General features: G+C 41.4%; 2 protein-coding genes across 2 annotated transcripts; one reads left to right on the top strand and one right to left on the bottom strand.

Moving 5' to 3' along the window:
* The first annotated feature begins 5,832 nt into the window (after positions 1-5,832).
* Positions 5,833-42,585, top strand: LOC122784049 (tyrosine-protein phosphatase non-receptor type 14-like). Its single transcript, XM_044049113.1, has 20 exons — positions 5,833-6,234; positions 18,217-18,630; positions 21,435-21,610; positions 28,412-28,509; positions 29,354-29,421; positions 29,801-29,871; positions 29,988-30,075; positions 30,195-30,283; positions 30,437-30,524; positions 30,773-30,855; positions 31,558-31,618; positions 32,840-32,918; positions 34,093-34,562; positions 34,947-36,275; positions 37,381-37,521; positions 38,481-38,699; positions 39,658-39,786; positions 40,054-40,288; positions 40,403-40,566; positions 40,813-42,585. The coding sequence occupies exons 2-20, from the start codon at positions 18,457-18,459 to the stop codon at positions 40,939-40,941; spliced, it is 3,891 nt and encodes a 1,296-aa protein (XP_043905048.1). The 5' UTR covers positions 5,833-6,234; positions 18,217-18,456; the 3' UTR covers positions 40,942-42,585.
* LOC122784050 (N-lysine methyltransferase SMYD2-B-like) lies at positions 41,438-50,857 on the bottom strand. Its single transcript, XM_044049114.1, has 12 exons — positions 50,606-50,857; positions 48,620-48,683; positions 47,891-48,001; positions 47,730-47,790; positions 46,914-47,038; positions 46,284-46,351; positions 45,299-45,401; positions 44,660-44,770; positions 44,443-44,563; positions 43,979-44,153; positions 43,690-43,798; positions 41,438-42,947 (listed from the first exon to the last, which is right to left on the bottom strand). Exons 1-12 carry the CDS (start codon positions 50,773-50,775, stop codon positions 42,867-42,869), a joined length of 1,299 nt encoding a protein of 432 aa, XP_043905049.1. The 5' UTR covers positions 50,776-50,857; the 3' UTR covers positions 41,438-42,866.
* Between the last annotated feature and the right edge of the window lie 14,942 nt (positions 50,858-65,799).

Raw genomic sequence — 65,799 nt, 5'->3', positions numbered from 1 at the left:
CGTCTACAAGGTGGGCCCGGAAGAAAACAGCCCTCTGTGGAAACCTCATTTGGAAGATCTGACTCACTGGCTGAACGTCATGATTACATGACAAGTGAGTTTTGTGAAGGTAAAGGTTCAGGCTATTGAAAAGGAGAATAACAGTCCTTTTAGCTATTCATTGCCCACAACATACACACATATTCAGCCGCGGCTCTATAGAGAGGTTTTCAAGGAGAACAAGGATGGACCGTGAAGAATAGATGGTTTTCAGGTGATGTGGAGGACAGGAGACGAACGACATGTGCTCCCTGTGGAAAACACCAATCAGTCGCTTTCATTTCTTCATATTGTTGTGTTTTTTTTCTCCCTTAGTTTTTAAGAATTCTCAGTACAGTATCAATAATACAAAAAGCATACATGATCATGATTCGTGCTGTCCAACACGCGCTGTGTGATGATGCATGTGTGGCCTTCATAACGAGACCTATTTCTGCAAACAAAATTGTTGTAGATCTTGCATGTTTTACAGACTTCCATATTTATTGTATATATCTGTATTCTTGTATTTGCTCTTGCTTGCTTTGTGTGCAGTCTCTTTCGAGTTTATTGTTCATTTGCTGTTACTGTTTTTTTGACATTCATTTGTTTGTTTCCGTTAAAGAACTTTGAATTGAAGACGAGGTTTTGGGTCTTTTGCCGCCGAGTATCCTATCCTTTGCTTCGCCTGTCAAAGCACTTTGTATAAGAAAATCAAAGTGTTCTATGAGATTATTAAGTTAAGTTAAGTCCCGACACAGGACACAAAGTCAACAAAAACACAATGTTCTGATAACTACATTGATAACTGAAAGGATACACTGTATTTCCTCACTATTTGGGCAACACATCATGGCACACACTGTTGTTTATCAGCACTACTTGGTATTTACACACACACAAATGTGTTGAATACTGTGACACACACACACAACACAAGTGAATATGCTCCAGTTCCTCAGGCAACACACAAATCAAATTCTAACCAATCCTTGAGATGTTGCGGCTCCCCCCCCAGCCCTGGACATTACAAAGCCACAGTTTGACGGTGGCTCATGTGACCGGTGCTCGGTACAAAGACCGCTCACAGACACAGATGAGAACACATACACGTGACCCCTGACCCAGCTTCTCAGGTGACGGCAGATGCCAAGGACGAGCCCATTTGAGTTATCACCACAATTGTTGTTATGTCTTGGCGACCCAGCCACACAAGTCCTATAAACATGTCCATCACAGAATCACGAGGGCAGCAACGACGATGAAAGCATTTTACTTGGGGAGAAGTATTTACAACCCTTGTGAAAGAGAAGATGTGAATGTATGGTATTGAAAGTATTATGTCGACGAAGAAGTGGCTGTAAAACTGTTAATATTGCGATTATATATTATATTTTCTCCGCCGACATTTTCGACAGGCAAGACAGACAAACAGAATGCTATTAAAAAAAACAAAAAAAACCCATAGTTTCTATGGTAACAGCAATTTAAAAACAAATAATAAAAACAGAGATTTTGTAATTATGTAAAATCTTAATTTGTAAATTGGGTTTTTTAATTTCCCCTGGAGAACTGTCCACCCTGAATCCCATAAGATCAGCAGTGAGTCCTCCCTCTCTCGACGTGCTTTTAAACTAAGAGGAAAGCCGACGAGAATTCTGGGGAAGAGATTAACGAGATACAGATAGATCAGGTTTCAATTTATTTTAGATTCTCAATTTAAGTTTCACTGACGTGTGAAGGAGCTGTGCAAAAACTGTCAGAAGCATTTATTGTAGAACAACACTTGCACCCATTAGGTCATTTTACAACACTGAGGGTAATGGATGAGAAACCTATGAGATGCATGGTGCCACTGCCCATTACTCAAAAAAGTTTTTTTAACGTTTTTGTACTGTGTGAAATTATGTTTAATGCATTTGTCCCCACTCAATAAACGGGACTAAATAGAATAAATAAATACATGCAAATGCTTTATAGCACATTTAAATTGACCTTGCACCTGCTAACATGTACACAATCTTTTTGTGCATTTGATAATATGAAGAAAAATGTAGACTTTGCCTTTAACAAAGATGGTTAATGCTCACAGACAGTAAGTAGCTCAGATGCACACACACATAAGAAGTATTGCTCTTAGTATACACTGAATAAAATCAATAAAAACTTTTTAAATACAGCTGACAAGGGATATACTAATAATCTATTTGTTTAAAAAAAAAACGAAAAACTGCATTTGGGTTTAATCTGAACCAGTGTCTGTAACAGGGCTGAAGGATTTTGTGGAAAATATCTATTTCTTTGACAAACATTGTCATTTTAAGTTTGATTTGAAGACAAACTTTGAAGAACAAACACTTCACATTATTCCTTCCGTTGCGTTTGTGTAACATTTTTTTGGAAAAATGGTACCAAACATGGGCGAAGAATCATAAACCGAAAAATCACACTGCACTGATTGCATAATTGAATTAAAATACTGTAATAAACCAACCAATGTAACCGCTCACAATAACTGTGTTTACCGATGCTTTTCTGGACAAAACAAGAAACTCTTGCGCGTGAAGACTTTTACCTGAAAGCAGCATAAAATGGCCATTACTGTGTCGCTTTGTCAACGTTCATATGGGGAAATAACGGCCATATTCTCCATTAGCGTGTCAAATTATCCAGCATTTTTCTTTGTTTTGTTCCATTACAGTGTCGGAGATATTTGGTGCCACTTTTTCACAGTGCAGTCATTAGCCAGCCAGCCAGGCGTCCTCTGTTTGTTTACAAATGCGTCTTCCTTCAGTTAAAGGGTGAGACACTCCTTATTTCCACCCAAAGCTGCAGAGTATAGGCTATAACCCATATTATTTAAGCTGTTAGTCAGATATAAAATGTTACTCGGAATGTTTGGTCAAAGAAGAACACACTGCACCTGTGACAGTTCAGAAAACCAGGAATATTATCAGTCCGTTTATTGCAGTCTTGACTTATGCAGCTGTATGTCATGAATAGGCTGACATCCCTGAATCATTTTCGTGCCGTAGGAGTCGTAGAGAATAGATTCAATCAACGAAAGCGAGGGGACGAGTGTATGTGCTACGGAAGGTCAAAAATGTCACCTTGTTTTTTTTGTTGAAATGGTCCAGCTGTTCTAAAGCACCAGACGATGGGTTTGATGACCTTGAAAACGGTTTGAAAAGGAGAATGTCTCGGCTGTGCATCAAAGAAAACCCCAAAACAAATCAAAGTAGATACATGACAGTAGTGCATTGCCTTAAGTGGTGGGAAAACACCACTTCCTGTTATATTTTAGGTCATCTAACCCTCAGACTCTGTGCTGAAATTTCACTGGAGTTTAGAAACTGAAAGGTCTTTACTGCAGCAGTTTTTACACTCCCACGCTGACATTCTAAATGATCCTAAATCCTGAAATACACAATAAAAACGCAGACACATGAACCACACTCGACTGCTCTGTAAAGACTGATAATGCATATAAATTATTAATGAATAAATTCCTGTCGTACAGTATATACACTCCATACTTCTTAAGACAAAACCACAATTTGCAAATAATTATTTCTAAACTGCCCTCAGCTCCAGGTAGCATCTTCAAATAATAGCTTATTTTTGTCCAGTCTAAAACAGGAAGTCATAATATATATGTATTTGTGATTTAATTGACCCCATGTCACTCCATTGACCTTCTGTTGTGTCCACACTGACCTGGACAACCCAGGTCAGCCTTATTCTGGGATTTCCCTCCCACAATGCCCTGCTCCAGGTGCTATTGTGTATTAATTGTCACACTAACTGTTACCATGCAAGTTGCATGGCAACCACAAGAGGCTGCAATTTGGTCACAAATAATAGGAGGCTTGACTTTTCTGGGAGTTCCCTCCTCCCCTTTTATTTATTCCATCCCTGGTTATCTGTAGTAATAATAATGATAATAACAATAGTAAAATACAGTTGAAAGTATTTTTGGATACTGTGTATCATCATCATCATCATCATCATCATCATCAATTTTCACTGTTCCTGATGATTTGAATCAAAGATATTATTTGATTTGATTTTCTTGGGGATGTGAATTTCACTTCAAGAGCTCACGGTGCAAATTAGATATAACTGAACCAGAGATGTAATCATTGTGAGTCTAAAATGTAGAAATAAACAAGGATAATTTAGAGTTTTGCTGCATTTTTAATAAATTGTCTAAGCTACAGACTACTTTATTGATAGCTTTTTATTAAAATAGCAATTCTCTTAATACAGGATTAAATAATAATGTGGCAATAATGTTGATCAAATGTCTTGTGAAGCCTCATAAATTAAAATATGTTGATATGTTGTTTGGAATATTGGTCAAAATCACACACAGCTAAAAGCTAACATGTTATAAAAATGTAGGCTATGCAAATAAATTGCCCCCACAAAGCTGTAACTCATCCACAGCCAAAAGGCGAAAAAAGAGGGGACATAAATACGTGAGGGGACCTTCTTTGTTCGACGTTTAGTCACCACTGTGGCCCCTGGAAAACCATTAAAGGAGGAGGACTTCTCCCAGGAGCCCGGCATTCCTCACATTCCTGCTGTGTGATGTCAGAGAAGAGGGGGCGTGGCTTGCGGGGCATCTGGAGCCGCTGTTGCCTTCATGGTCCTCACTGAGGCTGCGACATCTGGGCTCTGCTCTGCTCTGCTGCCCTCCCGAGGACTTCTACTCACATCTCTGCAGTGTTGTAATGTAGTAAAGTACAAATGCTTCGTTACTGTAGTCAAGTGCAAAATTCACCTATCTGCACTTTACTTTGTTAGTTATATGTCTAGGAACTTTTGCTTTACTCCACTACATTTCCTCTAAATATCTTTGTTAGTTACCACCAAATAAAATCAGAAGAAGAGTTGGTATTGGTCTGTATTTATATAGCTCTTTTCTAGTCTTTTGCCATTCGCCCATTCACATGCTTCAACATGTGTCTTACTCAAGGACACATACAGACTAGCAGAGCCAGAAATTGAACCCACATCCTTCCAGTTGAAAGACAAGTACATTTTATATCAGAAAATTACTACAGTAAATGTCATATACTTTAAGACTTTTACCTAAGTAATATTATTAAAAGTAACTTCAAATTCCACCAAAGTCATGTTCTGGTAAGATACTTGTACTTTTACTCAAGTATCCCTTTTAGGTACTTTATACAAGACTGTATCTCTGTGATTTTACTCAATACTAAATGCATATGCATAATTTCTTCTTTTATCATATTGGTGTTTATTCCACACAGAAATGGCATACTTTTCTTTCTTGCTCTTTCTCGTTCATGTTTCGTGCCATTTCTGTGTGGATGTGGCCTAACTATACTGCTCATATTGTGATGTATTGCTATATTATTGGTATCATGGACCATGTATCACGTATCGTATCATGAGGTACCCCGTGATTCCCACTCCTAGTACATTGTAATGGTTAGGCTTAATTAAAATTAATTCATATTCTAATCTGTAAAAACACACATTAACTTTTTTGGGTCATGTGTTTGGTCAAGTAACTACTACATGCAAATGTAATTGAAGCAAAACTGATGCATATTATAATTTACAAAGCTGCTCCTGCTTGTACTGTATGATATATAAATATGGTGACCTAAATAAACTACTACTTTTTGTACTTTTAATGTTTTATATTGGGGTAAAATAAAAGTGTGACCTTCTCTCTTAATGTCTCGTGTTTTCCTCAACTTTGTGTGGACAGTGAACGCATCAGTGGCTCCTCTCCCCCCGGCCCTGAACGCCTCCCTCCATTGGACTAGACTGGGACCTCTACTACAAACATACCAGGAGTCCGAGGAGGAGAGGAGACCATGTCGATGAGACCCACAGTCAAGCAGCACAACTTTTCCTCACTCTTATTTAAAAAAACTTCTACGACTGAAAAACTGTGAAAATTTGTGTGTTGCAGCTGCAGATTCTCCGCCAGTTTAGCACCGACTTTTTGGGGACTTTTTTCTTCTTCTTTTTTTTTGTTTGTTTGTTCCGAACGTTGCACTCGTATGTTTCACGGCACTTTGGAGACTACTCGCTTTGCGTGCAGGATAATTCCCCGTTATTTCAAAGACTACGTGAGGAATTTCTACTCGCTGTGATTTTTTTTTCCACCCCGTCGAGCAAAGAAGTTTCTTCAGCGGTGAGCAGCAAACGGCATGTAGCACAGGAGCAAGGGTGAGTGTTTCACGTACCCAAAAAGAAAAAAACTTAAACAGAATTCTTTCTTTCTTTAACACAAAACCCTTCACTTATGGAGGATAACCGTATACAAGTCTGAATTAGCAACTCTTAAATGTAGGCCAAATGGCTTTGGCCACGTAGGGCAGGCAAAAGATCCCAAATATTTTCATGCCACCCCTCCTTCTCCTCCTTCTCCTCCTCCTCTTCCTCCAGCACATAAACATACATTAAAATACACACAGAGCCACAAAACCCTCCTTTATATACACAATAAACACAATAAAGTATTGGCTAGTGTTTGGTGTGAATTAGTATAACAGTAAAAGGCAGAGAGACACGCCTCTTCCAGAGTTTATGAGGAATTCATACAACATTTCTTACACATAATTGGTGGAGGGCCCTAATCCTCTGAAGGGCTTCTATGGAGCCACACGCCAGGTAGAATCTTCAAGATGAGATCCTGCTGTGCTGTCACATCTGGAGGTGACATTTTTACACTGCTGCATGTTGTTGCACCTAAGCCCAGAAGACATACTCTACACCAGGGGTCTCAGACTCAAATGACCAGGGGGCCACTGAGTGTCTAGTCTGGTCAGCAAGGGCAAAAAAATGACCAATGCAAGTGGGCCATATGAGCTTAAAATTGTATCACAATGTTCCGTCATGGTGTCATAATAACGATATTTGTGAAGACCTTTCACAGAATTTCAATCTGACATTTTAGATCTGAAATGACATATAACATATTTATGATGCAAAATGGATCAATACATGATAATAATAATAATAATAATAATAATTATAACAAAAAAACTTGTGATAACTTAAGTGGTGGGCCACAGGTTGGGGACCTCTGCTCTACACAGATAGAAAGACACATGGATACTTTATTCATCATCTTGGGGAACTTCCAGTATCCAGTAGATCATTCCAATAAACAAACATCAACGACAAAAACCACACACCAGCAATAAAAGTTCTAAACAGTTAACGGTTAAGAATTGCATTTTTAAAAGCAAACAAGCAATCATTAAGAGCTGAATATAACGTACACATAAATAAACAAACAAAAATAACTTTTTATCTAGAGCAGAGGTCTCTAACTCGTGGCCTGCGGGTATGTGGCCCCCCACATAATATCAAGTTATGTCTGAATGTTTTTTTTTTATTAATAGACTAATTTTGCATCATAAATACATTTATATAGTGAACTACTTATCATTCCATATCAAAACAAACACTTTTATTTTGAAATGATGTGAGATATCATCATAAATATTATTTTTCTTCTCTTGACGGCCCCCTTCTGACCAACCTATAGACTCAGTGGCCCCCAGGTCATTTGAGTTTGAGACCCTTGATCTAGAGTAACTAGAGAAAGCACTCAAAGGTTGCAAACCTCCGTCAATGCCGCTCAGTTTCCCACAATGTCAATACACGACCCTATCTTCTAAGGTTACCAATCCTTTTCACGATAACCTGAATCCACTAAAATCACCATTAAAATCAAGTCTGTCCTTTACTTTTTGAGTTATGCTGCTCACAATCAGACAAACATGACATCTTTAGATTAGATTACGTTAAATTACATTTTTATTGATCTCAAACTGGGGGAAATTCTCCTGTTACACAAGCAAATGTGACAACATAGGACCAGAATAGAATAAAATAAGATTTAAAATGTATTAACAATAGTGTTATTTTTACATCATATACAACATACACCTTTCACTGGAAAGTGTTCTGTAAAGTACATGGAAAGACAGGTGACATGACAGGTGAAGAAGGCGTTTGCATGACACGGTGTGTTTGTGGATGTGGAGTGTGCCTCCTCCTTAACCCAGCGATGATGGTGATGATGATGACATGATCACTTTGTTATTGAGCTGTTTGGCCTGCCCTCACACCCTTCTTGCACACTGCATACGTGAGTATGTGTACGATGTGTTTGGACATGCACCTTAGACTACCGCGGCTACAGTAAAGAAGGGAAAAAAAGAGTTCTATAAAGAAAAATATAGCATAGCTGCAGGAGGCGTAGGCCACACATACACACACACACACACACACACACACACACACATCTGGCTGTCTTTATAAGCTCAAAGGCATGTTGTGTAAATTATATGGTGCCAGAGCAAGTGGCTTGGGGAGTACACAGCAGTTTTTAAAGACTGGTGGAGAATTTAAAGCACCAAAAACTCAGGGCAGTGGCCTTCATCCATGTTCTTCATCATCATTTCATTGACCAGGCACGATTTAGTGTGTAGACACACTCTGCAGGCCTCCAGATTTAAAAACAAAAGGAAAGTTGCTGAAGTGCAAAGTCCTGAAGGTCTGTTTTGTTTAAGGTCAGCATGGGTAAGAATATAATAGGTGTTTACGGCATAATGGGAGCCTGCATGTAAAAGGAAAAGTGGCTATTGTTTGTAAAGGCAGTGGTCATTTGAGTCTTAAAGGCCATTTGATTACTATGTGGGGGTGAAACATACCTGTAATTTTGGTCAAGCGTTCATGCTGTAGCACAGGAAGAGAAGGAGGCAAAAAAGGCAGCAGCGGTTTTTGTTGTTATTGTAGAAGTTTAAAGCTGCAATATGCAGGTTCTGTGGGAAAACAGTTGATTGATAATGAGTGAATTGTTGTGTTTCTCTGCTCTTGATGATGTTGTCTATGTACAGTGCCTTGAGATAATGTATGTTGTGATTCAGCACTATACAAATAAAATTGAGAGAACTGCTGCTCACTGGATATTTTCTCTCAATATGACCATTATCTTTAATTCCTAGAATTGTTTTTTGAAAAAATCAGACTAGCCTTAGCACTGACAACCACATGCGGTGTTCAGAATCGTCTTTCTTGTTCTTCTTCTTCCATGTTTTTGCATGCCTAAAATGCATTGAATGGCTGCCATGGGATTTACTGATTAGATATCCATGTTAACAAGCGGTTGAACAGGTGTACACTTAAAAATTTCTGTACACTGTACTTTTAACAGAAGGCCAAAAAATGCCAGTGGGGAGGATCATGAGGCTATGACCTCTTTTTAAAGCCATGATGGTACAGTTCGGTTTGGTACAGTACGGTATGGTTTGGAATGGTAAAGCCCTCGGTCAGGCTTGCGTTTCGACTGAGAATAGTCCCATTCATTTGTGGACAGGGTGTGTGCTATGCCCGATGGCCGCGTCAGCGAGATATGTAGTGTGACGTTGTACTGGTGCGCCAACAATGGATCATCCAGCAGCATGTTTTTTTTCTGCTCATCTCATCAAGATATACTATTACTGTGGTACCCCAATGGAAGGGTATTGAAAATTTGAACGGCTGGGACTGGTTATTTTGGGACTATTCCTAATGGAAACGCCAAAAAATATGCACCATACCAAACCATTCCGTTATAATTTGCAAATCATCTTTATGACTCTCTTCCGTCCATTGAATTTATAGTTTTGCTTCTTATGTTGTTGACAGCACATTGTCAATGCAAATGGCATCTCACTGTAAGCAGTATCTCGTGGGTGGTGAGTGTATTCATGTCAGCAGATCTCAGAGTTGTGTAAGTGCTGGTCTGCGCAGGCTGACAGACAACAACAGAGCTGAGAGCATGCTGTGACCTGTCCAACTCTCCCACACTCCACCTTAGGCATCTTCCAGGTGCTACACATGTGCCGTGTCAATCACGGATGCCCCTCCACTCCTCTTCACCCAGACTCTCTGATTAACACAGACTATAGAGCATGTACCTTTTTACATGATTTGATCGACCTTCGGGTCCACATGAATGCACACACACACACACACACACACAGACGTTTGGGCAGCTAGTCTTTTTTTGGACTCTGCTTTGGCTTCCATTCATCTGGACAGCGAAAACAAAGCAACTTAACCAACCTTAACCTAATCACAATTCAGCCCTAGACCAGTTCATTAGAAATGAGGTTCTGCCTCATAAGGACTGAGTTCAGTCTTGTATGAAATACCTAAAGGGATACTTGAGTAAAAGTAAAAAGGTACATGACTTTGGTAGAATTTGAAGTCACTGAAGTATGTGACATTTACTGTACTCGGGTATCAAAAGTAATTTTCTGATATAAAATGTACTTTTGTGAATGGCAAAACTGTATTATAAAGCAGATTATCAAGACTAGAAAAGCGCTATATAAATACAGACCATTACCAAGTCTTCTTCTTATGATTTTATTTGGTAGTAATGAGTAACAAAGAGGAAATGTAGTGGAGTAAAAGGAATAGTTCCTGGAAATATAAATAACAAAGTAAAGTACAGATATGTATTACCAAAATATTTGTACAACATGTTTTGGTCTCCGTGAGGACTACTGGTCCTGAATAAGTCCTTAAGCAGCAACAAATACAAGTACACACACATACACACACGCTCAGTTTTTCCAGTAAGGAAGTAAAGGGACATCAATGGGAGAACATTTCCATTTGATGTCAAGTTTTAAAAATGTGTGAATTTTCCTTTCCTTGGAGCCATCATGTGTTTTAGATACGGCCGGATGTAAACAGTAGCCAACCCAAAGTGTTGCTGCTTTCATTGGCTTGTAAACCCGGGGCTATTGAAGTCCCGGTTAGTGTTTGTGCTCAAGGCTTCAGCTGTGAGAAAACACTCTTAGTGGCTTTTGGCTTTTTGGTGATGAAGTTGTGTTTGTGACTATGGTTTTGTGAGTGTAGTTCCCAGAAGGGGAGTTGGGCTGGTGGGGAATGGCATGGAAAATGTGAACAGCACCTCGGTTGGGCTGAAACAGACACATAGCCCAATGGTTCCATTCTGTTTATGTTGTTGAGGTGGAAATCTGCCTCTATCAGCCTCACCGTTCATGTTTACTCACCCTTCCCTCTGTCCTCCCCCCTTCTCCTCTGACCAACTGTACCAACATGATAACAGCATGAGAACCACCGGTGTCACATCCCTTCTTCCCTCCTTGCTCTGCTCTTCGTACCTCTCCCCTTATCTCACAGCATTTCAGATGTTGGGAATCACCCACACTTTGTGTGCATTCTGAAAACATATTCTTTCTCTCTCTCTCACACACACACACACACACACACACACACACACACACACACACACACACACACACCACTTTCACACACCCTGCACCTCCCCCCTTTTCCTCTCAGTCATATCTCCAACTCTCCCTGCCTCCATAACATCAGTCCCCAGATTCCGCAGGATGAGTTGGCAGAGCTGTCTCACTGTTGGTTTGGAAAACCAGTCTCTGGTCAGTGTTAAGCTGAATCGCTCTTTGATCCTCCCACTCCCCATATTCTATAGTGATACTATACTACTACCACTATACCAGCCTGAAACACTGGGCATTCCCATCTGTGGCACATATTTATATGTTTGTCTTTGGGTTTTTTGATATTTACAGTTGGCAAAGTCCAAAATATATGCAATCAGACTTGTATTGTGAAAAATATTGTTCTGGTAAGTGAAATTTGTACGCCGCTATGACCTAAGACCCCATAAATCATAGCTGCTTTTTCTGCTGCAAAAAATGATTGAACTCCACTGCACTGAGCACTCAAACGGAATAGTCTGGCCAGCTACAGCTCATAGTATTACAGGAAATTAGACCCCATAATAAATCATCTTAGTAGAGCTGCAACTAACGATTATTTTCATAATCGATTAATCTGTCATACAGTATCAGAAAACCTTAAGAAATGTTGATCAGTGTTTGTCAAACCTGGAAATGATGATGTTCTCAAATGTCTTGTTTTGACCACAAACCAGAATGATTAACCTTAATTGCAAGAAAATATTCCTATTTAAGAAGCTTAAACAATTAGAAGTCTTGTTTTAATCATGAAAAATGCTTCAAACTGATTAATCGATTATCAAAATAGTTGTCGATTAATTTAGTAATTGATCATTTTTTTCAGCTTTACATCTATATCCCTAGCCCATGTAAGTATTGTGTAATCCAAAATAAAACATTATATGTTAAATATGATTTTAGAAAAAGGGACCCGTTGATATAAGCAGTCATCAGATGTGTGAAATTGTCAAGCTAAACTCTGCTACCATGGTAATACCCTGTGTTTCCTGATCACATACTTACAACAAATGTAAGATGGAGGAGATTGCACTCATGTTCTTGTCCTCTGCCAAGGAGGTCATGTTTTTGGTATCAGTCTGTCTGCCTCTTTGTCTGTTAGCAGGATTACTCCCAAACTACTGAAGTGGTGATTCCCATGAAACTCTGTGATGGGTTAGTCCCAAAAATTAAACCATCAAATGTTGGAGTGGATCCATATACTGTAACTGCTAGATCATTGTTGTGCTCTTGAAGGTCCTATTCTGTCTTTATTTAATATTTGCATGAAGGTTCCACCCTCGGCGGAATCCCTCCTATATCGGTGCAAGGTGTGTTCTTGTATTTGTCGCTTTGTGAGGACCAAAAAAAATGTAAAAAAAAACCCATCTGTAGTGAGGACATTTTGGCTGGTCCTAACGTGCTTTTTCAGGGTTAAGACGGTTTTAGAGCTAGGCATTTAGTTGTGCTGGTTAAGGTTAAGGTTAAGGTAAGGGGCTAGGGAATGCATTATGTCTATGAGGGTCCTCACTTTGAATACTGTGCAAACATATGTGTGTGTGTGTGTGTGTGTGTGTGTGTGTGTGTGTGTGTGTGTGTGTGTGTCAAGTTACAGACAAGGCTCCATCGCTGTCTGGATGTCACCACTGTGTGAACACCCTGTGTCTGTCATCGTCACTGTGTTCTCGTATAATAGAGAGAATGTGTGCATGTGTGCTTGCTTGTTTGTGTGCATGTTAAGTGTGTGAAAATGTGTGTTTGTGTGTGTATACAACTTTGTGTCGTAGACGGAGTGGGAGGGAGGGAAAAAAAGAAGGAGACTTAGAAAGTGAAAGAGCAGATGCGCTTGTTAGGAGCACACACTGTCTGGCCGCCTGGCTCCACCATCTGTTGCAGCTGCCCCTGTTTGCGTGTATCAGACAGTATGTATGTGCCTGTGAGTAAATGTATGCGTGTGCAGAAGGAGTGCGTGTGTGTGTGTGTGTGTGTCTGTAAGCAGCAGAGATGTATAGTATGGCCCATGTTGTGGAGTGAATACGTGTGATTATTTCTGTAAGATAAAGAAATACAAAGGCTTTTAATGCATGAAAGTACTCCTATACACACACACACACACACACTGGTGCAGACAGAAACATGGGCCAGTGTCGGATAACAAAGAGGACTCTGCTGGTGTGTCCTGCTGTCCCCTAGGCATTCCTGGAGAACAAATCCTACTGTGCATATAAAATGTGTGTGTGTGTTTTTTTTTCTTCCAAATATCAAACACTAAAGTTTGTGTTTTATAACCCAGAGAGTAGGACTGATCCTGATCCAGGATTAGCTCCCAGAAGCCGCTCTCACTCAGACAGACTTTGGCTGTATGTGTCCAGAAATGTGTGTGGACTTCAGAGCCATGTTTTCCAAAAACATCTCACTATTTAGCTCCCCCGGTAAGCCAGCGGGGCTCAAGAGGATCAAAGTGCTAAGGCAAATTTGGAAATATCAAACCGAATCTGGCCGTGTTGGTGCAGACAGTGGTATGTTCCCAATCTTGGGTCTCAGCTCTCGGAAAAGCCCGCAGGAGACACCAATTCACACCATTAGTCAATTCAAAAATATTGTTAAGTCAAGCCCATGTTTATTTATAGCAGGGTATCTCATCCCACTGCCCTGCATGTTTTAGACGTTTCCCTGCCAACATACCTGATTCAAGGTGTGTTGAATCAGGTGTGTTGGAGCAGGGAAACATCTAAAACATGCAGGATAGAGAAACACTGATTTACAGTATAAAGCTTTTTTTTTTTCTTCTTAATAAAGAGAAAGAAGTGTTGAGCATGTGCAAAGTAAAATACAAGATGAAAAGATGAAAGAATAGAATAAAGTCCCAACCCATTTAAAATCTTCAAAATAAGCATTCATCACTTACAAAATAAAACTGACAAACCAGCTTGTAAACCACTTTGTAAACATGATAATTAGCTATTTTCTCATTTGTATTGTAAATGGTAATTACACTCAAGGCTGTTATGTTAATAAAAACAAATCATAAATTCTTAAGTGATTAATGTAGAGCTGAAATGGCCACAATTGTTTAATAACTGGCTAATTGTTGTTAATTACAGTGCTATGCATTATTGCTTCTCAAACCTCAAAATATGCTGGGGTTCACTGTTTCTTATTTGTGTGTTTTTTAGTATTTGTTGGGAAAAAGCAGCGATTTTAAGGACATCACCTTTTTGAGATGTTGTTGCCTATCAGAGACTCATTTGTTATTGTTCTATTTATACATACATAGCCTGTAATACAACTTTAGATGCACTTGTCATGTTTGGTCCAGTCTTGGTTTAGGTTTGCGGACTGGACTGTACAAACATTGCGCTGAAGAAAACGATGTTAAGTACTGTGAAGCACTTAACCCGTTTGTTTTGCTACAGCATTCATGTGTAACAGGAGGAGGAGGAAGGGGACTGTGGGGTCGGGCGGGGTGGGGGGACAGGGGGTGGTGTGTTGGTATTTCAGACAGACAAGTAACAGAGATTAGATTGATTGAGTTACACACGCTACATTTGCGTCCTCAGCTCTCGGCGGCCTAATGGTCTTAGCAGTAGGCGACAAAGTGCTGTTTTGTTCCTGCCTTTGTGTGAATGTGAATGGAGCAAAGTGACAGACGGGCTGCACACAGTCAGCAGCCAGATCAGCAACCGCACTCCTGAGCATCTGCATGAGAGCCGTGATATTTTTTTATTGATTGAGGTATATAAAATTTAGCATTTCATGTGTTTTCTTTGGGGGGCGATCTGCAGATGTGTTTGTGTTTTTGTTGCTACCTGGAGAGTTGTGGTGTTTGGTTTGATTGTTATTTCCACATGGCCCCTACGACATCAAAACACACCCACGTGAATAAGAAAAAATAAAAACAGAAATTCCTGCATCCTGAGGCAAAAGCCTGTCTGTCAACAGTGTTTCAACTGATATTACTTCTATCATGCGTCAGCTGTGGGTGTGAGCAGATTAATGTATAAATTATATTATAAATATGTAAAATTTGCTGGTTTTTTCAATGCACGTCAAAGACGTTTCATATTAATTTATTGCTCTACTAAAGAAATCATGTCATCACATAATGCATCTACAAACATAGTGGAATACATGGGTCAGTTTGTTGTAAGCACAGGGGGGCGGGATCAACAAAATCCACAAAATCCTCTATTTTGTTTTTTCTTCTTCACCTTTTTGCCCCTCACCACACCAATTTGGGGGAATGAAAAAAATAAAAAACCACAACAAAAGCTTGGAATGGTTTCATATATATTTAGCCAACACTGCCTAAACTGAAAGAGAAAAACAACCCTCATCCCGCAGTTTTCCCTCTCGTTTTCTCCACGCCACAAAATTACAACGTGCAAATTCATAAACGTATATGCTGTTTTTACACTCTGGAAATAAACACGACGGTCAGGCAGAGAATGTTGCTGCAGTGCTGTAGTGGCATTACAACTGCTTTTTTTTTTTTTTGGATCGAGGAGTGGGTTTGTTCCCAAGCTATTGTGTGTCTGTCTGTCTGGTTTTACTCAACCACACACTCCCAAACCATGCCGCTGATTACTAGTTTAGAGTTGCACTAACTGCTGTCTGGTCCTTTGGCTAACCTCTGTAGAACCTGGTGGGTGTGTGTGAGATCTTGTGTATGTGTTGGTGTGTATTTGTGGTGCGCCCTGTTCATGCATGTCTATGTTTGTACACTACACAGTGAAAGTATGCGTCTGTATTTGTGTCCTTGTTTGTTTATCTGTGTCCGTGGACTTTCTGACCGTGCCCCTGTCGGCCTGTGAGTTTTGGGAACATATCTTTTGGAAGGGGTTTTACCGTCAGTCTGTGATGTCACTTCCCCTAAGTCAGAAGGGGGAGGGGTCAGTGGGACTGTGGTTTGGGTTAGGTGAGGGCTGGGGTCAAGATTCCCATGTATTGCGATGCAAAGCGGACTTGTTATTATTGTTGTCTAATTATTCACTTTTCTGCCGCTTTCACGCTCCACTTGAGTGCATTGGCATGGATGCCCGTTAAAAAATAAGATAATGGCACATTGCAGCGAGTTGTTGTAAATGGATTCACCACTCAGGAATGTGTTGTTGCAAGAGACAAGTGTGAAGCAAATGTAATTCAGTTGTAACAAACACCACACGGCTGTTAATCAGCGGTGTGTAGCTTCCTGGCCTCTTTCATTCAAGACTTTTTTAGTTGTGTCTTTTTTCTCGCGCTCACTCAGGCTTGTCACACACATGCACACATGCACACACGCACACACATGCTCTTAACCTCCTTGCAGTGCATACTTATGTCAGGTGTGCTCTGTTTTTCCAGTCGGGGTAAAGAGGAATCTGGGCCGGGGTCCAAGCTGACTATCAACAGCACATTTTCAGAGCTCAGGACAAGAAGCAACACATCCATTCTGTCTTCACTCCTCCTCCTTCTCCCTTTCTACTCCTCCCTCCTTTCTCCTCTCCTGATCACTGGAGCATTGACATGCCATAGTTTTGTCTCCTTACTCTCCTGTTTGTGTTTTCTTTTTTAATCCATCTTGCATCTTGCGCTTTTGTTTCACTGGTTCCATACACTTTCATTTCTTTTTTTCCTCAAACATTTTGCGCTGAGTTGCCCTGTCAGTGATTATATTAATTATAATTATTATAATTATTATATTATTCTCCATATTATATTATGGAGAAGTTGTTGTTGTTGCTTGTACCTGCTTAGGGTATGTGGAGCCTTGTTTTTTTGGTTTTTGATGCAGTTCCTGTCTAACAAGGTTGTCTAAAGTGGTCACCACCCTTTAAATGACACAGCTTTTAATGACTCAGTGAATTCCCGTGGGCAGTTAAAAGAAATAATTTGGAGGCAGCTGATTAATGCATTCAGTTTGAAGCTCATATTTTTAGGTTTGCCCGCCAGTGGTGTCCATATTATATTATGCTGTTGTGCTGAGATTTTTTCACATTGTTCCCCACAGTGTGTGTGTTTGTGTGTCCTTGTCTTTATTAGGCTGTGTGGACAAATTTAGGTTCAAACCCATCATTATGAAGTTGTCACACCTTTAAAGGTGTTGACTTGGATGAGGGTTAGAGTTAGAATGATGTTTGGGTTTAGAGGGGTTAGAGATAGGTATGTGATGGGACTAGGGAATGCATAATATCTCACTGATGTCCTCAGAACTATAGAGAGACAAGTGTGTTTGTGTTTATGTCGGTTTGTCTTCCTTGTGTTTGCTGCCCTGATGTTGCAGTAAGTAATTTTTAAAGTTTTATGAGTCCCTCATTGGCAACATGAATTCAGATGTTCTGTTTTGTGGCAGCAGCAGTCACAAGATCATGTCTGTGGCACATGTGCCACCACCACATGTTGTGATCTTACACAGCAACACACTCCACACTACAATGTCTAGCACTGTGCTGCTGGTGGGCAGGGAGTGGGGGGGTAGAGAGGGGAGATAAAAAGGAAAAGGAAAGCCCTCCCACACAAGCAGATATGAGACTTAGAAGCTCCATTAGCTCCTCAAAGCCAGCTGCCGGGTTCAGATGGATGTCTGCTCTCTGCTGTTTGATGTCCATTCAGCCATAGCCTTACATCTCTGCCTCTGTCTTCCAGCTTTGCCTGACACTGGGCCTCAAGGGGCTGCAGACAGTGCAGCTGCCATAACTACAGGATAAAGCTGTCTGCTTCTGCAAACATTGCAGTACCACCACTCACTGCTGCTATCAGTGGTTATTCTGCTCCACTCGTATGTTTTTGTTTCTGCATGTTTATGGGAGGTAGGCAGAATGATGAAAAATGGTGTGGGAGGGTCTGATAGGGGAAACTGTAAAACCACACAAAGTTGTATTTCAGGAGTTCATAGTCATGGACTAATCCTTTTTTTTTTTGTTTCTCCTGACAGCAGCCACTCTTCCTCCTCCACCTCATCATTCTTCTCCTCCTCCTCTGGCATCTTTGGGAATGGGCCACCACCTTGCCTGGGTGCATCTCTCCACCCGGTGGTGTGGCTGGCGTCGCGCAAGAGTGAGGGGGGCAGTGGCCAGGTCATAGAGCCTGCCCGCCCCTCTCTCCGGTTGCTTGCTCCCAAGTTGACTTTTAACCTTTGACTCGGCTGCGACTCGGCTGCGTCCTTCGGCAAGCCATGCCCTTCCGGCTGAAGCTGCGGCGTACGCGGCGCTACAATGTCCTGAGCAAGAACTACTTTGTGACAAGGATTCGTCTGCTGGACAACAATGTGATTGAATGCACTCTGTCAGTGGAGAGTACGGGACAGGAATGTCTGGAGGCGGTGGCCCAAAGGCTCGAGCTGCGAGAGGTATGTTTATTATGTTACAATGGTACATGGTATTATTAGGCAATGTGTCATAAGCTTTTTGGACACATCTGTCAGCAACTTTCTCTCTGAACAATGTACAATACGTTTGTCTTAAACTGGTTTTGGTTGTTTGTTTTTCAGTTATCATATGTTGGGCATTTTCATGATGTTTTTTATTATTTATTTTATTTATTAACGTGGTTGGGGAATCGTAGGCTGATATGAAGACTTTACTGGAATTTATAGCAGAGATGGTAAAGCTGATGACGTTATTAAAAGGCAAACAAAAAAGTCAGTAACTTTGAAAAGAAATGTGGATATATATGGATTTAAAGAGTGATACAAATCTTTTGACTTATGTTTGTACACTAATCAGTAAAATACTGTAAAAACATAAGTCTTGTTGCATTTGGACATTTTATTTTAACAATATTAAATATCTTTAAATGCTGAGTCAGAGGTTTGTGTATGTTACCATGAATCCTTGTCAGCAGCATTCATGGTAGATCAAGCATACATCAGTATACCAACACCTAGTGTTGACTTGACACTTGTAAGTGTAAGTGTGTGTGTGAGATCACCACGTGTCTACTCCCTCACCCTGTGTGTGTCTCCCTGTCCTCTCGTGTCTCTCTCCTGCAGGGTCCTTGTCTGTCACTAACGATGCGTGGCTACCTCTGTCGTCTTTTCACTCCCAGAAGAAAGAGATGCATGCTCATCCCCCTGTCCCACTTCAACCCTTCCTGTCCTCTCGCTCGCTCTCTCTCTCTCTCTCTCTCTCTCTCTGTCTGTCTTCTCTCATACTCTTCTTCTGTTGATGATGTTTAATCATTTTACGCTGACTCACTTTGGATATGTGTATATCCAAATACAAGTCTCTCATCATTGCTCTCACCTTTGTCCTTTGCTCTTTGTCAGTCAGTATCTTTACATGACATTAGAACAAACAAATGATTGTGTTAGTCAGACTGAAATTGTACTATTCAAATCACTCTAGTCTAACATTATGCAATTGGGAGTCGAGCTACTACTGCATTTTCCAGCATCTCTTGGAGACAGAAAAGTTAGAAAACTGTGGAATTTTTTTTTTTCATCTAGCCACATGCTACGTTGTAACTGCCTAATACTAACAAGCTGAGTAGAGCAGAGATGGACACACTTCATTCAATAAATCAATTTCCCACTCATGCTTGTTTACTGGGACAAAGACAGAACGTTGAGCTTGTTGAGCTCGTCTGGACTGTGCGTAGAAACAGACTGATTGACAGGCGTCTGTAGTGTTGTATCTGGCTTTAACTATTTGTTTGTGGTGTTGTTTTCATGGCTGTGGAGTGATAGATACTTTGTTCACACATCAGGAAGAATATGTGTGCTTCCTGAAGGCTTTGATGAATATGTGTGTATGTGTGTGCCCACTGAGCTGCTCACGGAATAAGAGGGAGGGACAGCAGTGTTGTTCTGTGTACTCGCATAGTGTTGTGGTATTTGCCAGGTGTCAGTGATGTTATAAATAAGGTGATGTGACGCCTCTGCTCCAGCCGTTGTCTGTCCCGTGCATACAGTATGTGTGTGTGTGTGTCCTTCCGAATTAGTTGTTTTCATCTTTACTACTTAACCGGAGACCCTGAGTGTGTGTCTGCATGTTTGCAGCTGCATATTGCACCTTTTACGACTTTTATCGCAGTAGAGTCAAACCGCACGGAAAAAAAACAGGTGTTCTTACTTCTTGGTACACACACAGACTTGTACGGCATTCTTAGTGAGGACATTCATAGACATAATGCATTCCCTAGCCCCTTACCTGAGCCTTAGCCATCATTTAACTTTCACGTAGACCCAGGTGTAATGCAAACATTAAAACCAAGTCTTAAATCTTAAAAACATATCTGAGAACCAGCCAAAACATCCTTACAAGGTCACATGTGCATATATAAGCCACTGAATTCAACAAACAGAGGAAGATCACAGTTACATCTGACTAACGTCATTGACTTACACGCTCATCACATGTCACACAATTGACTATCCATCTCACACATTGCACATACATCTAAGATAAGTCATACGGGGCTCCTGCTCGTTTTGATTTGGTTGAAATATTTCAAAATTAATGTCACAGGAAATTATCACAGCATGCTGATACCTGCCCCAGATCTGTGTTTACAGGCTTCTGCGCTGGCTTCAAGAACATTAGCTGATAAGAAACATGAGGACATCCCAAAAACACTATAATTTTAGTCATAGTTGGGGTAATGGCTGTTGCTTGCAGTCTGAATGTGTTACAGCTTGTCTGAGTGCCAATAAATACAGCATGTTTTACATGAAACATTTCCTGAGAAGTTCATACATTTGAACAGCTTGATCATTTTACACCTCACTTTGTTTTTGCGCTGAGCTCAAATTTTCAAGTAGCATGTCTTTACCGAGAGGAAATGACTTTTGTTTTCATTTTGTTATAAACAGATAGGATCATTACCTATTTCCTCTCTCTAGGGATTATTTTATTGCTAATGGCTCTGGGCTAATATTTATGTTTAATAGAGTTACTGACGTCAAATGTTGGACCAGCTGCTATGAATTCCTCTCTGTTTGCTTTGTTTCCAATTACTTTCTTAACTCATCCCTTCTCCAACAATTTCTCTCAGTCCCCATTTCTTATCACAAACCTTTGCCTCCTCCATTTACTGATGTTTTCTTTGGTCTTTCTTCTGCTTCTGCTTTTTTCCTACCTGTTGCTCTCTTCATCGCCATTCCTTGACTTTGTACACCATAATGACTCTCTCCATGTCTTTTTCCTCTTCTAGACCCATTTCTTTGGGCTGTGGTTCCACGGAAAGACGCAGGCCCCGGTTCAGCGATGGGTTGAGCTGGAGAAACCCCTCAAGAAGCAGCTCGACAAGTTTGGCAACGAGCCGCTGCTGTTCTTTGGTGTCATGTTCTATGTGCCCAATGTTTCTCGGCTAGAGCAAGAGGCCACAAGGTAATATATCTATAGACACCAATGCCAATACGAAACGTCTTTAAATATGTTGTAATGAGTCAGATTTCCTCATTTGCTTACTTTGCTACTTCTCTGTGCACAGGGTTTTCTGCACCTTTCAAATATTTAATAGTCTTAGTACTTTATGTAGCCTCAGCCAATATGTTGCCACCTCAAAGGGAACATTTATTTTCCTTACATAGCCCTTTTCCTGAATATAATATAAAATGTCCTTGCTGTCTGTAGAGGTGAACATTTTCCACTGTCTTCATAAATGCAGTCAAATTCCGTCTATGCTTGAGCAATGAGATTATGAGAGTTTAAGAAAGACGGTGTCAGATTATATATATATATATATATATATATATATATATATATATATATATATATATATATACATATGTGTGTGGGTGTATATATGTGTATGTACATATATATATACACATGTGTGTGTATGTATTTGTTTAAATATTTTTATTGAGAAATATGGCACATTTACAAAAACAGCACTGTAAGCCACAGTTGTGAAAACAGAAAAAAATAAATACTTGTAATGTAATGTGCATCACAAAGGAGTAGTAAAAGAACCATATTACTTTCTTGTTTTTTTCCGTGTATGTATATGTATATATATGTGTATATATATATATATATATATGTGTATATATATATATATGTATATATATATATATATATATATATATATATATATATATATATATATATATATATATATACATATATATATATATATATGTATGTATATATATATATATATATATATATATATATATATACATATATATATATATGTATATATATATATATATACCAATATATACAGTAAGTAGCTATTATGTCCTGATACTACTGTATATTCAGTGTGTGAATGAGCAGGTTAGCCAGCTGGGAATAGGGCATCCAGGTGTCAGTGTTTAGTGGTCTGCCACTCAGACACACACACACACACACACACACACACACACACACACACACACACACACACACACACACACACACAAATGTCCAAACTCACATTCTTGCAGACCTCGCACTGAGCTGGTGAATTTGTGGCTTCTGCTTCACAGGATGGGGGAGAGGTCAACTGCTGGTCAAAGCTGACTTTTGTGTGTGTGTGTATGGGAGTGTGTCAATCATTTACACTGTTGAAAGTATTTTTTAAAGGCAAGAACACATTTTTTTATTTTACACATAATAATCATGTACCAGGGATTAACCTGATTTACTTGCGGTGTGTGATAGAGAGAGGATCTCAGGAGTGCGTGTGTCTGCAGGTTCGTCATACTGAGGCCAGGATCTGCCCTGGTAAAGAGATGGTATTCCAGGAATCCCCTGCGGGCTTTATCGTTGTGTGTGTGTGTAAGTGTGTGCGTGCATGTATGTAGGGTTATGGGGTTGAAGGGGTTATGATGGGGCCTGGGGGGTAATTTAGTGAACAATACTCGCCTCATTTTCTCAAGCCCCCACTCTTTCTCACACAATCCCAGTACATCGTGTCTCTCCTACTCCTTTTTTATCAAGAGCAGATCTCTTCATCACTCTGGTCCCACATTTTACTTTGTTTCTCCACATCCCCTCATCCTCCTTTTCTTTTCCCCTCCCTCTTTCTCGTCTTATGTTAGTCAGGAATGTTGGCACAGCCGTCCAGCGTAGGAGGCGGACCACACATTCCTCCCAGCAAAAGTGCTGGGGGTAAAGGGGGTGGAGGATGTCTAGTTTACAAAACACACACACACTCACACTCGCACACCGCACACCTCACACACTCACACACACTCCCCCAAGAATCCTCTCAGAAACCAGCTGCAGCTCTGGCGGAAAAGTCACTGCATTGTGAGTGCATGGTTCCTGAGGCTAACCTCTCTAAAAACCCTTCCTTTTCTCTCCACATCAATGTGAAAACAACTTTTTTTTTGATGAAGTGCGCAACATTTTTACCTGTCCCCAGTGAGTTTTCAGTAAAAGTAAATGCAGTTTAGGAGACAGCTCTTTTTTTCTTCACTTATTGACTGGGGTCAGATCCTTTTGAAGCGGACCTACATCATTGTTTTTCTACACACCTGGACTGAAAGGGGTTCAAAGAAAGCACTTGTGGAAGCACTTCCACAAAGAGGAAGAAAAGAGCAGACAGAGAAAATAAAAAGTTTGGCAGCAAGACTTGTCATGCTGTTATTTATGTGGTCTAGTTTCAACTGAACCCATATTACGTAATTAAATAAGTTACCAACTGAGATGTAGGTCATTGTTTGAATGTATTTTAACTGTATTGATCTTTATTTTTTTTATCATTTTATTATGCTATTTCTTAATATCACATGTTGACTGCATGATAGATATAGTAATCCTAAACCTTATGTCATTATATAATCAGGAAAAAAAAAATATCTAGTAAAACAGATATTTTTAGAGGTTTTTAGAAACAAGTTCAGTCACATTTTAGTGCCAGAAGCCAGATAGATGGTTAAGGCTTTCTGTGAGTAAATGAGATTTACAAAGTAAAGTAATGTGAGTTTTATAATGTGGTCAGGTCTTTGAAGTTCAGAGTTTGACTCATGTGTAATCTGATGCTGGATCTCCCTCTTTTCCCCGTCCATCCATTCGTCTGTTTCTCCTTCCCTCTCTTCCTCTCAGCATGCAGCTGTGAAAATCACCCAGAGCGGGGGGCAAAAGTCTCTGACCATGTATCTGTCTGCCTGATCACTGGCCACATATTTACACCAATAATCACACTAACATGCAGTTATAATGCAAGGAAGGTGGAGCCTTTTCTGAAGCCAATGGAATAATGCCCATCTCATCAAATATGTAGATTGTAGATGACAACAAACAAGATCAAAAATCCAAATGCCTGTTGGTGCATTTCAAGTATTTTCCATTTTCTTTTTTCCAAACATTCTTGAAGCTACTTCTGCTCTTCTCTGTACCACATTTATTAATTGTGGGGCTACAAATATCAATATTTTGGTCAGAAAAACCACAAGAAATGCCCACCATTGCATCATCGTGGTCGTCAGGACTTGCTTAGCAGTTCTAGTTTGACAAAACCCTTTGCAGACAACAAAAATATTGTTACTCTTGATGATCTAAGACTGTTAAACACTGCACAAATTTGGCATGGTAGAGAATCTATAAAATTGCACAGTAGATATCGTCATATTCCACAGCCACATGTCCAACGTAGAGACATTTTTAGCCAGAATTGTTCCACCATTGTAACCATAATAAATCAGAGAATTCGCTTGCTCAGAGTAGTGGGTATAATTAAACTTTTTTTTATGGCGTGTGGGGAAAACTCTTGTTTGTGTTGAGACAGAATGGTTTCTTATGTGTGCTGCAGGTCAGCAGAGTTGACTACTTGGTGATCAATCATCAAACTTACTTTCCACCAATTTCTACTTTTATATATTTTTTTAATATCTGTAAATCACTCGCGAGGTGTAGTGTATTTGTGGCCGACACACTCTTTTTCCTTCTGTCTCACTGATATGAAAAGACCAGGCAACGTGGTCCAGAAAGAGAAAGTGAGGAACCTAAACAGAGAGCTGTTGACCACAGCGAGGCCAGCTGGCCCCAGCAGCCCCCAAGGCCACCGGCACCAACAGCCTTGAAATCCTAGCTTTGTTCGTCCAATTATCACACACACACGCACACACGCACACACACGCACACACACACACACACACACACACACACACACACACACACACACACACGCACACACACAGACACACACACTGTACTGTTGTGACCCTTGCTGATTCAACACATTTCAAAGTGAAATCCTCTTGCCTCCCACACAAGCCGTCTGGACCCATCCCCAGGCTGAGGGGGCAGTTGGGGTCATACCACTGCAGAGATGGCAGGGGGAGGGTGTGTGTGTTTGTGTGAACACATAGACAGATTCATGCATGCACATATGTTTGAAGGACTGTTGTCCAGGCCGCTTGGACATCTGGCAGCACGTCTTGAGGGAGACTTGAACATGCGTGGGCTTATAAAGAGCTCTTTGTGACTGTGTGGCTGCCTGGAGTGCCAGCAGAGCACTTTGCTATGATGGAAGTTACAAGTTAACTCCAAGTAAGGAAAGCTCTACCTCATGTTTGCTCGCCATGTATGTTCACCTGTTATTACAGCATGACAGCACATGCGTCATTCTGACATACATGCCAGGTGTGTGCTGCTGTAAGGATGTCTTTGTGTTGACTCATGGTCGAAAACATTACAAAAATTAAATGTTATAAATGTGTCATTCATTTTATAAAAAAATAAATTAAAGCCCTTAATGTTATTTCTCAACCTATAAATCAATATAGAGTTTTTCATATATCATTTTTAGGGAGTGCAAGTTGACCTAATATAGATTGAACCCAGGAACTAAACGGGATATCTAACAAACAGAGGATTTGTTTGCTCACTCCTTCCTTTCACAAGTTCATCAGGCAACTATGAAATGATCTCAATCTTTTTCATTTGCACAGTAAGCTTCTGCTTTAAAACAATGGTTTGTTATAAATCAATCTGCTGTAGAAATATGGCAACATAGCAACCTCTGTTAAAGAAGACCTTGACCTAAAGTTCATATGGAAGGCTTTGACTAAGGCTGCGAAAATCAAACAATATTTATTTTAAAGCAATTGTTCACTGATAGTTTAAATGTTAAATGTTCCTACATGTTACAATTAAATTCCTTAAATTCACCTGTGTTTCCGACCTGTAAGCTCACAGCTGCTCACGACACAGTGACACTGGTTACAACCTTTAGACAATTACTACTTGTGTTCTGGGGTCACGTGTTTGTTTTAAGGGTCAAAAGCCAAAGTAGTTGGGAGCCACTGCTTTATGAAATGGTTTGCGGCTGTTTGCATAATTCTGGGTTCTCCCTTGGCCATGGGGCACGCGATGAAACCTATTTTTTCTACCATTTACTGTCACGCTTTCACTTGTTCGTAGTTATTTCAACAGTTCACCGTCTGCCTCTTTCGCAGCTGGCCTCACATATGTTTAAACACCATCATGTTGTTTCCTCTGAACCTCAGAATAAGAACCAACCACTGTCAACCTCAACTTTTCCCCAGACCCCGTATCGAGAGCGCTGGTAAAACACGGGGAGTTTGTAAAAACAGAGTCCACAATCATCTGAAGGGCTTTGTGTCCCCTGAGACTCCTCCCCTCCAGACCACATCAGGCCCCGCCCCCCTTCTGCAGCTACAGTGGTTGGGGTTGCCTAATTAGAGGGTTGCCACGGGAACGGAATGGCAACTTGGCCAACGGGTGTAATGACAGGGTGAGGGAGGAGGGCGGGGTCAGATTATAGGCCCAAGAGTGCGCTGAGACGAGCTCCAAAAAAGAGAAGAGGGGGAGAAAATATGAAAGAGAAACATGGAAGACGTGAGGTGGTAAAAAAAAAAACTGAGGCATTAACTTATGTGTTGTAGAGGATGATGACAAAGCATATATAGTTTAGCTGTTTCCTCAGGGAAGTGTGTGTTTCCTGGCACGGCCTGTCCAATTTTTACTTCCTCCTGAACACTGTGTGTGTGTATTAGTGGGAATGGATGGATGTCAGAAAAGGTGTCTCACAGCCCACATTGGAAAGACACGGCCTGTGGTCACCATAGCAACAAACAGGAAACGTCACACAAGCTTTTATGCAGCTGGGCCCAATCACACCGACAGTCCTCTCTTTCCTCCTGTGTGGTCACCCCATTCTTAAAAAGGCAAACATCCAGTTGGACCACAGCTAAAAGTGGACAAAAGGAGCTCAGAAACTTAATGAGCATGTTGTATTTCAGCCTCTCGGTTTTGGGACCGACTTTGTACCACATTTTGTGAAGCCTGTGAGTGGGCTCCACATTTTTAACAATGTCATCATATCAGTTTACACTTGGCAAAACCACCTCTGCCCAAAACCGCAGGGCATGAAGTCCCGATCTGAATCACATTCACACCACAGTTACAAAACTTTACTCTTCTCCAGCTGGTGTTATTCCCATCGAAGATTAAACACAGTCCTTATTAGAACCAGCTCCGTGAAACACGCTTGCTTTTCGCTGTAAATTTATACACCTATTAAATCATTTTGTTTAGCCTCTGCTGGTATACATATGGCATTCTTCTCAAGTCAAAAATGAGTCACTGGTGTTTCAAATAGTGGTGATTCATCCATTCCTCTCTAGGATTCTAGAAAACGGCGTCTCTGGCATTGTTTTTACCGGCTAAAACGGTTGCCAATGCCGTCTTGACGCATTCTTTCTGTTGCACAAGCTAGAAGTGTATTTGTGGTGTCTCGGTAGATGTTTGCAATCATTCAGAGGCTGATGTGCACTGACATGAGCACAACTCCTCTTACTTTCCTTGGCTTAATGTGTTGAACTGGGACCCATCATGATTTCCAGCTTGATTTAATGTAATTGGTGTTCAGAGACAGTGTGGCTAGATGGAAAAATAACGTTGACCACCGGCCGATTTCGGAGTGAGTTCCTCAAAGCCAATGAGATTGCCTTTACTGCCACCCACTTAGCCTTACAGTAGAACGGCTGTGGTATGCAGTCTGATATGTAAAAGCAAAACAGTACAGCATTGCTTTGATATGAGTGCCAACATCAGCATGTTAACATGTCTATAATGGCAATCTGAACATGCTAATGTCTAGCAGGTATGTTTAACATGGTCACCGTTTTACACAAGCCTCTTATTATGCTGACAGCAGATGCTGATGGAGATATCAATTCAATTTTGACAGCAAAAGCATGTGTTTAATTCTTCCTGTCTTCCTTCCAGGTACCAGTATTACCTGCAATTGAAGAAAGAGGTGTTGGATGAACGTCTCCACTGCACAGTAGCGCAGGGGATCAGACTAGCAGGCCTAGCAGTACAAGGTAACACACACACATTCACACACACACACACACACACACACACACACACACACACACACACACAGGGACAAACATCTCATGTGGATGACCTAGCAGAGGGAGACAGACAGAACAAGAATGAAAGAGTGAGCACAAACTCACTCTTTCTCAGGTCATCTTGACTTCACTACCTAATATGGCTGCATACCAGTGGGAGAGCCCAGTCCACTTGAGTTCCTATGGTATCAGTCTTAACACACACACACACACACACACACACACACACACACACACAGCCTCACTCCATCTTCTTGGTCTTGTTCCTGGGTGCTGTCTGTGTCTCTGGGGGAATGTAAACACACAGTTAGCTTATCGTCGGCTCCAAGGTTTGCCTTAGTAGCATCAGGAAGTTTCTTATCTGTCAGGAGGCGAGGATCCTCTGCTGCTCCTCCTTTTGTCGGACAAACAGCGGAACAGAGCTTAGGATGTACTTACAGGCTCTATCTGCAAATCTTGGATTAATGATTGACCTTGTTAAGTTACGTGTTAACTTAACAAGATAATCACATTAACACGTTGCTTTTATAATTTTGTACCAGACAGTTATACAAAGAAAAAGTAAACTAACTGTGTTAAAAAATAACATTAACAGTCTTTTATTAAAATGAGTTAGGTAGAGCAAGGCAGTGATGTTTTTGTTTGTTATCGTTTGTAAAATTCTGTGGGATGGTTATAAATTTATGAATAGACAGTACTTTATAAAGAAAATAGAACTTTCGATAAAGTTTTAATATATAAACCATTCAGAGCTGTTACATTGTGCACATGAAAAGATGTTTATATTTATACATCGTGTGTTTTTTAGCTGACTTTGGAGACTTCACCCAGTTCATGTCTCAGGACTTCCTCAGGGAGTATGTGCTCTTCCCAGTGGTGAGTTTTTAAACCTTTACTATACGCAGGTGTGTGTGTGTGTGTTGCCTATAGGCAGGCATTATTGCGTCATCTGTGTTCCTCCTCCCTGAGGTTGAACATAAGCAAGAACTTGGACTGAGATAAAGATCTTTTTCATAGCAGATGTGTTTCCTCAATTAAACACAATTTTACCCTGTTGAACTGTCAGCTATGTGATGTAGCGCCCTTTATTACAGCTGAGCTGCAAAACTAGTTTAGACAGTGATTCATTTAATAGCCCTCTTTCTCATTAAGACAAGCTCAATTTTTCCTCACCTGTTGCTTGTCTTTCCTTCTTTTTTCCTGTTCCCCTCCTCCATCTTTGCCTCATTCGCTGCTGCCTCCTCTTTCCCCTCAGAACTGGCCACATGGTGATGAGGTACTCGAGGAGTGGACCCAGAAAGTTGCTGAGGAACACAAGAGTCACTGGTACTGTCAAGATCATTTTATCCTGTTTATATATACTTGGGTGCACACATGAAAAAAAAAATAGATCCAGAGACAAGGTGACATTTCTGGTTCTTGTGTCTCTCTGTGTCTTTAAGTCGGATGCAGGCTGCTGAAGCAGAGCTGTTATACATTAAGGAGGTGGAAAAGCTGGATGGTTTTGGCCAGGAGAGCTTTGCTGCTAAGGTAGATAAATTACATATCACTTTCTCCAGCCTCCCACATACACATACTCACTTTTTAAAAGGAGCCTCATACTTTGGTGGTGAGAGAACCTTATTTATGAAATCATTCTATTTCCACAGGACAACTACACTAATGATATTTTCATTGGCGTGTCCTTCGTTGGGGTGTTTGTCAAACACAGAAACGGCAGATCCATCATGCTCCACAAGTAAGTCACCACTCCGTATTTATGTATTCTGGAGTTTTGACCCCATTTATGATATTGTAGCAAAAATGCAAATACAGGAGTGTGAAAGAAAATGTCATGTTAATGTGGGAAAATTCAATCCTTGTGTGTTTTGTGTGTATGTGTGCTTGACAGGTGGAAGGACATTGGCACCATAGCACACAACAAGTCAGCCATCACAGTGGAGATAACGAGCAAAGACGACACCATCATTTTTCACATGGTGAGTGTTGTGTCTGAAGGTGGTCCCAGTGCATGCACGCACAGACACACACACACACACACACACACACATGCTATGTACAAGGTTTCCAGTGGGAAGTACAACAACAAAAAAAAACCCACACACATTCCCACAAAGCTTAGTCAGACTTCCCTGCACAGAGAATTTTGGTCTTGATTTCCTATGAATACAACTTGTGTATTGAAATAAAATAATCAATGTTTTTCTTCCTGTGTTTGTATCTGCAGGAGGATATGGAAATGGCCAAGTACATCGCTCGCCTCTTCACGGCCAGACACAAATTCTACAAACAGAACAAGATTTGTGCCGAGTGAGTCTCGAGGCCACACAGAGAGGCCGACTGAAGGCCATTAAAACATTTAAATCCGGTGATATATGTGATTTAAAGGTGCAGTGTGCAACAACTCGGAGGGTTTATTGTAAGATACTACCCATAAGTGTGTTTGTATAAGTGTAAAATCACAATAATAAGTATTTTATATGTATATTAGGCAAGAGCCTTGATTTACAGGCCGTCATCTTTAGCCACCACTTTCTACAGCAGCCTGACTGGACAGACCAGCCACAGCATGTGCTTTGCATTTTGAAGTGGAAGCTTACTACACAAATGCAAAAATATTGAGATTTTTTTTGGTATGCAAAGGCCACCGTAGTTCCCTGACATGCTTAGGAAAGGCGAGTCTGTTTGTTTCAGTCTGTAGTCTCTCCATTAGCCCAAAACAAATTATTTAACTAAACAAAGTTGACTTTAATTTGTTTAGTTAGTTACATTACATTACATTACATTACATGTCATTTAGCAGACGCTTTTATCCAAAGCGACTTACAATGGAATTGAGTACAATCAGCCAGGGGTGGAGTCGAACTTGCGACCATGATGTCTTTCGCACACAGGGTACAGGTCTTGACCACTGAGCCACTCCACAGTTTTTTAGTGCTTTAGTTTTCTGAATCATCATGGCCAGGGTTGGTTGTGAATCATGGTTTGTGTTCTCCACCTCTTTGCCTTCAGGCCCACTCACTCACCTGCACCAATCAGGAGGAGACCCACTTGGACCCACCGCATCTCACTGGTATGAAAACATGAATTTTCTCTCTTTGGCGTTGTTTTATATCGTTGGATTTTGCTGTGTTGTGACACGGCCTTATTTATTTTTGTTATTGTCTGTGGCCTGTGTAAATTAGCCCAGAAGCCAAGAGACAGAAGGAGCATTTAAAGAGGGAGAACAGAAATGGCCGTGGTTAGAGATTTGACCCTGCTCTCCCACTCAGGCTCTTAATTGTGCCACGGAGCTTTGGTTTTAACATGCTGTGCTGGTGTGGTGGGTGTTGCTGGAAAGTCTGCAAGGGTGTTGCTTGGTCTGATTTCCGGTGCGACAATGAAGGCAGTGATTTGCACGTCTCTGCTGGCGAGACAATGGCAAAGCTAAATGTGGCACAATAGCTGTTCAGTCAGTCCACTTGAGTGCTCAGATGTCTGAACCACAGGCACTGGCGTTTGACAGCTCCATGACCCTAGAGTGGCTCTGAGTCGGTCATTATCACCTGTTGCGTGGGTTTGGTTAGACATGAAAAAAGAGAAAAATGACTTTAGGTTGAAATGGAAGGAAAATTAAAACTATTATATATTAGTATTGTTTTGTTTGAAAAGTTTAATATTTAAAAGCTACAGTGCATAACCTTTTTGTATTTTTTTGTTAACACAAAGAATGTAATTATTTGTATGTTGCATTCTTACCTTTATCTGAAAATGGGCTTTGTCCAGCAGTACTATCAGACCTGACTGGTGAAGTATTTGTGTGTATACACAGGCAGTGCAGGGGCGAATGGGGGCAGGAAGCGTTTAGTCTGTCAAACTACTGAACGACCGGGTATTTTGAACACGAGAATTCACTTTTGAAATGTTTTGTGGGCACTTCTTTGTGTTCTCAGTCATGCTCCAGCCTGTTTAGCAGCTGTTTCACTTTATTTGCTCAATGTTTCTGTTGCCTGTATCTTGAAAAAAATGTGAAATAAAATGTGAGTTGTTTTCCACACGATCAAAAGGAGGAATACAGAGACAGTGGAGTGGAGGTGATAGGCTGATTCAGCATTGTGTGAACTAATTGGACAACATTTTGAGTGTAATGGATATTTGTTTATATTTAAAAGTTATGCACTGTGGTTTTAAGGTTGTTTAGCGGTTGTTTCAGTGTTGCAGATCACAATGACGCGCACAACTTGGATTTTATGGAGAGTAACAGTCGATTACATCCTTCCTAAAAGTGTTGCATTAAATTTGTTTCTTCTTTCAGCCTCGTCCTCAGTCCTGTAACTTCCAGTCGATGCATTCCCAGTATGGAGAGCATTATCAGGACACACAGAGCTCCCAAGGTATGTGAGAAACATACACACACACATATACAGAAAAAAATAATAAAACAGCAAACACATTTTTAGAGTAAGCTTCAGCCCCTGCCACTCACTGTTTTAACCACAGTGAAATGTATGCATTGTCCTTCCCTTACGATAACTGAAGCATTTCAATGGAGCTAATTGGGTGTCTTTCCCGTCTGGCGTGTGACTCACGACCCATTTGTATTTTTAACAATCTCCCAGCCAATTAAAGCCCAATGCTAGGGGTGCAGAGCAGTGACCTCATCTGTGCTTCGCTCTCTCATTAACTTGTTCACACAGTCAGTCTTTCTTATAATCTGAGAGAGTTTCAGTCGTGTTTGACAGTAAAACGGAGCATGTGGAAAAAACATTCTGGGTGTGCTACCATGCGAGGGTGTGAGATCATGCTGCAGCGTGACCTCAGGCATCGAGGCCTCTCTCACTGTCTGTGTGAACAGAGATTGTGAATGTCTGCTGCTGGCTCGTGGTTCCACATGAGATGAGAGAATACTCCATTGTCCAATAAAGAGCAATAAGATGCATACCACTGTCTGTTTCATCCGGGTGGGAAGAAAATATTCCATGTCCATAATTTTCCTACTGGTGGGAAATTTTCATGACTTGTTGCTGCGCAACCAGAAGCCTACAGAGATCATTTTTGCCACACTTTGAGAATGTCAAAGTTTTTTTATGGCTCCATAACAGCAAAGACAGTTTAACTACAGAACCAAACGCTGTGGATGTTGCACAACTCCAGAAGGGGGAGACAAGGGCTTAATTATGACAAGGGTTTAATTCTAATGTACCATCCACTTTGAAAGAAGCACTTTTACCCAAGGGTACAAACGTTGTGGTTTTAAGAAATGATGGTCCCCCCTTTTTCTCTTCATCTCAATAATGTTTGATTGATAATAATAATTGATAATCTCAGTTCATCTGCTCTTAAAGATCTTCAATTTCTCTATATATTTTTTGTTTGATTTATTATTTTCCATAATTGATCATTTTCTATGTCATGCACTTACATTAAAGTGCATGACTTCCTTTAACAATTTTAGATCTGATGAATTAATTTATTTTGAGAATTATTCATTAAAAAGTTGCAAGCAGCAACTCATTTCTTTATTGCATTGCTTATTCAGTTATTCTCCCTTACTCTTTTGCTTTTCAGACAGCATCTTCCATGATGACCCCTACTATAAGTCAGAAACAAGTTTGGACCGCTGCCTCTTGGACTTTCCTTTCCGAAATGGTACAGTGCCCAACGGAAGCATGTACAGCAGCCCCAGCCTGAGCTCCCTCAATCACTCCCAGACGTTCGTGCCTCCCTCACCTATATCCTCCAACCTCAGCATCCCCGGCAGTGAGCTCATGCGCCCCGACTACATCCCCAGCCACCGCCACAGCGCCATCATCGCTCCGTCCTACCGGCCCACGCCCGAGTATGATGCTGTCATGCGGCAGAAGCGCCGCATGCTCCCCACGCACCATGATCTCCACAGCCAATCGCTCCGCAGTCTGAACATCAGTAATGCCTGTGCTTACCGCCAGCCTGAAGCTCTGGTGTACAGCCAGCCGGAGATGAGGGAGAGAAGCCCGTATCATGGACTGGGCCCCAGTCCTGGACCTTACACACCACAGGTAGAGCTGAATTTGCTAAATGTTACTACTCTTGAGGGCTGTTATTGATTAAAAATGTTTCAGTTGATATCTGATTCACCCAAACAGTTTGTTGTTTGTTAACAATTTCAGAGCAATGCTTACAAAAAATGACATCACACATTAAGGTAAAACCCTTTAGTTGTGTGTTGAATACTACTAGCTTTGTCATTGGGCGTTGGTGGTTGGCACAGAACAAAACACCAAACCAATATAACATATTATACAAACCAAATTGCAACGCATTTTTGATATTAGATGATACAGAGGAAGTTGGATCCTCAGGTGATACCACAGAAATATTTAAGTTTGATACCCAGCCCTACTAGTGCTTGATTTTTAAATTTGTATGCGTCCACATTGCAGATCAGCTACAGTAAGCCAGTGTCCCATGGTCCTCATCAGGGTGGACCAGCCAGCAGCAAAGGCCCCTGTCACTCGCCCTGTGTCAATGGCAGTGGAGGCGGTGGCGGAGGTGGAGGTGTGGGGAGCTCCATCTCTCACACGGTCAGCACACCTGAGTTGGCGAACACTAAACAACAGGGGACTAATGCAGGAAGCTATGCAGCCACGGCCAACATGCTGAGAAACCACATGTCACGACCTCCCCCACCTTACCCTTCCAGCTCCTTCCGCCCGGCCACCAGCACGCCTGATCTGGCCAGCCACCGCCACCGCTGCATTGGGGGCAGCAGCCCGGAGCTTGTTACCCGCATGGTGCAGCTGTCGGTCAAGACCTTCCAGCCGGACAGCTCAGCTGTTGTGCACCAGTCCCTGCAGGAGGTCAGCGAACCGTTAACTGCAGCTGCTAAACACCGCTCCACTCTGGGAAAGAGACACAGTATGGAGGTGATCAGCAGCATGAGAGGAGGAGGAGGAGGAGGAGGAGGAGGAGGGATGGAGGGGCTAGTGATGAAAGGCATGAATGCGCCACTTCATCGGAGGAACACTCTCAGAGAACATGTGATGCCTCCTCAGCCTCAACCCATTCCTCAGCCCCAAACCCCTCAGACACAACCCCAGTCCCAGCCTCCACCGCAGCAGACAAAAGAGCTGCCCATGCAGATGCCTGCCCAGAAAGCACCTGAGGCTTCTGTGACACAAACTGCAGCCGTGTCTTACCAGCATCAAAAGACTCTCTCTAATGCTACCATGCTCATTCACAGTAGTGAGAGTGAAGAGGAGGAGGAGGAAGAGGAGAGGCCTGAGCTGGACGTTCAAATCCCAGGTTTAAATGAGGACATCAGCATCAGTGCTCAGCTCCAGGCTGCTCTGGCCAAGCTGCCCAACAAACCCCCGCCAGAGTACCCTGGTCCTCCTAGACCTCCAAGCAGTGCTCAGATCCGCAACCACACCCACGGTCACAACAACCACACGCATCACCACAACCACAATCAAGGACCACAGAGCCACCAAGGACCCATGGACCCAAACCAAGCCCAGGGCAGAGTCCCCAAAACTGTCCCAAACCAGGGAGTTGGTGGGCCCGGAGGAGGCTGTGGTACAGGTCCTGGCGGGACGCTGACCCGAGGGGACCAGGGTGGAGTAAATGGAGCTGTTTTAGGTCCATCCATCTCAGAACCAGACCTGACCAGTGTGAAGGAGAGGGTACGGAAGGAGCCGGTCAAAGAGAGGCCAGTGTCAGAGATGTTCTCACTGGAAGACAGCATCGTGGAGAGAGAAATCGCTCAAAGGGTGGGAGATGTGTTTTGTAATTTAACTAAATACCTTTACACACCTTTTGTTAATGGTTTAATTTGTGTGTTTATCTTTGGATTTCAGAACAGATATGAAGTTGTCATTTTTTTGCTCGGGGAAAATCATTTTTCAGTATTGTTTTATAAACATGTGTAATATTGTTGTAAATTGCATTTTATTTTCATTTAAAAATCAAGATGTATAGAATGAAGTAATTCAGCTGAGTTGTACAAGCACAAGTGGTATTGTTGCTATTTTCATAGCTCTTGATTAGCTGTAATTCGGGGTTCAGCACCTGAGGGGATAGCACAAGGCTCTGTGAGTCTCCCCATGCACTTAATACCCTCATAAATCCCTCAGATTATTCTTTTGGTTAGGTGTGCTTGTTTAGGTTGGGTCTTTGTGTAGGAGCACACATTCAACACATCAGCAGAGTCCAGGTTTAAATGGATTCATATCGACCAGGTGGGGGCAAATATTGAGCCCAGGAAATTCCTCCAAAACTCCAAAGCTAATATCTTTCACTCAAGCCGATCATCTCATATAAAGAAGGTTCCCCTGGTGACACCCAAGCTGTTGTTTTGACTGTCACACAGGGAATGAAGGAGAGGCGAAGGGGGGAGCTGTCCCGGAGGTTTATTAGCCTCAGAGATTAGGAGAGGTAATCCTTGGAGGGACAGTGCAATGTGGGTCAGAGTTTGGTCGATGGAGAAAGAGTCAAGGTGACGGGGGGATTGTGTGAGTTTTTGTTAAAGAATGGAGGGTGAGGCAGTAGGTGGGAACAAAGGAGTGATAGAATGAGGAAAAAACTTGAAAGAGGCCGAAGGTTTTGAGATGGATTGAACAGTACAAGTCAACTCCTCCCGATAGGCTTTTCATACATGGACTGCTAGTTCATACCTGTCGACAGTGCAGGGGGATTGGTACGGCCCAGTTTGGCTTTTAAACAAGACGCTCACACTCGCATTCTCCCCACCCACTTGTACACACACACACACACACACACACACACACACTGTACTCCGGCCATGGCAGGTCAGTCATTCCTGAAATGCTGCCGGTACCTGTAACCATGACACCGGGATTTTTCTCTCTCCTGAAGACACTGGAGAGGCAGAAGATGTCGGTGGACTCCATGAAGAGACCGCTGATGATGGCTGCCCTCAACGGCCTCTATGTTGCTCGAATGCCTGTCCCCAAGAGTCCTGCAGAGGAAGGTGCCAAGGCTGCTAGTGACGAACGGGTAAGATGCTCATTTGTGCTTCAGAATCTGTTGAGTTGACAGCATGTGTTTGAGTTGAGTGGTCGGTAGCTTTTAAAACACTTCAGTTCTAGCTTCTGTTTTGTTGGCTCTTGCTCTGCCTGCAGCATCCGGCGCGTATGATGATGTGAAAATGATAGGTTGAGTGCCATTAAATATTGTATGATGCTCTAGATACAAAACAAACTTGAAGATCTTCTTTTTTATGGCATACTTGCTCAAAAAGAATGTCAACAAACAAATTCAAAGTGAAAACGTAATTACACTGGATTTATGCAGCCAATTTTGGTCCCTTTCATTCAGGGAGACATTACTCAACTTTCAAGCTCCAAAATTGACTTGTTAGAACGTGTTGTATTATTGGCGGATCACTCGCAACAGCTGCTTTCTCGGCTGCCACAAACACTTTGATGAATGGAGATAAAAGTCAAACAGTAGCTGATAACAGTAATGATTAATGTCGTGCATTTTCCACTCCTGAAGTCTGTCTGTTTGCTCCATTTTTGAGTGCAGGGATTTTGAAAACCAGCCTTTGTCCTGACAGTTGCTAAGCTAACAGGGGGCAAGCCCTAAGTGGGCTGTGGAACGTATGGCATGGTGGTGCTTATCGCTCTCTGGGCCCGCTGGTATGTTAAGAATGTGACCCGAAAGAGTGAGTGAGCTGCAGAGACACAGGGATAGACCACTGCCAATTGTGCCCTTTTTACAGCTGTGTTAATGCATTACATGCATCAGGGCAGTATTCCGGGGAGATGTCTGTATTCCCCTCGTCTGAATAGTCTCGAAAGTATGTCGGAATTTAAACGAATGAAAGCCCATAGGGCCCTGAAAGAAAAACCCCTGAATACTGTGTTGCTTGTTATTCAATGACTAACACCCCCTCTTCCTCCTCCTCCTCCCTTTTTCCTTCCTCTCTTCTTTTTTTTCCTCCATCTCTCCAGTGTAAGACCTTTGAATTGAAGCTGGAAGAGGAGCGGGTCTTCACTGAGTATGAGCAGGTGCCTAAGAAGAAGGCAAACAGTGTTCTCACCACGGCAACACTGCCCGAGAACACCGAGCGCAACCGCTTCCGGGACTTTGTGCCCTACGAGGAGAATCGTGTCGAGCTTGTGCCCAACAAGGAGAACAACACGGGCTACATTAACGCCTCACATATCAAGGTAAAAGTAGTATCAGAAACACCCAGCATACAGTGCACACTTAAAACATGAATTTAGGGTTGATTCCGATCCCTTCCCTTGTGTTATTGTGTGTTTTCTTTATGAAAGAGAAACATTTAGATGACTGTAGCTTCATAAAACACAAGTTTATGTGACTGTTAATCACAGCTGCAGTCACAGACAACATACGTTGAAACAAACGGGTATAAACTTGATACACTCGGCTCGCCGCTCGTCTTTGTTGTGGTCATTTCTAAGCAGGGAACGGCTCGGGGGGAAGGATGAAAAGCGGCTATTGAAGGCTGTTTGGGCCTTTAAGCTCACAGAGCTCGTGGAATTCCCAAAGAATGTGGTCCAAACTCCAAACCCTCTTAAGTCAGCCTGAGCTGCTCTCACTAGCCCTCTATTCATGCTCGGTGTGTGTGTGTGCACACAAGCTTGTGTGTTTATGCCTGAGTTTGCATTTCGTGTGTGTGCCTAATCGCAGTCCAGGAGCGATCGCCGCACTGAGTCACTGCCTATCACGGTGTAACCCTCTTACTTCCCCCTGTCATTTAAGGTGGCCGCCGCAGAACAAAGGGCCTTGTTTATTCCCCATCCATCTCCTATGTTTACAGTCACAAGATGGCCTAAGGAATCATGATTCCTGGCACTGCTTCTATGAGATAATAAGAAAGAGGAAGTTTTTCGGTTTTTCCGTCGAGCCACATGATTATCGATGGAGGGGAAACAAAGAGAGATTTAGTGGAAAGGAAGTTTTTTAAATTAAAGGGAATACGGCCCCAGACAGAGGCGTTTATATTGCCCTCTAGTGGCTGTTTTGATTATTTTCAGTGTCTCAAATGACCTGTAAAATCAATATGCTCGAAAATACAGTTTCTTCCATTGTTTGCACTAGACGCACGATGCGTTGCACAGTAATTGGTTATTTATGCATTTCTGTGTTTTGTTTTCCCAGGTGATGATCAGAGGGGAGGAGTGGCACTACATTGCCACCCAGGGTCCGTTAGCCAACACCTGTGCCGACTTCTGGCAGATGGTCTGGGAGCAAGGGGTCAACGTCATCGCCATGGTTACTGCAGAAGAGGTACACACACACACACACACAGATGTGGCTCCATTTCAGAAGCCAACAGCTGGCATTCATCTGTGTGAGTGAAATATGATGAGAGAGAGAGTGCATCACTGAATCTGTGCGTGCGTGCATGCGCGCGCACGCGCGTGTGTGTGTGTGTGTGTGTGTGTAGGTGGCATGTGGTAGAATACATCTATTACCCCCCCTCCCCCCATTCAATTACCACTCACCAATCAATTCATCTTCATCTTCTCACACTATTCTCTCTCTTCCGTCCAGGAGGGTGGCCGGTCCAAGAGTCACCGCTATTGGCCTAAACTGGGCTCCAAACACAACTCGGCCACTCACGGCAAGTTCAAGGTGACCACCAAATTCCGCACCGACTCAGGTTGTTACGCCACCACGGGGTTGAAGGTCAAAAACCTGCTGTCCGGCCAGGAGAGGACAGTCTGGCACCTACAGTACACCGACTGGCCTGAGCAGGGCTGCCCGGAATACGTGGTGGGATTCCTCTGTGAGTGGGAGTGACGAACAGTCACTATATTTAATTTTTTTAAAAGAGTAGCTCAAGAAAGACACCGTTCAATATTGCTTACATCTTACACTTTTGTCGCCCTCCCACCTGCAGCCTACCTAGAGGAGATCCAGTCAGTAAGGAGACACACTAACTCCATGCTGGACACGTCAAAGAGCCTCAACCCTCCTGTGGTGGTGCACTGTAGTGCCGGTGTGGGTCGCACCGGTGTGGTCATCCTCACTGAGCTCATGATCAGTTGCCTGGAGCACAATGAGGTAAGAGGACTGGAGGGGGGTGAGGGTCTAGGAAAGTTTAAGTCAAGTTGAGATGACTTAGAACCACAGCTGTTTTCCCTCAGGATACATGTATCTGCATCCCAAGAGTCACAAATCGCTATTCCAAATGATAAACAGTGTCTTGTGTAATATAGAAAGTTTGCAACATCATTTGTCTCTTCTCCTTTTTAGTCTTTGTTTCTCTCATTCTAAGTTCCATCCCCATTGTTTTCTGTGTCTCTTCAGCCAATGGAAGTTCCGACCATGTTGTCGGAGCTGCGGCAGCAGAGGATGCTGATGGTTCAGACCATCTCCCAGTACAAGTTTGTCTACCAGGTCCTCATCCAGTTTCTTAAGAATTCCCGCCTCATCTAAGCATGACGGTGGTACTGATGTAAACACGTGGACTGACACAGCTGATTAATAACCGAGTTAGAAGCAACTCCACCCTCATTTTGACCTTTTCCAGGTTGACGTTGTGGAACTTTGTTGGTTTGCAAACGAAAGGAATTTGTGTGGGTGTGCATCTAAACTGATGGTCAGTGTGTTCACATTTCATTCTTCTTTTTCTTTTTTTTAAGCTTGGACCTGTCTTTCTGTGTGGAGCATGCACGTTAGTGCTTTTTCTCCGTGCAGGTCGGGTGAATAAGCAGCGTATCTCTCCTGCAGGTGTGTCTCCATGCCCTGGGTGCTCACGAGATATTGCGCTCTTCTTTTTTCTCACTTCTACTGTTCAGACTTACTGTTGCTAAGTTTCACACAAGCCATTATTAGACATGGCTTGATGCTGCATGAACAGTAGGTGGCAGCAGTATTATTGCTAAACTCTTAATGAACAGGGTTGCCAAACAAAAACCATTCTCTACATCACTGTTCTGAAAATGTGCCCTTTATTTTTTAACAAGAGTATTAATGAATACAGCAAATATTTACTTTTTCTTAATTTTATTTATTTCTATCAACAATGAGGTCAAGTTTGCCGTTGTACAGATCACTGACAAGCATGTCGGGTCTTTTGATCTCGTCTTTTCTTCCCAGTTCTCCCCGTTTTCTCTCCACACATTTCAACCAAGGACCTTTCAGCAGCGGTTTCCTTGAATCTCCGCTCTTTGCCGTCTCTTTTAACCATTTCAAAATCCTCTCCAGTTGATTGGAGATACTTTATAAATATCCGAGCGTTGGCATCTGCAGTCAATAGGAAACTGTGTCCTTATACTGTATATGTAGCAGATACTGTATTATGATGCTGCGTTGAGACATGAAACGGGAACCTCCAAAAAATGAAATCGTCAAATCAGTAATTTTATTGATTGCTATTTTGGTATAAAAGCTACTTTAACATTTGAAATCATTTACCTAACTCTCAGGTAAGGATTTGTCACCAGGAGCCAGAGAAGTCTGAAATCTGGGATTGTTTTTGAAACATAAGCGTTAAGTCTTTGCCATAAAAAGGCAGTTGTGTGTACTCACCTGATCCAAACCCAGTTAGTACTGTGTTGTGTTTCCAAGTATCTGAAACCACCTTCTACAGAATGATCTGTTACATGTTAAAATAAATGTAATGCAAAGCCAGCCGTGTCCAAAAAAATAACTTTGTACATAACGGACATGTGAGAAAAGATTTCTACAAATGTTTTATATCACTTTCTTCTTTTTTTGACTTGGTACCCTAAAAATACCGCAACATAATAAACTATGCATGCATTTTTTTTTTTACATATATTTCAATGTATATATTCTTGGATACGTATAAGCTCTCTCTTGACATATAAGTGTTTTGTTGCACTTCAGTTCTCTTTTTACGACAGTATTCTCTCACAAGGCATTCCACTCTTTATTAATATTTAATTTTTCCCCCCCAGTCTTTCTTTCTTTCTTTCGGCCAAATTCCTGAATACGTTTCAAAGTATGTGTAAATAGGTTTTGTATATGCGTTGTCAGTCTTTTGTTTTTCTCTCCCCAGACATGTACGAAACTGTCAAACTTGCTTATTATGCAATAAAGCCTTATTTTCTTTAAGACTGTGGCCACAAATGTATTTATTAAGAAGGGCTTTCCTTTTACCTTGAAATATTCGGAGACTCTCACAGTATCAGTGACAGGTGATTGGTGGGAAAAGGAGTCAGAAATCCACTGTCTTCTCACAACTAAAACTGCTGTATATTCATCTGTATCTCCACTCCACTAACAAAAGCAGGAGAAAGTGCGTACAGTTCTGTAAAACGCCGAATCAAAAGGAGTGTCTGCAGTCAGTCAGGGACACCAAAGTCACCTCCAGCATCATCATCTTGCCTCTCTTTTCATTTCTGTGCTATTTCTTTGCGCATCTCAGTCAAGTAGAAGTGATCTTTCCCGTGAGTGACCTCCATGATGGCCATCGCCTGTGGGCACACAAAGGTGATTTTTCTTTTTTACAACATTTTACAGAAAGAAATTATGTACAAAATGTATAGATTTGGTGGGTATGAAACTGCTCTAAAAGTTTAAATGAGCAGCAACTGAATCAACTTAATTCCTTGATTAGAAAGTCTCCTGTTTTAAGTTTAGACTCAATTTAATATAGTTGAGGTACATATGCTGCTTCCTCATTACCTCTGTGTGTATTTTCAATTTTAAAAAAATGATGGACACAACTCTCAGGACACTTTCTGTCCTCAGTGTATGAACAGAATGTGGGGAAAAAAGGGTATTCCAGTTTTTGCTCTTTCAGACTGGAACAATCTACAGAGAAAACCCTTAAAACTCCAAAATCTGGTTTCTCTGGCTCATTTTAAATTCCTTCTGAAGGAGTTAGAATCAAAATTGCTGGTGTGTTATTGTCTTATTGTAATTTGTATGAGTTTTCTTTATTGATGTGTGTGTGTGTGTGTGTGTGTGTGTGTTGCTGCTGCCTTTTAACCAAGACGCCCTCGGAAAAGAGATTTGCAATCTGAATAGGATTATCCTTCTATCTTCCTCTGAGCAAGATGTTATAATAAGATTGTTTGGGTATTGTACCAGTAGCTGTGTCAGGGTAGAATTTCAAATGATACTCAGGTCTATTTTGTCTTTATTTTGTTTTCCTAACAGTCCTCTGTGTCTGCGTATGAGAGTGGCAAGAAAATCCAAACATGTCATAATTACCTTCTTGAGAGCTTTAATGCCCCCTGCGTGTTTCTCCATCACCATATACAGTCTGCCCATCTTCAGGTACATGGAGCACACATTCAGGGAGTAGGGCGGGTAAAGCTGCCTGCGTTGGACACACATTCATATGTTCTGATTTTGCTCAGATGCAGAAATAGGACAAGCAAAATGCACATGATGCCTAAAAACAAGTCAAAAGAATTCCCCTATAGTTATTACAATTTTTAACAATAATATCTACCCATTTACAAGAATAATGCCTCTAAATAACTTCAGCGTTTCTTACATGTAAGGTTGGAGGATCTTCTCTCCGTATCTGATCGCTCCCTCTACGTCGTCCATGTAGAGACACACGCCCATGGCCTGGTACATCATGTGGAGCATGAAGACGTTGGAGTCGTGGAAGACGGTTCCCATCTCCTCCAGGGTCTGTTCGCACATCTCCAGCAGCTCACTAGGGGGTGCCACAGAGTCAAGGCTGCACTGAAGTAGACTCTGGTCACACGATCAGAGGTGGGGAAGACACTGAAATGACCCTGCTTAAGTCTACAGTGACTAACGTCTTGTGTAACTCATTAAACAAATCAACCAATTTCTTCTTTTTTTTTTTAGCAGGGAAGGGGAAGTTATGCTCTCAAGCATTAAAAAAATAAACATAAAAGCAGGTTTTTGGACTCCCAATTGTAAAAGTTCTCAGCGTAGACAACACGAGAGAGTCCAAGTGTGTTATTTAATGCCGTCAAAGGATATCTTTTTCATTTTTAAGAGCTCTGAACTTTCTGATGCTTCTCCTGGCGTAGCGCACCATGTTGCTGATGACCTCCGGCTCGATGGGGTCACTCTTCTTACGTAACTTCAACTTGGCCTTGTCCTGTAGGAGACGACAGAGCCACACGATGACAGTCAACCAACTCCGCACAATATTACCTATGCATTTTTATTTTTTTGTTTCTTTTCTGAGTCTTACTTTGGACTTGCTTTCACATTCCTGACAGTCACAGGTAAAGAAATAGGACTCTCGCAGTCTAGTGTTGCGGTCATCTGTTGGATAAAGCAGGTCTATGTAGCTGATGAGCACCTACAGGTGGAAATGAAACGCAGCGTGTGAGCGTCACACTGCACAACACTGCCAGACAGCACTGCCAGACAGCACTACTTGAACTAAAGGTTCAAATCTCAGCTCTGAAAATAACCCCTGACCAGCCTCTTCACTGTGAAGCCTTTTAAACCTTTTCTGGTTAATATAATAGATAAGATAAGTCTTCTGACTGAGGAAAACATGTGTTTTAAAAGTAGATTATTATGTAAAGGTCCTGTGGGTAACCACTGATTAAAAGGTTGCTAGAATAATCTTCAATTTGAAACTGTTTAAAGGGAAATATAAATATGTATATATGCAAGTGAACAAATGCATTTCCCAAAACTTTAGCATTATTTAAGTAAATAAAGTTGAATGATTCTTATATTACTTGAAATGAAACTACTACTCTGAGTAATTTGACACACACACACACACACACAGAGCTCCTCCACACATGCACTTAAAAAAAAGGGAGAAAAAGAGAGAACCCAACCCCCTCTAACGGCAGCTGTCCCCTTTGCTCACTTCATCTCCAGGCTTCATGTCCCGCACAGCCCGAACTTCAGCTGATGTCCCGTTATATGTGACTATGACACTGGGAAGACAGCTGTGGTTTATCAGTGCCACGCTGTGGATCCACACAGACACATACCAAAGACACAGAGCGGGATATTAGAATAAAAAATAAAATCACTTTCCACTTTCCTTTTCTTCAAAATGAGACAGAGCAATGACCCAAACGGCGACATAAACAGTTTATCTGTACGTGGTGTTGCTATATATATAGAGGACATGTGGTTATTTCCTGACTTGTTGGCTGGAAATAGCTTAACAAGGAGCTGAGGGGGAGATTTCACCTGAACAATCCCAATTTTAAAACTGAACTCACCCACAGTCACAGCAAGGAGAATCTTTTACAACCAAAACACCAACTGGAGAAGACGAGTTGACATGTCAGGCCTCCTTTGGACGTTTGTTGGTTGCTTTAAATTGCTTTGAACACTGATATGTAGATTAAATTACAGCCCCGGAAAGGAATGACGTTTTGTTTTGGCTCATGTATGCAAATACTACGGAAGAGTAGTAAGAGTATTTTGGCCCATGTACAAAAATGTTCTGAAAGAAAGTAAAATCCTGACTTTTGAATTTTTTTTTCTCCGAATTATGATTTTAATCTCTGACTTTAATCCCAGATTTTTTTTCTCAGAACTCTGACTTTATTCTCTGAATTGTGACTTTAATATCAGGATTCTGACTTTGATCTCATAATTCCGACTAATTTCTCATAATTCTGACTTTAATCTCAGAATGAATGCTGTTTTATTTGCATTAATTAATTTTATTTTTTTCTTTTCATATGGCCCTAATACACTCCCGTTTAAATAGAGATAAACAAACCATGACGTTAATCTTGTGTCAGGAGGGAGAAGATACTGTGTGGTGCACTACACCTTTACATGTGTTGTATTGTATGTATATCGTATGTATATGCATGAGTTTTCCGCCTTACTCTGGGTAAACTGCAGTACCCAAGTGGGAAAGTTCATCGTCCTCGACAGTGAAACCATTACAGGCAACCTGTTCCACAAAGGACACAGAGCAGAGAGAGAACAGAGAAACACGCTTAAGTATACACTCACCGGCCACTTTATTAGGTACACTTGTTCACCTGCTTGCAATTACTAATCAGCCAATCACATGGCAAACCAAGCTTCTGAATAGGGAGGAATATGAAGTGACATAACGTGGCACGTTTGCATGGTCTAGTGGGATTTTTCACATCGAGGACAGTCGCTCTGAAAAGGTCCTTGTTCATGCAGGGGATCAGAGGAGTGGTTCAAAAATGATAGAGAGGCAACAGTAAAAGTACCTAAAATGCAACCAGGGTGTGCAGAAGACCATTTGGGAACTTACAACACGTTGAACCTTGAAGCAGATGGGCTACTGCAGCAGGAGACCACACCAAGAGCCACTGCTGTCACTTTATTAGGTGTCCTGTGTGTAAATACCGTGGCTGGTGAGTATAAATCAGGCTGTTTAACAGTTTGTCTTAAGCTGCAGCGGAGGACAGAGATATCACACAACAATCAGTGGATCATCTTGAGCTCAATGAGCTCAGTTTAACGTGTGTGTGTGGTACCTGGGAGAAGAGCGTGAGCAGGTCTTTGTGATCAGGAAAATCCAGGTTTTTGGAGTAAAAGCGATGCAGTTCAGCGATGTCTGCCTCGCTCATCTCTCTTTTCTCATTGTCTATGTCCTCCACGTCTGTTGCAGGAAGGAGGACAAACATTTTCATGAGACACCAAACGTAAAATGTTGTGTATAATTTTCAGACTGGATGTCCAGTGAATTGCTGTCGCCGCAGTGACCCGAATTGTATCTGGCGTTGAATCAACAACAGCAATTTGGGCGCCGTCCCAGGTCTGAATGGCAGACAGACACTAGATCAAATTCACTTCCTCTGGTGGTCTTTGCTGGTTAGAGAGCTTTTCCTCACCTCCACACTGTTAAGCTCTGACAACTGTAAAAGGACAAGGATAAACAGCTCCCCTTCACCACTCAGGCTGTGTCATGGCCACATCACATTGTCACCATATCACACACATATACTATTATCTGATTGTGACTGTGTGCCAAACTGTGTGTATGGGGACATTAATCTGTCCATAGTCAAACATAGTCCCCTTATGGGGACTTCCTTTTTATTCCCACACGGAAGACATGTCTCCATAATGTAAAGTGTTCCATTTTAAGGTGAATTCATGTTAGGGTTAAGTTAAGGTCAGTAGACCAGTAGTAGTTCAGGTTAAGGTTAGAGTAAGTCTCCAGGAAATGAGTGTAAGTCACTGCAATCTCCTCAGAAGTCATGGAAACTGACCGTGTGTACGTCTGTTGTCCCTATAACGAAACACTAATCGGCTTATTAGTGGAAAAAGAACAATAAGCAAATACTCACGTGATTGCATCTCCCCTATGAGCAACATCCTCTCAGACACACATCGTTCTTTCTGCGTTTTCTGTCGGGGAAAATACACGGGAAAATTACAACCATAAACGATCGCACAGGTTACGCCAGACAATGATCACACACGTGTATGTTTTCAAAACTTCTTCAACCTTCTTGGCGAGGATCCGGGCCACCAGGCGGGCCGTCTCTGACGGGCACCATTTCTCTCTGAACGCCGTCATTGCCGAACACTCCAGCTTGTGCATGGCCCAGTCCCCTTTCTACACAACACGTACAAATGTTGTAATCACATAAACAAAAAAACAACAAAAAAAACAGGAGAACCCTGTAGGTTGAAACTACATAACAATAAGCACAATATCATTTTTGCCCCCTCTCGCCCAAATAAAGTTAATCTGGAGCTGCAAATCCATAAACATGGATGCAGCACCTTTTGCCAATTAACCACTACATTCAATGGTCATTACAGTAATTTGTCAGTCTATACTTCGGCTTGACTGAGCTTTAAGCTTCATGCAAATTAAAAAACATAAGAAATAAAAGGCAGAACTCAAAATGAGAAACAGTGCTTCTGTACTGGACCTTCATCGGGCAAATTTGTCTGAGTTTTTACCAAAAACACTGCAATAAAGTGACACAAAATCTGTTGTAAGAGATAAAACCATTAACTGAGATGATAGTTGACTTATTAGATAAAAAATCAAAGTCATGAGTCATTGTGACCACTTTCACGTCAGTTTATTTTGTTGTTCACACCCAGAAACCAACCAACCATGGCTGCAAGCTGTGTATCAACCTAACAGAGGTTGTAAGGGATATCCAACATATGCTGTGTCATGGTCTTTTGATTACATTACAATATGGGATGTATTTCCTACCTGGCATTTCACATTGCAGTAGAAAGCCTTCTTGCACTTGCCACATTTTGCCAAACCGTTTTTTCTGCAAATGACAAAAAAAAGAACAGAAAAAGACGTTCTATTATCTTATAAATTAGATAAATAAAAAAGTAGCACATTGTAAAGACGCCACTGAGAGAGTCTCACACTTTCAGAGACCACGCAGAACATATATCATGACTTGTGTGTGTATAGATCTGTGCATTGGCCTCTGAGTGAGTGTCAGACAGGAAGCAGCAGTTGCTCGTGGCCTGTCAAAATGAAAAGCAACGAAGGGCATTAAAACATTCTGAGGTATTAATAGAGCTGTCCTTGTTGTGGGAGCAGCTGTCTCTCTATCACAGTGAAACAGTAAAGCAGTCCAAAAGTCCACTGACGCAGATTAGAGACACTTACAGGCTGTGACAGTGTTAATAAAAACAATATGTCTCAACAGGCATTATTTCTAACTCCCATCTGACTGAATCAACATCTAAATGTCTATATAATTCACATTTATACTGGAAATGTGTGGGATTGACATGGTCATGGTCAAGAAAGTTGGGAAGATTGAGGTTGAAAAAAATTAGGTCACAGTTAAATTTAGGGTTGAGGTGAGGTTACAGTGGTCTGCGCTGTAACAAGTGACTCTACTTAAAAGTCCAGCGTTTAAGAATCAGTGACATGTCATGGGGAAACTGCAGAGTGCAACAATCCCTCCTTCATGTTAGGAACTACGGTGCAGGCCTTCACGTACCCGAAAGAAAGTAAATACTCTATCACAACTGTCTCATTTCCTCCCTCTTCGTCTTCTTTGTTTATGCGTTGGGTTTATGTGGGAGGGGCCATTTTTTGTTTGTTTGCTTCAAAACCCAAAATATCTACTGCAAGAATGTGATGACACAAAATGGCAGCCTCAGTAAAGTAAGACGCTTGCTTAACATAATTATAAAAGTACTACTGCTGTATAGTGACCAGTATTGGTCCAATGCTGGTCACTTCACTCTGCACAGACTGCAAAAAATGTAAATACAAATCAGCAATCAATATTTTAGCTGAGTTTGGGCTGTTTATTTCTCCTTTTTGGGAGAACAATATTTTGTTACACAGTTGGACTCAGCACAAATGTGTTGTTAACAGCTTCATAGTTCATGAATGGTGTCAAAAAAATGACTGACTAATAATGACTACTATCGGAATCAGTAGAAACTTGAGTTTGTGATATTGGTAACGGACACAAAAAAGTGATGATACCCTAACTTATAGGTAGTATAGTTATTTCAATAATCTCTCCTAAATATTATACACTGTATCTTTAAACAGTTATATTTACTTTATTGTCACTGCTGCATGAAGAAAAAGGTTTATAATCATGCAAATAGGAAGATATATAAATAAAAGAACAAGTGATTAACTAGTGGCTAATGACAGTAATAAGGTGCACAATTAAGGAATAATACATCCCTAAAAGGAACACAGAAGAAAGATAATAGTGGAAATGTATTTATGATGACCTTACTTTTACACCATAGACTGAATTAAAAAAAATATGAAATTGTATGTGTCTCTATAATGGATTATTGTTGTGGTAGTGTTGTTGGTAATTGGTGGAAATAAACTCTATTATGTAACCATGGTCGCATAAAGGTAGCATAATCTTATTCTCATGGTCACCTCACAAAGATGGAGGGTGCATGTGAAAGACAATACAGAGGAATCACCATTCAGGAAGAGGAGACGCACAACCGAAATAGATTTTGTGGGTGAGAGCCCATGTGGCACTGCATGTGTTTGGTGGTCAGTGGTGATTCAGAGAATGAGATTTATACTTAATTAGTGTTTTATTCTTCTGTTTTCAGGACACACCCATGCAACAATAGTATTTGTGTTTTTAAAACCTATATAAATGCATGTCATTTAAAATGATAAGATTATTCTGATGAGTAAATGAACACATGGAGGTATAAATAAGTATCCAGTGATTACCTGCTGAAGCAGAACTCACAGTAGCAGCCTCTCTCTTTGGCTGACAGCACATACGAGTACGCGGCGCTGGAAAACAGCAGCTCTCCAACTTTAAAGGCTCTGGTAACGCGGAGAGCTCGGCCTTTCCCCGGGCTCTCAAACCTCTGCAGTCCCTGGATGCTGCCTGTCATTGCCGTGCACTTCACCTCCTCTGCTCCGTCTACGCTCACAGTCTCTCTTCACTCAGACGCGCACAGAGTAAAGTGGGATGTGGCAGTGGCTCCAAAAACTCCAAGTGTCAGGGCGTCACCGTGCCCAATAATAGTTCACACGCTGTGGCATCACCAGTGACATGTGTCAGATAGACACATAGATGTTATTTATTTATTTACTTTACACACTTTAAACACTTGAATTCAGAAAGCATTAAAACCAATGGCGCTAAACAAAGGAGAATATCCATGAAATAAGAAAAGCATGAACTATAGGTACACCCATTAGTAAATTACTCTGGGGTCTGATTACGTGATGACGTAAGACGTCAGGACGCCAGGTTCACGCGACGTTAGCAAACGGTCAAGGAAAGTTCAAGGAAAGGAACGTTAGTTTAAAAAACGACAAAAGTTAGAACAGAGGAAGAAAAGAGGCACCTGAAAACAAACTGGTGCAGTTGACAAGTGTAACACAGTCACAGGCTGTTTTTAAAACCGCTGCAGAAGCAGAGGTTGTTGCTTGAAGACGAGACAGGTGTGTTTGTTTGTTTGTTTGTTTGCTACAGCGTCACACAACGTTATGTTACTGAGCCCTAAACGGCTTTGTTACTGCGTCACTGTGAGACGTTTTGTTTGCTTTGTTACAGACTCGAAGAGACAGAAACTGAACTCCAACCACGAGGCCATTTCTCCAGAGTGACTGCTGCACAGGTAGGATTTAGTTAACACTGTGTGTTGTGTGGGAAACTGTGTAAACAACAATAACGCAGAGAAAGGTACAGTGGGCCTTTTGAACAGCAGGTGTAACTGATTATTTTATGACCGTGTTCAGTTCATATTAGTCAGGACAGTGTACCAGTGAACCAGAATGCATCCTGAAACTAGTTAAGATAAATGGAACTCAGCCATAATTCGACTATTTACCTCACAATTCAAGTCTCAAGCAAGTCATTCTTGCAAGAATCAAGCAAATCAAGTCAAGTTGTATGAATATAGTAGATGAAGAGGATTTCCCAGATCTTATTCCACATTTAAATATCTTTAAAAGACTTTTGACTTTTCTGATTTTGAACAGAAACACTGTATTACTGATACAATGTAAAGAATGCTTCATGGTCTCATACAACTGAATTGTTGTAAGTAACATCAAAAAAACAACAACAACTGCAGAGCCTATAATGTAAAGAATACTGACATTAGGTCTGCAAATGCATTTCAAATACTAGGCTTAAAAAACCGTCATGTTTCACCTTAACTAGTTAGATTGTCGGTGTTGCACGGTTGCCAGGTTTGTATTCAAGCCTTAAAAGCAGACACCCAATGTTTTCTGTCTTTTTTTTTCCATGTTCACTCAACATTTGAGAAAATGTAAATATTCCATAAGTAAAGTCATTTGTGTCATTTTACTCAAGTCTAAGTCAAGTTGAGTCTTTTACCAACATTAGCCAAGCAAGTCTCATGTCCTCATTTGCAACTTAAGTCAAACTTCAGTCATGTGACTTGACTCGAGTCCACCTCTTTCCTACTTTGCCCAGCTCTGTCCTACTGTGGGCTCATACTTTAATATTTATTTATGTTTTATGGCTGCATTTTTGGCATTTTAAAATACAGATTTTGAAACTCTGCAAAAATGCTGTAGTGTGGCTTCTGTTTTGTCTGACTGTTGCAAATACTGATGAACGGGTACTTTGAATATTAATTTATTTTAGTTTGTTTTTGCTCATAGTGTTTTCCTCATGGTTTAATACAGTACCCTTGACTGACTGTTTGTTGTATTGTTATCTATTCAGTTTAGCGTTTTAGCTACTATAAACACATACTGACTCAAACCTTCAATCATGTTGTTTACGTTCACATTTTGTTTATTATTTTAGTAGTACAGGAGGAAATGGTGAAAAACATGAACCCATCTTCAATAATGGGGCAACTGTAGGACGTTCTGTAATTCAGTGATTGCTTATGTATGATGTCTGTGCTATTCTCAGTCACTATTATTATCCTCCACTTTTCTTCATATCAACACACACTCGCTTCTCTTTGAACAAACGCCGTAACGTTATCCATCCACACAGAAAACACCACAGCAGACTAATGTAGAGTAGTAGAATGGACAGAATGATGTTCAGCAGCATCACAGAGCATTAAGGAGGTGTTCATGAACCCAGCGTTTTTTTAGAGAGTGCAGCAGAGATTGCAAATTCCAAAAATCTACGTGAAACGACAACAGTAATAACAATAACACAATCAACCACTCAAATATAAACATAGATACTGTGTGAGTAGTGTTAGGATTTTTTACAGTAGTTCAATGAGGCCATCTGGTGGTGAAAACCCTATATAGAGTGAAGGCCTACAGTCAAGTGTTTTGTTATAACATAATCTATCATTTATAAGTTATATTAACTGATACATTTTAAATTTCTATAAATATCTATTCTCTTTTACATTTTTTTGTCTTTGCAGTCTGGGAAAAGGTAACTTTATTTAAATGTTACAACACTGGCTTTTGTTGCTTTATGTACTAACTATACAATTATTTTTTAGAAGATTAGGCCCTGATAGATTAATAAAGAGATCCCTGAAGGTCATATCTGGTCTCCCACTTTTGTCATGTTGTGCCATCATGTGGGTGTTATTTGTAAGTACACCGTCAAATGATGAGGAACGCCTGTCACAGTTGACCAGAGGCAGACAGATTATGCAACAACTAAGTGAGTTCTGTGTGTGTGTGTGTGTGTGTGTGTGTGTGTGTGTGTGAGAGAGAGATATGTCAGGTCAGGGACTTGATCTTAAGTAAATTGAAAAATGTTATAAGCAGCCATGCATAAACACAACATGCCCATGCACCTACTCCTCCTCTCAATCTCATTCACACAAACTCATACAGGCACACACTACAATGTGAAGATTTGTCCCTCATCTGTATCTAAAGGCTTTATCCAACCTTGCCCTAGTTTCCCCCCTGATTTATTATAATTCTATTTTACAGTCTTTCAATCTAAAGATTTGTTTCTCCACATTTTTAATAAAGCGCAAGTAAGGCAGGCATGTATGTCCCTGGCAGATTATGTCGTCGTCTTTGGCGTCTCGTCTTGATTACATCAGAGGAACCTGATTTGATTTGGAAGAAACCCCCGTGTTCCAGTGCGGGATCTCTTTAGACCTAACCACTGTGCTGATTTCTTGCTTTGTCAGAGGGGATGATCTTGATGAATATGATCTGAAAGAGAGGGAGGGAGAGGGGCGGATTAGGTGAAAGGATTATAATTCCCAATGATGAGAAATAATAAGAAACAATAAATCCTAAGTAGATTTAGTTCTCAAGGAAACCCTGTTAGGGGAAATCAACAGAGTAAGAGACAGGACAGAAAGGAGACAGAACGGTGGTATTAAATAGATACTGTAGAGCTGACCTTTGAGGTCTGAGGTGTATGTCTATTTCTTTTTTCTTCTGGGCTTTCATACTAGCTAACATTTTTACATGGCTCATAATACATTGATTACAACCCTGTTTGACTGTTCTCTTTTGGAGATAGAACTTTTTTTATGCAAAAAGTCAACTATTCACATATGAGGAAGCGTTTTGTTTCAGTGATGTTTAAGTCAGTATCCTTGGATTTGTTGGAACCTTTAATTGGACAGCACACTAGATGGCATTGTGTACAGGCATTGTGTATTTAAGTTAAGACTCATGGTCGCCTCCATGGAGAAACCTGAAGTCTACAGGTTGCTCTGGTTCATGATTTCCAGTAATGCATTAGAAGATTTCACTTAATTGTTTGCTTTTCTAAATTGTCAAATTCCAAACTTCTCACATGTTACAATTGCTGCTTTTCCTTTTTTACATGTCTTCTTTTTTTTTGCTTGAGCAATTTCAAGATATTTGCACTGATTTTGGGGAATTATGATGGGCCTTTTCCATGATGGCAATTGTCAATGATCTGATCTTAATGGCAATTTTCTTAAAGAATAGCAGTACTTAATGGACTTAAAGGAATGCAGAATTTTCATGTGCGAAAAATCTATGCCATAAAGTGGTGTCTTCTTTCTAGACTAATTTAATCAATGTCACTGTGTAAAAAATGTAGCAGAAGACATGGAAGCATATTCCCTCAATATAACATATCAATGTGGTGCATCTATGTTTTGCTCAAATGGCGTTAGGTGTAGTGGGTAATTTTTAATGTATGACAATCAGTGAAAAATTCTTATAAATAAGCTCTCTAAAGAAAGACACAAAGTCAAAAATAAAACATCTATAGTTTTATTGAAGTAGGGTTAGGGTATCTATAAGTATCTGTAAATTGTGGTCATACTTATGGCTATGATGATAGATGCAACACTTTGTCACATTGGGGACCTCATAAAATGGCAGCTGTTAATGGCTCGCTGCCACAAGCTCGTGCGAAAGGAATGTTTGTGAAATCCAGTGTTGTTAAAGACCTTTGCCACTTTGAGTATTGCAGTAGTCAAGGACTGAGGTCTCCAATTCATAGTCATGATCTTGTCATCGCAGGCCACTGCGTTAACTAGGGGTCATCTGCAGGGCAATGGTATGAGAAATGGAAGGTGTTGTGTGTTTGCATTTAGTGGACGGAGTGAGGACAGAGTTACTGACAATTCTGGACTGTGATTTAGGAAAGGGCACATGCCAAGACCATATGTGATTGTCCCTATATTCCCCTGAGTGGGGTCCAGGCAATATACACATATTTTCTGATGAACTGGCTGACTTCAATGAGGCAATGTCTACCACCCTGCCTTGTCCCTTGTCAGCCGGTGAGGGTGCCAAGCCTTGAGCTGTAACCCCCCTGTCTCCACTCCTGGCTGGGAAGGGGGAATGTGACGCCTGCCTGCATGCTCGCCTGTTTGGCCGTCTTAGCCCGTGTGGGGTTTGCAGGCGCGGAGCCTCAACTCCCACTGTTTATCCATGTGTCTTTGCGTTGGCTCAGGTCCGACGCTGTAGCCCACTGTGGGGAGAGTGGGGTCCGCTGCCCTGTGTCACCCACCTAAGCCCTGCTTTCACTCGAAGGCTTAGCGCCTCACCCTCTAGCTGCTTTATGAGCAGACAGCTGGGCTAATCTGTCTCCCTCTTCCCACCTCTGCCTCCCTCTTTCTTCTACTTAGGTCGTCATGTGTACGTTGCCTAGTTTGCGCTCATGCCTTTCAAACTCTGATACTGCTGTTTCTGTTTTTTCAGTGCTTAGAAGCACTGCTCATACATTGCACTTATGACTAGCACTAGTTTGGCTTTCTTAAGCTCTTACTTACTTCTAGCTCTTGTTTGTACCCAAATGTTTAAATGCACTTATTGTAAGTCGCTTTGGATAAAAGCGTCTGCTAAATGACATGTAATGAAGTGCACATGTAATTGCCCCTGTGTCTGCTACAGTAGAGGTCAAGAATAGAGAAGGTAATGTCGTGACTGGTCCCACGTCGTCCATACATATAGTGACACTATATAGTGACACTGCACCTACAGTACGTTATGATTGTTGAATTGATCAGCATCTAAAGTGTTGAATTTAATAATGATTCCAACTTAAGGGGTACAAAGGGCTTCACAGACACACCTCCTCACCACACTAACTGAAAACCTCAAAGCTTCTGATTCTGTTTTCCCCTTTTAAGTAGAAAACTATGATATATATTTTATTGTATTTTTAAGTAATACCTGCTTTTATTAAAAGTTTGTTGTTTACTCAAGTAAAAAAAAAAAAAAGGCAAATTGAAATCATCCTCTTTGGCCCTAGGACATATTTTTCTGTCTATTTTCTGATATCTTAAATTTAACTGTCCAATTATTGAATCAAAAACAGGTTAATAACAAATTGAATTGCAAGCTTCTGCTCACTTAATCATTCTCCTCCTCCGCCCCTCACATTTCTTTTATGCATATCATTCTGCATTCTTTCCATCTTTATCTTGCTTTCAGTGTACCCTCCAACCCCACCCCTCTCCCTCATACCACCTTCCACTCTTCATGCTCCTCATCTTCCTCTCATCCTCCTCCTCTGCCTGTCTTCCTCCTCACCTCCCTTTCGCTGTCCTCTTCAGCAGTCCGGCTAAACTTAGACGTGACAACAGTTGCAGGGTGACACCACAGGCTAAATAAGACCAGAACAATAGCTTCTCCCCTCTCCTCTCCTTCTCTCACCCCTCATCTTCCCCTTTAATAGACTGCCATTGTTCTCTCCTTCCACTGTTGCTCTTTCAGGGAGTTTGTTAGCTATGCTAATGAAGGCTGGGCTTGTGCGGGTTTAGCGAGTGGGGATTTGATGCTCTTTAACTGGGCACTTTTAGAAAGGAGAAGTGATCATACGTGTGGCTGAGCAGCTATTTACCACCAGTCAAATGTCACAGGCGTGTGGATGCGTTGCAGCAGTGGAAGCACATAAGAGAGCTCTTACATCTCTTAAGTAGCACTTGCTTCTATTTGATATCTATACACTGTTATATAACTTGTAAAATAGTTAGCAAAATGTATAAGAAAAAGATATTGTGCAACGATTCGCACTACTGGCCCTCTACTGCACAATATACTGTATGTGTCAGCATGTCAGAGTCCTTGCAGAGCAAAAGCGTCACGTAAGACAACATGTAGAGTCTACAGTATAAGTATAGTGCAGTCAGTCATCCAATCAGTCAGTAAGTCTGTAAATAGCCTGGCCGATGGCTCCTTTGAGCTTTCCTCTAAGAGGAATTCTCTTTCTCCTTGGTGTATTAATAGTGCCTGTGCATTGTTTCCTACAGCAACACTACTGCAATCAAAGGAAGTTGGCCTGCCAAGTATACAAATATTTTCCTTTGTCCCTATGTTTAGCAGGCATGTAAGAGTCAGATGTGTGTGTGTGTGTGTGTGTGTGTGTGTGTGTGTGTGTGTGTGTACGTGACTGTGCATGGATGTAAGTCTGTGGCTCTGCAAACAAGTGTGTGCATGCTCATGGGTATTATGTCAGGTTGTATGTTTATTTTTATGTGTAATCCTATATGTGATACAGTGATACATCCTTTAATTGTTGGTGTTTGTGTGTCAGTTTGAGTGAGGCTACGAGCCACTCGTGGACAGTCTGACCTTATATTTGAGCAGCCATGTGCTTGCCGACTGATTGTTGGTGCATTTTGGTATGCTGTTTGGTGGAACGTGTGTTAATCTACTTTACATAGGCTACTGTTGTGTTTCCAGGCATGTAGATGAGTGATGTAGTGTCTGAGTCTTTAATGTATAAAAGTAACAGTACTCTGTTTTCCATAGTCCCTCTTTTCCATTGAAAACATCACCTCAGTGTCTTTTTATTAAACAAACATTATCAGATTTTTGTCTAATTGTTTTATAAATGCTTTTGAAGAAATTAGTAATTTGAGGCCACATTTCATTAAAGTACTAGCTTGATTTGAATGGACTCCATTAGGTGTTAATGTTCTCTCTGGACCTACTGTTTATTTTCACTGTGATTAGTCACATCCAGCCAAAACGATCGCCTGACATTTTAAATGTCACTGCGGCTGATTCAGTTTTTTTTGGAACTATATCCAGAGCCTTGATCTGTTTGTCTCCTAATTGATGTGCTTCAAATTCCCCCAAATCTGATATAGAAATACTCTCTCTCTCTCTCTCTCTCTCTCCCTTAAATATAAACACATTATTGTCTTTCTGTAGTTGAGAGGACACATTCCAAAGCCCCTTACCAAGACCATAAACATTACAAACTATGCCTAACCCTTACCTTAACCTAATTCCATCTCTGACACTGAAACCAGCTCTAAACCAATAAACATTGTTTTAAAGTTATGAGTAGCAGCCATAATGTTGTCACTTTGTCACAATGATTTGTGAGGACATGTCTTTTTGAACTATATTTGGTCCTCACTGCTATAAAAAGACAAGTTTGTATTCACACACGCACATGCACACATGGGGAGGCATGTTGATGTTCTAGTTGAAAAGTTGTTGCACTCGAGCACACACTCACATACCCTGACATTAAAATACACAGGTTAGTCATATCTGGTATCTTGCACCCTTAGGGAAGCAGGTTGCTTGTGTGGTGGCCAAGTGGTAGCGCTAAGGCATCATCGGTCACTTGTATTCTGTCAGTGACTCACCAAGGGCACAATGGAATTAGTGAGATTCTCTGCAATGTGACAGCTTGCTCTGGCTAAATGGTGTAATAATCTACCCCTCCTCTCACAAACCTCCAGCAACACATACACATGCACGCTCACACATACGTACACACACACACACACACACACACCAACTGGCACAGATAACATTGTCTTAAGCTATAAAAAAGATTTTTTCCCCTCCCTCCATTGCGGTAATTATTGAATTAATGCAGATGGAGAGAGACATCTGCATGTTAAAGTGTTGGCCTCTCTCTTATGCACAGCAGATGTTCCCCTGTCATTTACTCAAATTACGCTGCTTAGATACATGGAGAGAGAGGGAGAGAGAGGGAGAGAGAGAGAGGAGAGAGGAGAGAGGAGAGAGAGAGAGAGAGAGAGAGAGAGAGAGAGAGAGAGAGAGAGGAGAGAGAGAGAGAGAGGGAGAGAGAGAGAGAGAGAGAGAGAGAGAGAGAGAGAGAGAGAGAGAGAGAGAGAGAGAGAGAGAGGAGAGGGAGAGGAGAGAGAGAGAGAGAGAGAGAGAGACTTGCTAAGGCGACATTGTCTTATAGGGATCCGAGTGTCAACAACCTATTCCCTTCAGGTGTCCCTCAGTCACAGATATGCTGTTTGATTTTCTTTATCAAAATTGTCCTTTTTTAATTGAGAAGGCAATCTTAATTGCAAATCAAATTTAAAAGCATAATAGACAGAAAAACCAAGCAAATTAAAAATCTCAGTTCACCATCAGGCTGAATTTAGGGGCACGGTAGAAGAATGACTCAATCATAGGTACGGGAAATTAATTTAAAATCAAAAGTGTTTCATTTTGGGCAAATGTGACATAAACTGGCAGCTGGTTTCATTTTTGTGCAGCCAAATGTAGCTTCACTGTGACTGGTTTGAGTTTCTGATTAAACCCCAATCCCATTTTTCCCCCAGCTCCTGCTCCTTGGTTAAAAATCTTAAAATCTGGGACCCATTTTAAGAATGTGAAACATCATCACAGCAGATGTGTAATTTGCATGATAGAAAAATTCAATTTGCAAAGCTGTCTGGGAAATATGCAATATTATCTATTTCTCTGTCTCCAAAACATCAAAAGGGGCTCACTGGTTGATTTATATTGACCCAGGATGGGTCAAAAGTAGGTCTGAACAGTTAATCATTATTTAATCGAAATCACAACTAATATTATAAGCAAGATGATCTGATTTGGATTTCTCATCCCCATATAAGAGTGTAGTAGTCAGGGGTTCATGCTCCACCGTGTTGCAATACCTGTCAGAAAAATCTCTATTAGATATTTTCTATATATATTTCAACCCTAGTCAAATGTCTGTGTTAATCAAATATAGGATCAACAAGCAAAGTTTTCGATACCCAAATAGCAAACAGTCAAAAATGACATTGAAGTGAATACTAACAAACTGAACTCCCTTTGATAGTTAAACCCATTAGCTGACCCCACAATCCTATACTGGTTGTGGAAATGTCACAGTAAAGATAAGACTGAAGGGAAAACATCCTCCTGAAGATTATCTCTTGATTATTTGAAGTGAGGCGAGACATAAAAAGTGTATCCCAGTAAGTGTGTGGACGTATGTACATGCGTGTGGCTGTGTGCCCAATAACAGAAGACTGTCTCCTTTGGATTATATTCCAGGTTGGTGTGGCCTCATCTCTCCGGATTATGTTGATAAAAACATTCTTGTATTATATTTTCTGTGCTTATTGTATTAATACTCTCAGGCAGTTGCCAGAAAAACCTCCGTCCTACCCCTGCTTAAAAGTAATCTTCTTCCACTTGAGCTTTTACAACGTTTTGGGGGGTTGGCTGTCTTTGTAATGCCTATTCTCTCCTGCCCTTGAGGTTGTTTTTGCCCTCTTGTCTTTGACTCAGTTGATCTATCATTCCATTCTACAAAGTAAATTATGCACCTATTATAAATATGTGGATGCGGTCAGTGCCTGACTGGACTTGTTCAGCACTTTAGATAGTTTTGAAGGCTCGAGGCTGCTCATGAATTTATTCCGCTGCAAAAAGAAAGTGACATTTTCTCCAGGATCTGCTATGATTGTGTTGCAATGATAGGATTTAGCTCAGCTTAGACTTCTACACTCCATAAATCTATTTTGCTTCTTCCAACATGCAACCAAGAAAACAGTGAGGTATGTTTATCCGACAAAAAGAGAAAAGGAAAAGACTGAAACAGGAGGGTGTTTGGCATTTTTGCTTGAAAACAGGAAAGTCGGTCATTATCAAAATACTTTCCTATTGATTTCCCGTGTAATTCATTAACCAACTGATATATTTCAGGTTGTGTCTGGTGGGTCTGTTTCTCTTTTAGGGCACAGTTCAATTACTTCACAGTGCAAAACCATTATGTGTTGCAATTTAACTGAATCTGCACCACATGAACAGCCGCATGTAAGCAGTAAACAAGAACACTAAAGGTATTTTGAGACATCCAAAGTTAGGGGAATAATCCCACATCAGAGCATTATATGATCAGAAACGATAACAACAAGAAACTGTGTGATATCTTGTATGCAGGACACACACAAGCACACACATACACACACAAACCCCCCTACCTCTCGAGAAATCCCAACAATTCAGTGGAATCACTTCAAGTTCCTTCTGTTCTCGAACCAAAATACCTTAAAGCCAACAGATGCTTTTACGTGATCATTGCCAGTTATCACTCTTAGCTCCCTCTGATAAGACTTTATTTTCTGACCCAGATGTTAAGGAGTTTTATCTCATAGATGCACCAGGGAAGTGGACGTGGAGGTGGAGGGATGAGTGAGCAGTGAGAGTACCTGCAGGCTTGAGAGATTTAAAAAAAAAAATGTTTTGGACTAGTGTTCTTTCTGAAGCGGCGTCATTGCAGTAAGGAGCTCAGCATCTAAAGAGGCTTTGGTTTGAGGGAAAGATGGGCCATATTACAGCAAGGCCAGAAGCCTGCTTGATTAATGGGCTGGGATAATCACCTCATCAAATCACTCTCACTTATTAAATCTTGTTTAATATCATAATGAGGGCCCTCTTGAGCTGCTTTGGTAAATTCTGCCTCACTCCAGAGCTCGCCATGGCTCTCACTCTCCCTCTTATGTCTGTCCATTTCATCAGGAAGACTGATCATGCCAAGTTACTCTCTGTCCTTGTCTCTCCCTCTTCGTCTTGCGGTGTGTTCTGTCCTCTTACAATTTGCCTTTGTTCATTTTCCGTTAGCAAAACACCGTGGAATTTATGTATACACAGTGGCTTAACAGTATATATAATATCAGGGGGTGGGATTGGTATATCTACAGCCTCAGTCTATTCATTTACTCTCTCTTATTTATGATGGATGATATGCTAGATTGCATCATCATAAATCACTATGCGTGTGGGTCACGACCTGCTTGTGGAGTGATACCACTTCCCAAGGCTTTGGTACACTGGAGTTTATGGAAACACTTCAGGTGAGGTAATATCTCTCCTGTCTCCTTCTGTGTGATTTGTGATCTCTATCTGTACCACAACATACCCAGTGTTACTGTGTGTATGTGTGTGTGTGTGAGGGACTTCTCAGATGGGCTTGAATCTCCTTCACTTGACCTTCAGGCTTCTACACAGTGTGCCGCAGAAGAAAACAACATGCCATAGCCTTATTTATGATCGTCCATGTGTCACTCTGTACCATCTTGGCTGCACAGCCATCACTGTGTGCTTCTTCCAAGGAAGGAAAAATATTTCTCCTGCTTAACCCCGCATCCCCCATTTCTATTGTGAGTTATAGCTGTCTTTCAATAGCCTCCCTCCTCTACCACCCTCATCCCAAAGTTGGACCCAATCCTTTGTCATCTCTGAAGGCAGGCGGGCAGAGAACAACTGGCTCAAGGTGACCAGTTTAGGCTTGAGAGGGAGGTTAGGGCTGCATCTTCCCCCTGAGTGCCTCCCATTTTTGCCTTTATTGTTGGGGAGCAGCTGCTGTGTACCTGGACCCTATGAGCAGCGCCTATGTTGGGTATCTTGGCAGTCAGGCTGCCTAGGCTTTGGATACCAGAGTGAATCAATTCTTTAAGATGACTGTCTGCATGCCATGTCACATGTACAGGCCCAAAGTGAAGGGCTTAGGGGGCTCTGGAGCTGGAATGCTCTTTGATGGAGGGGCTGGAGAATGAGGAGGGAGGGAGGAAAGGAAAATACGGGGAGAGGAGATGGTCCCATTGTTGTGCCAAGGAATGCCCTTGACGGAGATAGAGGGGTATTGTTTTTATGCCCATGAACTCTCTCGAACTTATGGAATTATGGATCATGGGACTACGATGATAGTGAGGATGATTATGATGATGATGAGCATCTTATCATCCCACCTGTTTTCTTAAATGTCACACGATTTATGGCTCTATCTAATAGGTTCTTTTTGCTGTGATTACATGTTGAGTTGCTCTATGACAAAATATATGTAAGTAGCTTAGCACCCAGCTGCCATGTGAACATGTTAAAGTTGACCGGTAATTGGGTGGCTGGTATAGCCCTCCTCTGACAATGCTCACAATCATTCTCAGTAGATATTGACAACAGCTGAGCAAGATCTTGATGACCTACCTGTCTAACAGACCTAATCTGCCTAATGTCCACTGAGAAACCTGAGAAAGTGAAGATCACAAAAGATGAAAAAAACAGATTGGCACATAAGCTAACCTCAGTCCCTTCCACATGCTCATTCCTTCTTTCTTCTTGCAGCACTTCAGAAAACAATACCGTCCTGTCTCCCTCTTTACCTTGGAGATGCAGCTTATTAATAGTTCATAGAAGGGTTTGCTTGGGGCAAACTGCACAAGAAAGTTAAGGATGAAGGTAGTTAGCAATCTGGGCTCAACAGCAACAGCAGCAGCAGCAGCAGCAGCAGTAGTAGTAGTAGTGTCTTTTTTTGAGGAAGTGCCTCATGCTCGTCCCATGTCCGTATCCATTGCATGACAAATGAAATACCACAGGCCCTGGCCAGAAACAATGGCTTGTTTGGCTGGCTAGAGGCAGTGTGGGTGGTGGTGGTGGAAGGGGGTGGTGGTTAAGACTGGCTTTCAGCCCCTGCAGCTGTCCCGGTTGTCACTCCTTGTCTTAAGGCTCACTCCTGGCTCATTGCTCCAGCCCATGGATCAAGGGGATATGTGTCGGTGCATATATGTTTATGTACGTGTGTGTGTTTCCCGGCATCCCATGCCCCAAGAGATATTGCTTGGCGATTCTTGGTACTCAGCAGCATCTGAAAAACGGCACCAGACACAAAAGGCAACTTGAACAGTGTTAAGACCCCTTCTGTATGAAGCAGACCTCAGGCATGAGGTCATCAGCTTTGGTTTAGCAGCCTTTGTTCCACAGACTGACTGACAGGAGGAGTGGTTATCAAAGACAGTTGAGAGATTGGTTACAGCCATGGATGTCACTCAAGATGTAGCCGATTTCAAATTGTATATACTTCACAATCCACGGGTTTTAATTTAGAAATACAGTTTTAAATGCTGTGTCAGCAAGTCTGATGCTAATGTAAATTACATACCAACACACACCCCAGCTTGATAATCATTTTGCACGTCCAGTCTGTGGGTCTTCATCTTAATACGAAAACTAAAGTCTGTCAATCTTTTAATCCGTGTTGATAACAGGTGACGAACTTTAATACACTGCTAATATTCCACGAGTAAGCCTGTGTGTGTGCGTAGCGAAGGAAAAACATCTCTCTTGCTCTCTATCTGTGTCTCTCCCTTATGTCTCAGAGATTAGCCCTTGCTCAAGCACCTCCTTTTCATCTAAGTAATTAAAACATTAGAATTATGGGATTATAACTGCTCTCGATTTAATCCAGCACTCGATGCTCCCACCATCTTGCCAAATGGGTCAATAGGAAATATAATGGGCCTCTGTGATTTCTGATTCAGGGATCTGGAAGAGGCAAAGGATGCCAATAATGGCTATTAAAAGAGATGTGTGTGCATGTGTGTGTGTGAGATAGAGAGAGATATAAAGAGAGACAGAACGCCCAGACCAGCTTTGCCCTGAGTGCCATCTGTCTTGGACCCACTAGACCCAGTTTAGACTGAAAGAAGCCAAACCAGTTCATTGCTCTATCCCTGTGAACAGTGCTCTCTCTCTCTCTCTCGTTTGCACAACGATCCTTGATGGGACACTGCATTGATTTTCAATTTTGGACAGCCTAACCAAAACCTTATCCCTTACCTCAACTGTAACCAGTTGAACCAGTTAAAAACCTGACCCAAAACGTAACCACAATTTATATCTAAGCTTTCAACTGTTAACCTAGGCCTCAGATATTATGTTCTGCCTCTTTAGGTAGCATTTATGGGAGACTTGGCCCCTGGGGCTCTACATCACACTGTAAAGCCAGTGTGTCATTGCATATTCTGCTATGATTTAAATGAAATTTGTCCGTTGCTGACTTGCGTGCTCATCTCTCCTACAAACCCTCACTTAATTCAGGGAAGTTCCTTCCTCCTTGCTTTGCCCCATCTCTTCTCTCTTGGCAGTGGAAAACATGGATGTGCAGTGGGGGGATTCACAGCTGCTGTCCTCTCACCTATAATTTGGAGTGTCAGTATGTGCTTGGCATGATACGCATGAGCTTGTGTCTGTGACTGTATGGAGCCTTTTTCTTTTTTGCATGGATAACTGTCTTGTAATTTTCCCCTGCAACTTGTTTCTGCCGGCATGTATGTTCTGTGTGCGTGTGTTCATTAGGGTCGGTGTTCCTTGCAGAGAGTGTTCCAAGTTGACACAGTGTGACAGTTCCTCACAGAGCAACACGGGCCCTGCCATCTAACAACAGAGGCTTTGTCGCTCTGCTCCTCTTGGCTTGTTATGGACTTCCTTCTTTCTCGCTTTTGCTC

The sequence above is a fragment of the Solea senegalensis genome, linkage group LG17, assembly GCF_019176455.1.
Source record: "Solea senegalensis isolate Sse05_10M linkage group LG17, IFAPA_SoseM_1, whole genome shotgun sequence".
Lineage (NCBI taxonomy): Eukaryota > Metazoa > Chordata > Actinopteri > Pleuronectiformes > Soleidae > Solea > Solea senegalensis.
Note: the sequence above shows the minus strand (reverse complement) of the source record. Positions and strands in the feature narration are given on the sequence as shown.

Excerpts from the sequence above, each read along its gene's own strand:
- LOC122784049 (XM_044049113.1), top strand. The coding sequence starts at position 18,457 with ATGCCCTTCCGGCTGAAGCTGCGGCGTACGCGGCGCTACAATGTCCTG. Across the intron at positions 18,631-21,434 it reads AAAGGCTCGAGCTGCGAGAG|ACCCATTTCTTTGGGCTGTG; the intron begins GTATGTTTATTA and ends TTCCTCTTCTAG. Across the intron at positions 38,700-39,657 it reads TTAACGCCTCACATATCAAG|GTGATGATCAGAGGGGAGGA; the intron begins GTAAAAGTAGTA and ends TTGTTTTCCCAG.
- LOC122784050 (XM_044049114.1), bottom strand. The coding sequence starts at position 50,775 with ATGACAGGCAGCATCCAGGGACTGCAGAGGTTTGAGAGCCCGGGGAAA. Across the intron at positions 48,684-50,605 it reads TGTGAGTTCTGCTTCAGCAG|AAAAAACGGTTTGGCAAAAT; the intron begins GTAATCACTGGA and ends TGTCATTTGCAG. Across the intron at positions 45,402-46,283 it reads GGTACTGCAGTTTACCCAGA|CGTGGCACTGATAAACCACA; the intron begins GTAAGGCGGAAA and ends GTGGATCCACAG.